General features: G+C 43.7%; 3 protein-coding genes across 5 annotated transcripts in view; 1 reads left to right on the forward strand and 2 right to left on the reverse strand.

Annotated features, from left to right (window-relative positions):
• Positions 1-17100: 17100 nt before the first annotated feature.
• On the reverse strand, positions 17101-22034 carry CH25H (cholesterol 25-hydroxylase). The gene is made up of 2 exons (XM_077821917.1): positions 21912-22034; positions 17101-18529 (listed from the first exon to the last, which is right to left on the reverse strand). The coding sequence occupies exon 2, from the start codon at positions 18451-18453 to the stop codon at positions 17566-17568; it is 888 nt and encodes a 295-aa protein (XP_077678043.1). The 5' UTR covers positions 18454-18529; positions 21912-22034; the 3' UTR covers positions 17101-17565.
• A 2991-nt stretch (positions 22035-25025) lies between these two features.
• On the reverse strand, positions 25026-49786 carry LIPA (lipase A, lysosomal acid type). The gene is made up of 10 exons (XM_077822399.1): positions 49706-49786; positions 45895-46006; positions 43248-43368; positions 40327-40525; positions 38575-38684; positions 37926-38062; positions 35505-35651; positions 33035-33106; positions 31049-31120; positions 25026-29246 (listed from the first exon to the last, which is right to left on the reverse strand). The coding sequence occupies exons 2-10, from the start codon at positions 46003-46005 to the stop codon at positions 29013-29015; spliced, it is 1203 nt and encodes a 400-aa protein (XP_077678525.1). The 5' UTR covers position 46006; positions 49706-49786; the 3' UTR covers positions 25026-29012.
• A 19763-nt stretch (positions 49787-69549) lies between these two features.
• The window catches only part of LOC144268127 (interferon-induced protein with tetratricopeptide repeats 5-like), a 12728-nt gene continuing 10188 nt past the window's right edge, over positions 69550-72089 (forward strand). Inside the window, exons 1-2 of one of the 3 annotated variants that reach the window (XM_077822743.1) lie at positions 69572-69628; positions 70287-70476. Coding sequence is in view for 1 of the 3 variants with exons in the window: in XM_077822742.1 (XP_077678868.1) it covers positions 69624-69628 (5 nt within the window). In the remaining 2 variants the exon portion in view is untranslated. Of the gene's footprint in view, positions 69629-70286; positions 70477-72089 lie in introns of all 3 variants that reach the window. The other 2 variants (XM_077822744.1, XM_077822742.1) reach the window with 2 other exon arrangements.

Here is a 72089-nt window from a genome sequence, read left to right on the forward strand (position 1 = left end):
CCTTAGAGACTAATCAATTTATTTGAGCATAAGCTTTCGTGAGCTACAGCTCACTTCATCGGATGCATACTGTGGAAAATACAGAAGATGTTTGTTTTTATACACACAAATCATGAAAAAATGGGTGTTTATCACTACAAAAGGTTTTCTCTCCCCCCACCCCACATTGTAAGGAGTCTGCTGCAGTTTCCACGGTATGCATCCGATGAAGTGAGCTGTAGCTCACGAAAGCTCATGCTCAAATAAATTGGTTAGTCTCTAAGGTGCCACAAGTACTCCTTTTCTTTTTGCGAATACAGACTAACACGGCTGTTACTCTGAAACCTGTAAGGAGAGTGATCACTTTAGATAAGCTATTACCAACAGGAGAGTGGGTTTGTGTGTATGGGGGAGTGGGGGGGAGAAAACCTGGATTTGTGCTGGAAATGGCCCAACTTGATTATCATACACATTGTAAGGAGAGTGATCACTTTAGATAAGCTATTACCAGCAGGAGAGTGGGGTGGGGGGAGAGAAAACCTTTTGTAGTGATAAACACCCATTTTTTCATGATTTGTGTGTATAAAAACAAACATCTTCTGTATTTTCCACAGTATGCATCCGATGAAGTGAGCTGTAGCTCACGAAAGCTTACACTCAAATAAATTGGTTAGTCTCTAAGGTGCCACAAGTACTCCTTTTCTTTTTGCTTTTACACAGAACCTCTATCCCAGAAATCGTAGGCTCTGCCAGTTCAAGTTTAAAGTCCATAAGAACATATGTAATCAATTTCAGAAATGTTAAAACCTTTATATGATGTTTTAATACCAGTTCTTGAACCCATGCCAAAAGGGTTGCTCACCTAGCAAGGATTTGGTGAAAGCAGCCTCTTTGTTCAGCTGGGATTATTTGCTAAGCTTTTGTACTTTATTACTAACTATCATACCACGCAGACTCCAGAATTGTTAAAGATTTGAGGTAACATTTTTCAAAAGCACCTAAGTGACTTACGAGACTGCCTCATTGAAAGTCAGTGGAATTTAGGCCCTTAAAGGTATGTTTACACTGCAATTAAAAACTCACAGCTGGCCTGTGCCAGCTGACTCAGGCTGTGGGGCTAAAAATAAGGGCCTGTTTAATTGCTGTGTAGATATTTGGGGTCAGACTGGAGCCTGGGCTCTATAGGGTGACCAGATGTCCTGATTTTATAGGAAGAGTCCCGATATTTGGGGCTTTTTCTTGTATGCTCCTATTAGCCCCCACCCCCGTCCCAATTTTTCACACTTGCTGTCTGGTTACCTTAGGGCTCTAGGACCCTGTGAGATGAGAGGGTCCCAGAGCTCAGGCTGCAACCCAAACCCAAACATCTATACCATAATTAAGCAGCCCTTTAGCCTGAGCCGTGTGAGCCCAAGTCAGCTGGCACAGGCCAGCCGTGGGTATATAACTGCAGTTTAGACATCCCTTAGTGCCTAAGTCAGTTTTGAAAATGGGATTTAGGCTCCTAAGTTTCTAAGACACCTTTAAAAATAGAACTTAGGCACATTTGAAAAATGTTAACCTTTGTCCATGTCTGATTCTACCATAGCTTTATAAAAGTTTCAAAATAATAAATAAATAAAAATAATAATCCTCCCAAGAAATAGAAACAAAACAAGAAAACCCCTCAAATGTAAAACCTTCAAAAAAGCAGGCTTTGAAATTTCAGTTGTAAATTCGAATGGGTATATTTTTGTACATACATTTTTTGCTGTGTTAAGAATTTGCATATGCAAAATCTCAGTTGTGAATATAAATCAGTAACATAGCCATCTAACTAGCTGCTCTGTAGGAGCAAACAGTGTGCGTACACAAGTGAGATTGTTCATGTGAAAGTTGAAAAGCATATGTACAATAAAGTTTACACATACTCAACATGGTGCTGGCAATTTTAGAGGCTAAATTGAGAACCTCTCCCCTTTGAAAATTTTACCAGCAGGATTTAAACTAGTGTCTAATCACTAGTGGTGGAATCAGACTCCAATTTTAAAGTGTTGTTATTTCTATGTTGCATTTACTATTCTGATAGTTGATTTGCAGAGATGGGTCTAAGCAACAAATTTCGGATTTTGAACTCCCAAAGTGCAGATGTGTACAGATTAAGCTTTTGGCTCAGTATAGAGGTGGAACCATGTCATTAAATTTGGTACTGGATTGAGTTTAGTACTGTTATGGAAATTGACCATATCCTAAATAACAAATGCTTGGGCTTAATAGGAGCACATTAAATGTGCTTCAGACTGGCTATAAAAATATTAAGAGACTCTGCTGGCCTTCTATGCCATAAAGAAATGGGTGGATAACTACAGTACATATAGTAATATCTCCACAGTGTATCTATATCGCCAGTAAAACCACTGTTAACATTATTTGACAGTATAATTCAATTCACTCTGCTCTACAGGAGTGAGGTCTAGGTTCAAATTCCAACAAGTAACACCAACATACCCCGGAGAAACCCTAGAGTGCTGCAGCCACAGGAGCTCCAGCAACAGTGCTTACAGTGCAGAACGGGGTCAATTCCCCCTCCTAAGAAAGAACAGGACATTTTTTTCTCCTGTCTCAACAATAGCATCAAATAGTCCCTTTACCGTAAAATCACAGAGGATTAAAAAGTAAATGCTAACGAAATCATGATCCACTCCTGTAGATCATCACTTCCAGATCTCAACAATAGTGTAACTCCCAATTAGCCAAATAAACAACTCCTCCCAAAGCTGAAAAACAGTCAGAATACTTAACTATTGTTTGTGTATTATTTGTGTTGCAGTAGCACCACAGGGACCTCAGACAGGAGGGAGGGACCTCTTCTAGTAGGCACTGTACAGACAAATAACACAAAAAGTCCCTCCAGTCCAACATTTAAGGCTTGTCTACACTGGCACTTTACAGCGCTGCAACTTTCTTGCTCGGGGTGTGAAAAAAACACCCACCCACCCCCGAGCGCTGCAAGTTTCAGCGCTATAATGTGTCAGTAGAGACAGCGCATCAGTGCTGGGTAGAGGTGGGGGTTTTATAGCGCTGGGAGAGGGAGTAAGATGCCAATAGGGAGTGAGATGCCCTTCCCAGGGAGCTCAGGAAAGCGGAGACGCCATTTTTGAGGCAGTCTGGAGCCAGCCAGGGCAAGGGCAGGACTGGCTGTGTGGGAGCTGGTGAGTCCCAGGCCTCCATGCAGGGTTCCCCCTGAGAATTGGCCTCTAGGGACCTGAAAGCAAGATCCCTCAGCTGGGCTTTTCATTTTCCACTGATGATTCCCAGTTTGTAGAGTTTTGCTGGGAAACTTCCTCAGCCAGGCTGAGTTAGCTCTCCAGCTCCCTAGGTGAGACCAGCCACCACATGGTCAGCTCTGCTCTGGCTGCTAGTCCAGAGCTGCTGCCTGCTGTGAGTGTGTCTGGACGCTGGGCTAGGAAACTACAGTTTGATTTTTAGTATAGTTGTGTAATCTGCACCTTGAGCCCTGCACCCCTTTGTGGTGAGGGGAAATCCTGGGACCAGAAGCAGCCTGACTCCTGCTTGAAGAGGATCCCTGCCAGCAGAGATCAGCCCCTCTGCAGTGACCGAGGAGTCCAGAGTCATCTCTGAACCTGAGGTCATTCATGGAGTTTGTGAGTGCACCATCTTTTAGGCAGTCAGGGAAATTGTTTTGGGGACCCCCTACTCCCTGAACTGTGTCCTCAAGCCAAGAAGTAAGGGTTTGGGGATTTTATTGCCTGCTGCGTATCAAACCTGTGGAGGGACTTACCACCTCCTCCCACTGGTGAGTCCTTTGAGCTGTACTGAACCCAGTCAGCCACACTGCTAAACCACTGCAAAGATGGCCATAAGTCATCAAGGGCCCAACAAAGTATGTGTACCAACGGGACACTGATCTTACATTTGCTATATCAGGTCACGTGACTGGGGAAAGTCACAGGTATTATCAGCGTGGGCACCGGTGACCCAAAGAATAGTGTTTTACCCTGTTATGTTATCTTTGTCTCCTGTTTAATATAATTACTGTGTTGAATATATTGTATGTATTTGTGTTATTTCTTGGGAGTCTCCAACTATGTGGCAAGTAAGTGGGGGTTACCCCGTGGTTAGAATTTTCCTCCCAAGCTGCCCTGGTGACCCTGCCAGGAAGGAGTGACGGGGTGGAGGCACTGCCATATAAATTCATAGGGAAAAATAAAGAAGACACACCCTGCTGAGTTGGTGGTGGGATCCAGAAGAACCCAGACCTGTCCATCAACACCTGTAAGCAGATTGTCATTAAAGAAGGTAACTGGGTGGAGAGAGAGAGCAATACTACTTTTACTGTCTTTTATGGTGGCGGGGGGGGAGGGCAAAGAAACAAAAAATGAAATGTCAGCTTTGGAAAAATGAAATGAAATTATCAATTTGAAATTAAACACATTTTCATTTCAATTCTTTCATCAAAAATTGAAGTTTCTAAAAAAAAGAAAGTCAAAATGGAACTGTGTTTGCAAAATATTTTCATTTTGATGAAACTGTGTTTTTTATTTAAAAAAAACTGATCAGCTTTACATTTTCCCAACTCAATGACGACTAACGGAAGGAGCTTGCCAAACACAAATCCACTTACTGCAACATGATTTCACATGTACAGAAACTCTGTAACTGGCTAAGTTTTGTTCAGTAAAACACGTGCTGTATTTTCAGTTTTAGTCACTACTTCCTTGATCTGGAACTTCTGCCCAAACTTGAGATATTTCCTGAGGTCCTTATATGGAATGTGGAAGCTGAAGAAAAAATGTTCATGGACCAGAATGTGTGAATACACTGTACACTTAGAAGAATTCTCATCAGGTGACAGAAACGTCTTTTTGGTGAAGGCCTCGGAGATAAAGGCAGTGAACTACGTTTATGGAAATATGATTTCCTGCATACATGGCTAGCTGCGTAAGTCTGAAGCTTGGCACACATCTAATTTTGGCTTAGTAAAATGAATACTCCTTCCACTTTTTAAGTTATTATAATTGTAGGGAAGGTGACTCACCCAGATGACATAACAAGCAGGCATTAAGGGGACAATGTACATGCCATCGACTGAGCAGGATTCTCACAAATTCTCTTCAGGATTCTCTTCAGTCAGAATTCTGACTGAAACCCAGTTTAGGAGCCTTAAAATGCAAAGGCAGCGAAACAAGTGGACACTTTGTATATGCATTGTGGTGTTGCTGCATGATATGTCAGCATTTTTATTCAACTTCCATATTCCACGTAAAGATCTCAGGAAACATCACAAATCTGGGGAGACTTTCCGGATCAAGAAAGTAGTGACGGACGCTGAAAATACAGCACGTGTTGTACTGAACAAAAATTACCCAGGCGCAGAGTTTCTGTACATGTGAAATCATGGTGCATTAATTGGATTTGTATTTTGTAAGTGAAAATAAACAGCTTCTTCAGAGGTGGGAAAATGTAGACCTGAGCCAATTTTTTTTTTAAATAAAAATGCAGTTTCATCCAAATCAAAATATTTTGTAAACAATTCCATTTTAGAAGCTTCTATTTTGGTTAAAAAAAAAATTCAAATGAAAATACTTGCTTAATTTCAAATTGACATTTCATTTCAATTTTTGAAAGCTGACCAAAATTTAATATTTTATTTTTTGTTCCTTTTCTCACCTCTTCCCCCCCTACTTTTTTCTTCTTTGTAAAAGAGAGTAAAAACAGAAGAGGGAGAGAAAGTGGAGTGGGGGAGGAAGTTTTCTTCATTTCCCCCCTGCACCCCTCCACACATTTTCTCCCTTTTTAATTTTCTTCCACCTTTTCTAGTGACTTCCACCATATATCACCAAAATCATCAATATTTTTCTGCTAGCTGATTTTATGGTCCCGGGACAGTGACCCCAAGCTAGGCTAGGCTTTGCTAAATGTGAGGATCATTTTAAATTTTTTTATCTCTATAAGGGAAACCCAAAATTGTACCAGAGCATAAATAATATAATAATGAACTGTATGTTACCAGACACTTGTAACACACTACTTCGCAGGCTTGTACACACTACTTGTACACACTACTCTTCCTTACTTCGTGCAGTTAACACCAAAGGCATCATTACTAACAAGAACAAAAGAAATTACTCAAGTTATCCATTATCTCTTCAGAAAAGAATCAACTCTTGGTCTCCTTGGTTGTAAGTCCAGCTCCATTCTTGCTGTTCTAGTCTTTGCTCCTCTTTGACTTGATGTGATCCTTAGATTCAGTGTTCCTGTGGCTCTCTCTTTTTTCACCAAGTTTCTCTACAAGTAGAGTTAAGAACATAAGAATGGCCATACTGGGTCAGACCAATGGTCCATCTAGCCCAGTAACCCATCTTCCGACAGTGGCCAATGCCAGGTGCTTCAGAGGGAATGAACAGAGAACAGGCAATCATCAAGTGATCCATCCCCAGTCATCCACATTCAGCTTCTGGCAAACAGAGGCTAAGAACACTCAGAGCATAGTGTTGCATACCTGCCCGTCCTGACTACTAGCCATTGATGGACCAGGAACTTATCTAGTCTTTTTTTAAACCCTGTTATAGTTTTGGCCTTCACAACATCCTCTGGCAAAGAGTTCCACAAGTTGACTGTGCATTGTGTGAAGAAGTACTTCCTTTTGTTTGTTTTAAACCTACTGCCTATTAATTTAATTGGGTGACCCCTAGTTCTTGTGTTATGTGAAGGAGTAAATAACATTTCCTTATTTACTTTCTCCACACCAGTCAAGATTTTATAAACCTCTATCATATCCCCCATTAGTCATCTCTTTTCCAAGCTGAACAGTCCCCGTCTTTTTAATCTCTCCTTATATGGAAGCTGTACCATACCCCTAATTATTTTTGTTGCCCCTCTCTGTACCTTTTCCAATTCCAATATATCATTTTGAAATGGGGTGACCAGATCTGAACGCAAGATGTGGGCATACCCTGGATTTATAAAAAGGCATTATGATATTTTCTGTCTTATTATCTATCCCTTTCCTAATGGTTTCTAACATTCTGTTAGTTTCTTCACCTTGTGATCCCCACTTGGCTATTAAGAACTTTAAAACTGTATTGCATCAACAGATATTCACACAGTCATTTTCTCTGTTCATTTATTGTAGGTTGTTGGCAGTTGGACTTTTCATTTACTGTTTTCAGGATCTATTTTAATCTAACACAGCTTTTCAATCAATTCCCTTTTTCACCAATTTTTTTTTTTCAGTTGTTTTTTCCCTTGATACTCTATCTCCGGTACGTCTGTAGATTTTATTTCCCTCTACTACTTCCCTTCTCCAATAGTGTCTGCTCACATGCCCGGTTCTATTTTTTTTACTGCTTCTTCTTTCCTCTTTCTCACTTCCCTGTCCCCTACTCTTATTCTCCTCCTCTTCTTCTTTCATTTTTCACCTCAGCTTTTACCTCTGCTCCGGTTCATCCACTAGCTCAGCATCTAAATCCTTCTTCTCTCACAGCTTCTTCCAACTGCCTCCCTCTCCTTCTCTGCTGACATCTTCAGAACCACTCTCTCGCTTAAGCTACTCTCCCATTTGCTGTTCCTTTCCCAGGACAGCATTCCATACTGCTTAATCACAGCTGCAGTTCCTAATAGCATCTCAATAACTCACCGCTACAGCAGGAGCTAGTGCTGGAGCCAGGGTTACTACACTAGTAGTATACCTTCAGTATAAGGTATCATAAAATCTATGAAGCAAGTTGCATGAACTGAACTTAGAAAAGACTAAACCAGCAGACAAAGGGGGTAGCATCATAGTTCTCAACCATAATGACTATGTTAATAAGGCCAACCAACAACTCTCCAACACCACCTATTATAAAGAACTCAAAGACCCAACATGCCAGTTCTTCCAAGAATTTAAGGATGTCATCAAATCCTTCCCCAAACAACTACAAGAAAAACTCTACAACCTCATCCCCCACAAGCCCACCCCAGGGACCTTCTACATGCTTCCCAAGATACACAAACAAGGAAACCCAGGAAGACCCATCATATTTGGCCATGGCACTCTTACTGAAGGAACAGCAGGACTCATAGAAGCCATCCTCAAACCACTCACCACACAAAGGGCCAGCTTTCTCCAGGACACAACCAACTTCCTCCAGAAACTTCTTAACATTAACAACCTCCCTATACATCAGCATCCCTCAGAATGACTGCATCACTCTCTGACTCAAATATCTACAAGACAATGGACAGCACTCAGATATCCACTACAAACACATCACCAAATGGATCCATTTAATCTTCACCCATAAAAATTTTACATTCAGCAACAAATACTTTGTACAAATTATGGGAACAGCCGTGGGTACTGGGATGGCTCCCCAGTATGCCAACCTCTTCATGTGCCATCTTGAGGAAGAATTTCTGGACAAAAGCATCATAAAACCAATGATAAACCTAAGAAACATCAATGATATATTCATCCTCTAGACAGAAAACCCAGACTCCTCAGATTTCCACCACAACTTCAACAACCAGCACCTATCCATCAAACTCTCTTTAGAACACTCCCGTACCAGCATCAACTTCCTGGATCAGCTTCAACAATAGTACCCTACAGACAACTGTATAGAAGAAACGCCAAATTCACCACCCTTACCTTCACAAATTTAAACACACTAAGAAATCTGTTATCTACAGCCAGTCACTCAGATACCACAAAATATGTTCAGAGGAAAAAATCTGGGATATACACCTTAACACACTTAAAACCACCTTCACCAAACAAGGACACTCCACCAGAGAAGTAGATTGTATCATGGAATGGGCCACTCAAATACCCCAAGAGAACTGCTTCAATACAGAAAAAAAAAGCCCAACAACTGCACACCCCCTAGTTGATACTTACCACCCCACACAGGAACCTATACAAGGTTTCATTAAACAACTACAACCCATACTTGTGATGGGGACCACATCCTGAAAGAGCTTTCCTGAACCCCTTGTTCTGGCCTTCAGATAACAACCACACCTTGCCAAGCTCATCATCAGAAGCAAGGTTCCCACAGACCAGACCCTGCCATAAAAACAGATGCAAAACTTCCAGAAATATCTCCATTGCTATGACACACCTTTCAAGATCAATGGGTCCTACATCACTAGTTGTGATAGGCATGTGGACCTCATCTAGTGCACTAAGTGCCCCAATAACAACTATGTGGGTGAAACCAAACAATCACTATGTTCTTGAATGAACTCACGTACAAAAATGATAAAAAGGGAAAAACCACCATATCACCTGTGGGTTAATATTTTTCACAAAACAATCACTATATATTTGACCTCTCAGTCTTCATCCTCAAAGGAAGCCTGCACAAAACCCTCAAAAGATGAGCCTAGGAGCTTAAATTCATAACTTTGCTAGACTCTAAAAATCATGGTTTTAATAAAGACACTGGATTTATGGCTTATTATAACAATCTATAACCCACTAACCCACCTTTTTTGTTCTATGACTGCAAAGATGTTAACTGGGTACTTCACCTTAAATGGTCTCTTGCAATATGTGTTAATTTATGCTAAACAATTTGTTCCACCTTGTAGCTAATGGTGACACTCTGAGTACTTTTCCCAGACCTGGAGATCTTGGTGTAGCTCAAAAGCATGTCTTTCACCAACAGAAGTAGGTCCAATAAAATATATTACTTCTCCCACATTGTCTCTCTAATAGGTATGCATCTATTTTTAGCTATGGTCTAGCTTTTACCCTGTTTATTCAGTGTCTTCATTTTTGTAAGTGTCCTGTGTTGGGACAGAGGAAGCATGCAGAGATGTCTCCCATGTTGTCATAGGATAATTCAGAGTTCTAGATTCTGACATTCAGGTTTATGGTCATTGTAGACTGGTATATCAACTAACAGATGCCTTTGCATGGCTTTAGGGAAAGGAAGGGTGAATCCAAACTGCTATTTCTGCCCTGTTTTGTCTGTTTTTTGTTAATATAACAACAGGCTCATAGGAAACCAAAATGTAATCAGTCTTTGTGTCAAGGAAAACCAAGTGGAGATAAAAGGTTAACGTGCAACCAAATACATTCTTTTTTCTCCATATATCCATTCAGTGAATTAGTGAATGATTCTTCTCAATTTCCATCTTTTACATTTTGGGTCTATACAACTAGGCTCAGGTTGTCCCACCTACCATTTATGTAGCAACCGATATCTGCTGTACTCAAAGACCCACACCTGAAAAGGTGGCTATTTTCTAAAGGTAATAATTCTTTTCTTATTAATTGTGTGTTTAATATATACTTACTTATAGACATGCTGGCCTGAATAGGTGTACCTCAGGGGACTTGATTGGGACTGAGATCCTAGCCCCATTGAATTCAGTGTGAGTTTTGCCATTGACCAGCAAGCCAGGACTTCACCTGGGAATTCTGGAGACCTGAGTTATATTTTTATCAATATCACCAATCTCCACTGTGACCTTGGGCAAATACTTTCATTTCTCCCCATCTCTAAAGAGGATGATGATACTTATGCACCCTGGCATAGGTTTTGAAATCTATTTAATAAAAGCAATAATAAATATTTGTTACAACTAAAGTGAATTCCATGAGACTACTCTGTTTGTGCATGTGTTCTGTATTACCTGTGCAGCTTCTTACTAATTAATATATTTCTTTCCCTTCTCATTTAATGAGTAACTATTTTCTCCCCACTTCTGTCTATAATTTACTGCGTTCTTTTGCAGTTAAAATGAGTTTCCTGTAGGAAATCTACTCCCTTGTTGTTATATAAAACTTCTTTGTCTGAGCATTTATTCTGGATATTAATATTGAACCCTTGTATATTTCAAGACCATTTTAAAAATGTCTCTGACTATCCTTATTATCTACCATTATTGGGTAATAGAGTTTTCCTCTCAAACCAGGTGAAGTCTCATGAGCTGCTGCATCTACCTCAGCATGCATCATTTTGGACTGCTCCAATACAGCGGACTTAGGGAATCAGGATCTCACTAGTCAGGGCTGTAAGGTCTTCTCTCTTTCTTGCTTTGCACAAGTAGTTCTTTTTGAGAAGGATAGGTCTTGAAGGAATTCACCTCACCCAACCAGGTGAGAAGAGCGGTCAATAGGACCTATCCACTGCTACTGTCTGTAATACCCCCAGAGAGAAGTAGGAATACAGCTCTGGATGGGGGCTCTGACCATATTTTTATTTATTTTAGTAAAAGGACACCTACCCAGATGGAATCTAGCCCTTGTTGCTGCCATTGGCACTTGGCAAGGGGGTTACTTAAGGAAAAGGAAAGCAGGCAAAAGCATTAACTTTTTTAATTTGACGCTGCAGGAATTTGTATTTCACTTGGGGCAAAAATACAACTTTAGTTTGTATTCTTACCCCACCTCAGAGACTGGGACTGGGCTTGATTAGCGGGTGTAAGGCCTCCAAAAAATTCCAACAGCTGCTACAGGAAGTGGTACTGACTATTCAGGATGTGGCACTTTTCCCTCTCAGGGTATGTCTGCAGTGCAATCAAGGATTGCTGTTCCTTAGACACACTGAAGACAGTAACTGCAGTATAGCTGCAACAGCTGGGCGGCAGCATGGGCTAACCTTCCAAGTATGTACCCTAGGCAGGATTGTATTTGGGAGGTTACCAGTTGACACTGCCCCTGCTGCTGGTACAAGGGCTAGTGCTCTCTTCGGTGTGCCTAAGGAGCAGCAATCCTTGATTGCATTGTAGATGTACCCTGAGAGGGAAAAGTACAATATCGTCAATAGTCAGCATGGGCTGCAATCACACCTCTTGACTCCAGTGTTGACATACCTTGAGTCTGTGACAATACCTTGGCATAGTGCTGAAGGAAACACCAACAGCACAGTGCCCTCTTTTGCGGGGGAGAGAGATAGTTAAAAGCCTGACATCTGTAGCTCTTAAATATTCCATGGCACGTTTTGCCAGAGTTAGGAGGGTTAGCTCCAGGGTCCTGGACAAATTTCAGTTGAATTAACACACTTGGCTTACATAAGTTACCTGTAATTCCAATTGTATGTGTATTCTTCACTGCCTGGGCTGCACTCCTGTGTAATGGTGCCACTAACTGCTTGGTTCTGGGGTGGAGAGAGTGATTCCTGTTTGATTGCTTAATGGATCTGTGAATGGATGAACAGGCCCTTTATGTTTTAAGGGGCAAGTCATCTGAGATCAAGTCACCTCTCCATGATGTTCATGGGAGAAAAAAAAACATTGACCCTGTAAAAACAACAAGAAGTCCGGTGGCACCTTGAAGACTAACATTTATTTGGGCATAAGCTTTTGTGAGTAAAAAACCCACCTCTTCAGATGCATGGAGTGAAAATTACAGATACAGGCATAAATATATATTGGCACATGAAGAGAAGGGAGTTACCTTACAAGTGGAGAACCAATGTTGAAGGCCAATTTAGTCAGGGTGGATGTAGTCCACTCCCAATAATAGATGAGGAGGTGTCAATACTGAGAGAGGAAAAATTGCTTTTGTAGTGAGCCAACCACTCCCAGTACCTATTCAAGCCCAAATTGATGGTGTTAAGTTTGCAAATGAATTGTAGCTCAGCAGTTTCTTAGAAGTCTGTTTTTGGAGTTTTTTTTGTTGAAGTATGGCTACTTTTAAATCTGTTATTGAGCGTCCAGGAACACTGAAGTGTTATCCTACTGGCTTTTGTATGTTACCATTCCTGATGTCTGATTTGCATCCATTTATCCTTTAACATAGAGACTGTCCAGTTTGGCCAATGTACATGGCAGCGGGGCATTGCTGGCACATGATGGCATATATAACATTAATAGATGTGCAAGTGAATGAGCCTCTGATGGTGTAGCTGGTGTGCTTGGGTCCTATGATGGTGTCATTAGAGTAGACATGGGGACAGAGAAGACAACGGGGTTTGTTGCAGGGATTGGTTCCTGGGTTAGTGTTTCTGTGGTGTGATCTGTAGTTGCTGGTGAGTATTTGCTTCAGGTTGGGGGGCTGCCTGAGGATTGGCCTGCCTCCCAAGGCTTGTGAGAGTGGGGGATCATTTTCCAGGATAGGCTGTAGATTGTTGATGATATGCTGGAGAAGTTTTAGCTGGGGGCTGTATGTGATAGCCAGTGGTGTTCTGTTATTTTCCTTGTTGGGCCTGCCCTGTAGTAGGTGATTTTTGGGTACCAGTCTTGCTCTGTCAATCTGTTTCCTCACTTCCCCAGGTGAGTATTGTAGTTTTAAGAATGCTTGATAGAGATCTTCTAGGTGTTTGTCTCTGTCTGAGGAATTGGAGCAAATGTGGTTGTATCTTAAGGCTTGGCTGTAGACAATGGATCGTGTGATGTGTCCTGGATGGAAGCTGGAGGCATGTAGGTAAGTATAGCGGTCAGTAGGTTTCCGGTATAGCGTGGTGTTTATGTGACCATCGCTTATTTGCACTGTAGTGTCCAGGAAGTGGATCTCTTGTGTGGACTGGTCCAGGCTGAGGTTGATGGTGGGGTGGAAATCGTTGAAATCCAGGTGGAATTCTTCAAGGGCCTCCTTCCCGTTGGTTCACATGATGAAGATGTCATCAGTGTAGCATAAGTAGAGGATGGGTGCTAGGGAATGGGAGCTGAGGAAGCATTGTTCTAAGTCAGCCATAAAAATGTTGGCATACTCTGGGGCCATGCGGGTACCCATAGCAGTGCCGCTGACTTGAAGGTATAGGTTGTCCCCAAATCTGAAATGGTTGTAGGTGAGGACAAAGTCACAAAGCTCAGCCACCAGTCACAAGTGCAAACAGATGGATTTTAAAAATAAAATGTAGAAGCTATTTGAAGTTGCTCTGAGGTTTGGAATTGTGAAGATGGCTCAACAGACAGAGGCCCAGTGCGGTGTGAGAAATGACTATCCGATGGCCATCCTCGCCACTGGTGGTAGCAGAAAGGCTGATCACTTAGCATTTGCCTAGAATACTTTGCTTAACACCCCTACTCTTGCAGCTCATTAATAGGGTTGCCAACTTTATAATCCCTGAAAACCAAACACCCCGGCCCCCTGCCCCACCTGCCTTCCCTGTCCATTGCTCACTTTCTACCCCTACCCCTGTCACTCGCTCTCCCATCCCCCAGGATTCACCTGCTGCCTGCAGAGCTGGGCTGGGAGGAACTGATGCAGAGCCTGCCTCCCTGCCCAATCAGGGCACAGCAGGAGTCTCCCCTGAGTGAGGGGCTGGGGTGGGGAAATCAGGGCACAGTGGGGGGTCCCCATAGCGAGGGGCTGGGGGGCACAGCAAGCCAGGGGGGCAGACAGGATCCCCCCTTGTCCCAGTACCTACTCTGGAGCCCGGTCCACGAGCCAGTCAGCTCTCTTCATCAGAATGGGGAATGGGAAGAGCAGCGGCTGCTAAACAGAGCTGCTCCTCCAAGCTCCAGCAGCAACTGCTGCTCTTCCCATCCCCCAGTAGCAGAGGCCGGTTACAGCTTTTAGCAGCTGACTGGATACTGCCAGGTTCCCTATTTGACCAGATGTTCCACTCAAAAACCAGACACCTGGCAACCCTAACCTAGTGGGCAAAACACAGCACCTCCACTAGCAGAGACCTCACTGAACTCTAGCATTAACTCAGTATTAATTCAAAGAGAGCACTTACAGAATTACCAGTCTCATTTCCTGTAGCATCTGTTCATAGGTTTTTGTTTTTATTTTTAAACAGAGATACTATCCAAGTATTGGCTTGGCTTAACCTTGTTTAGCACGGAGATCTGACAAGATCACATCATCATATGTCAAGTATAATACCGAACTCCCATTGAAGCCACTGAACACCACCACTAGAAGTTAAGAATTTGGCCATCTGAAGTCAGTGGAAATTTTTCCTGAGTTTAAGAGTAGAGTTTTGAGCCTTGCATTACTTCAAAGCTGATATACTGGTTAAAGAGAAATCAGAGATTATAATTTGTCTCTCATTTGCCATAAAAGAGAACACTTCCTTTCCTTGCCCTGCATCCCACAATATTTAAGATTATTATAATCAGGCAGATTAGATGGGTCTTTATTTCTGCTTAGTCAGTGAACACATCAGCTGGTTATATTCTTTTAAAAAAATCTAAGCTTATTTAGTCCCTTTTAAAAACAAAAATGTGATTTTAGGTTAACATCTTTTCAGGGTAACAAAACTGTCATGTTTCATAGATTTTTATATGGAGATATTTCATGAGCAAAACAATCGCCCCAAGCAGCTACTAAGAATGTCATATGGCTTCCCTCCAAGCCTTCTGCCCCTCCCGCAAATATATCCAAAAGTGTGCTGCCACCTTTACCATACAACCTGACAGTCTCAAACAGCAACAAAGGCCTTTATTCCAGGTTGGGTTTACTAGAAATCCAGAGCAGGAGCTTTTCAGGATTTGCAGTCAGAGGACCAATGCTCTCCTACTTCACTAATAGAACTCCCAGTGAAGTCACTAGGGATTTTGCTGAGAGAGGAGCATGGGATCTGCCCCAGACTTGTATGTTTACATTCTTCTATGAGCCTTTTATTTCCGGACTATCCTGACAATGTTATCGATAACTATGTTCTGTGACAGGGTCAGGCCAGACTGCTACAGGAGAGTGCCGGAGGGAAGGTATATTAGCCTCAGGATAAGCAGGTCTCTCTTCCCCGGTAACTGAGCTGGGGTTATTTCAGGTTAATTAGGACACCTGGAGCCAATTAAGAATCTTCCAGAACAGGTTAAAAGCCTTCCCCAGACAGTCGCAGGGTGATAGACGTTGTGGGAGTGGAGGCGAGCTGAGCAGTGCGGAAGCTGACAAGGATCAGGGAAGAACCCCACAGGTATAGAGATTGGGGAGAAACCCTACCCTAAACAGGAGCTAGGGACCCTTCCAGGTCCAAAGACCTGAAGAAAAGGACCCTTCTAGAGGGGAGAGACTGAGCTGTGCATTTGCTGTGGTGCTGTCACGGCCAGAAGGGTTACCAGAGACTAGGGGTTATTCTTTCCCCGGCAGGAGGGTCGGGAGGAACCCCGCTCAGGCAAAGTGGGGACAATAAGCCAAGGGGTGTGGGGAAGTAACCCAGGGAAGCTAGCAGCTTTTCCTGGGAACTGGCAGCATGAGGCTGCTACTTGTAGGGTCCCTGGTTTGGGGCCCGGAGTAGAGGGTGGGACCACCCCCTCCTGCCTTTTCTTCTCACTGGATGTCCGCCAAGGAGGCCAGAAGCCTCAGTGAAGCAGTGAGGGCCTAGCAGGCCCAGAAACGGGAAGGCTGCTTGGAGACAGAATTTCCCCACCAACTATAAACCGGGGGAAAATTCTGAGACACAAGACCTGATCCTGACCCACCGCTAGAAGGAAGCGCGGGACCCACCAAGGCAGAGAAGAAGCCCTGTTACAGCTCTTACAAGCCTTAAAGCTTGTTGTGCTTCAACCAATGCCCTCCGAGATTCATGAAAATAATGAAAAAATTCCTCAGTTTTGTGGGAATTCCAGTCTGATTCCTAGCCAGGTTTTTGCAAGTCAACAACAAGTAATTTGGTTGGAGGACAGTTACAGGAATTTCAAGTCAGACGCCTATGAAAGGGTCATTCTACTCTCACGTATATCATAATACAGTGGAAATTATTCAAACTCAAAATCAATATGAGTGGAATTTGGCCCAGATTTTTCGACCGAATTCTACCTTTCTTTGTATCATGAAAAACTGAAAATTATTAAATAAACTCTCTTGACTAGTGCTTTATTTTGGAGGACAAGCAAACGGTCCTATTCTGATATTCAGCATATGTATTTGTCTACATGAACCTAAATATTTTAATAAGAAAACTCCTGCCTCTGAAATCAAAACAAACCCCAAACTGTGCAGACAGAATCAGAGAGACAAGGTGGGTGAGGTAATATCTTTTCCTGGACCAACTTCCGCTGGTGAGAGAGACAAGCTTTCAAGCTCTTCAACAGGACATTGTACCAATAGAAGATATTACCTCGGCCCCTCTTGTCTCTCTAAGATCCTCAGACCAACAACAATACTGCATATAGACAGAATCATACATTTTCTGAGGACTAAGGACCAAAATATAAGAAAGCAAAACGTAGTTTTAAACAAATATAAAGATTTATTTTCCACTTAAAAAAATAGAGAGTATACTGGGGTATGCAATATAAGGATCCAAATTATTGCAAAGAACAAACAGAATCAGATTAGACATTTAATGCCATCCAGCAGCAACCTTTTTTAAATAAGATATTTTCTTGGAATTCTTAATGCACACTATGTGCATTGGTTCTATTCATATCACAAGTCATCCTATAACAGTAAGAAAATATTTGTCTCTGTATGTATAAAACACAGTAACACAATATGCTTTATAAAAGCTGGCATAGTCAAAGGAAAGAAGGCAGTGAGTGTTTCTTAATGCTTTCCTTATAATGTGACATTGTTTCCAAACACGTAGTAACAGACCTTACATATGCAATTCCATAAATATATATACAGACATTAAATTAGATTTGTTATAAATGATTTCACATTTTATATCTGTGGCTCGGGAAAAAATTATACTCTTCTTTTAATTTATTAGCTGTACAAAATTAGCTAGGTAACAGACGAATTCCCTGTTATTGTTGTGAATGTGCGTGAGCAAGTGATCCAAATAGTCTGTCCCAGTGGGTGAAGTAAGGAGCATAGTTACATCTGAACTTCAGGTGATGGAGATCGTGATGCGGAGCTCCTCCATACAGGCCAAATGGTATCAGTCTGTTTGTTGACCATGGAAGTTCATAGCCTGAATGATCCTCCACTGACAGCCAGATATTAACAAGGAAGAAAATCATTTCTGTCAAAGGATGGCATTTCAGCAACACTGGATTTATGGCAGCAAAAAATCCCAGTGAAAGTAACTCCCAAACACTTGAGTACTGTGTGGTAAGAGCAAACGTAGATACATGCTTATGATGAACCTTGTGAAAAGTCTTGTAGAGCCAAGGCACCTTATGATGAAGCAAATGCCACAGAAAATACTGGAAGTCAAAGAGAAGCAGGCAAACAGTTACATCCAGCAGGACCCTCGGCAACTCTGGAGCCATTGCTGGTAAATCCACTGGTCTCCAGTACCAATGAGCAACTGTCACTGGGAAGATAAAGACAACGTGATGATAGACACATTGAACCATACAAGGTACCATCATTCCCAGAGTTGGATAAATCAGAGGCTGGATTTTGTATTTTCTCACGGCTGGTACTTTAGTGCTTAAGAAGTCCAGTGCAATGTAAGGAAGACAGAAAGTCATGTAAGCTGTAAACGAAAACAGCACTGGAAAGTAAGGTGACTGGATCAGTGGCTCCTTTGCTTTGACAAAGTCCCAGAAAGGCTGCAGAGTGACTGGGTCTAGCCTCTTTTCCATTCCGTAGCTGGGCAGCTCTCTGTGAAGCATGCTGCAGTTCATGTTGGTGCTGGCTGAGGCTGCTGTGGTTGTGCTGCTTTTGTAAGACTTTACCCCACCCATTTAGTGACATCACACCAAACATGATCACAAGCACTCCAGAAGGAAATCCCTCTCAATCCAGAAGCAACGAAGTGCACTACAGAGTCAGAGCAGGTAGATCTGTATCATTAGCCCACCTATACTGGAGACTAATTTTGTAAATTGATGACTAGTTACAGGGCAAGGCAATCATTAATATACTAAAAAACCCGCACTGTATTATATGAATGGTAAGTAGAAACAAACTAGTGTGATATCCCTGAACACTAGAAACAGGAGAAAAGGTTGGAGTAGGATTTTCTGTGCTGCTTCACCCCGTACATTTTCAAGAATTGTCATTTTACCATTTTGTAAATCAAAGCAATGGTAGCTCTGCCTCGACACCTGTAGCTACACATTAATCAGGTCAAAGTGTTGTATTTTTCTATAATTCATACTAAAAGATTTACCTGAATTTAAACCCCACATATGACCCCCAAACTCTTTTGAGATGAGAAGGGTAGAAATTGGAACCCAGGTCCACACATATTTTGCAAACAGCCGTTATAGGGAAGGGTTCCCTCACCCTGGATCCTTCTCTGTAAACAGTCCTTACACACTCCCCTGCCAACGACACCACCATGAGCTTTATTTTTACCATATGCTATACAAGTCCTTGTCCCTATCAATATGAGGCTTTTACCTTCTGCCCAGACACAGGGCTTGGTTTCCCTGGCCTTTCCTTCCAGCCTTGCCTACCCCACCCCCTTCCCTTTTCACTGTCCTCTGCTGACAAGCTGAATCACTTTAACTGGTTAATCACCTTGTGCTCAATCAATTATCTTCTCAATTTGTCCCATGTGGGGATGTTTAAAAAGTGCACAAAGCGGTGAGTCTGACTTAGGCTACTCACTCCTAATCCCCATAATGGGCACAATCAACCCTCTAAATCAGAACAGCACCAAGCTGTGGAGCTGAATTTCTGCCTTTGGCCCACATCTGTCTAGTTCACAGCGCATATTCAGGCTGTGATCCTGGACCCACTGAAGTAAGTGACATTGACTTAGGCTGGGTGCAAAATTGGGCCCTTGGTTATTTTATTTTATTTAAATACATCGTCTCACATCAAACTGAGGTGTTTTTGTCAGTCCACATCAAATAGTACAACATTAACGCACACTAGGGAACTTTTAGTGCACACCAGCAGGGTTCACATGGGCCAGTTAGCACACAACACATTAGTGCACACTAGAATTTACACCCCTCTGGTGCAGACTAATGCACCATGTGGACAAGCCCCAAGGTTTCGGTGTCCATGTAAAGCAAACTGAAAAACATTTCAGTTACTGAGCACACTATTGAAATAAATACTTTCATACCCTCTCTGTATTTAACTCGTCATTATACACCTAGCTTTTTTCACTCAGTTCATGATGCTGCCAAAGCTTCCATATGCTACAGGATTGCAAATTGGTACCTCACACAAATCAGAGGGTCTTGCTATAGAGATTAGGTAGAAAAACCTATATATTGGAATGAGGCCCTGCAGATGAATACCCACAGAATGCCACAAGTGCATGACTCCAAAACTCTGTCCCAGTCCCAGCTGCCAGCAGGGATGCTCACAATGTGGAGCTCCTCTGCACAACCCTAACAGCTTGATGAGGGAAATTCAGACCCTGAAAGATCCGCCATCAAGAACAAAATGTTAACAATGAAGAAAATTCTGTATTTGATTTTTTCCCCCAGAATATTTTGATAGGGACCCAAGATCAGCATTCAAAGCAGAGTGGGTCAAAATTCCATCCAACTGTCCTCAGTTATGGGGATACATCAGAGGGCAGGTCCCAATGAACATTAAGCCCCTTACCGGAAAAGGGAGTTGGGGAGCAGGGTAGGCAAGCTCTGTAGGAAAGCAGCTGGAGAGGAGAGTCATTCAAGGCTTGCCTAAGCTACAGATACTACAACAAAGGAGGGGAAAGGCTTCCCTGTCTTTTATTTTAGAACAAGCCACTAAGCATGATGCAAAAAGGGAAGATAACTGGGGTCCTTACATAAAGACTCACCTCCAAGAAGCTGTGTGAAAAAAGCTGTATAATCCCTGTGGTTGAGGTCTGTAAAAACAGCATGTGCTAATAGCTGATGGGTTTGTTCTGAGGTGGTTCAGAAAGCCCCTTTGAGATAACAAGAACTAGATACGGAGTATTATTTATGAGTGCAGCTGCACCACCTTGTGGCCAAAACCAGATTTCAAATGGCTTTATCAATGACATAAGATTAAGTGGTTTTAAGATAAAAGCTTGTATCAAACAGACTTAGTTATAATGGCTATTTTGGAAGTAAAGATTTGCTTTATGCTGTTATTGGTGAATAATAAAACATTAAAAGTAGTTTCTAATTCAGATGAATTTTCATGAACTGCTGGGACTCAAAGCTGCCAGCAAAATAAATTGTTTCCTCAAAGTTTAACTTAGTCCCAATAACTAACTAAAAAACAAACAAACAAACAAACCCACACATTGATGTAACTTTGATCACAATCCAAGATTTACTTAGTCCTTCAATTTACTTAGTCCTTCAATTCAGTAATGGCAAAATTGTTTACGCGGTCTATGGCTGAAACTAACAGCTTTAATATCAGATAAGTATTTATGTTTTGCAAGGTGCTGAGTATAGGACATACCTTTTTTATTTCTGTGGTTTTTTTTTTGTTTTTAAATACACTCCTACATGCCTTCAGAGGACCAGGAGAAGAAGATAAATCCAAATTCATCTCCCAGACAGCTTCATTGAAAGCTCTAGCCCACAATTCTAATCAGAAGCTTTTTGGCCCAGATGTTTTAAAGTGTGTGGACAAAACACATCCTTTTGTATACACAAAACACTTGATGTGGGCACACACATTGGAGTCTGCAAATACTGGACTTATGCTTATGCTTCACGTTGCATGTCTATTTTTTTTAAATGTAGGCCTGGGTATCTATTGATTGATTAACTGTGTCTCTAGTCTCTTGCTTTCTTGATCCTGATCACCTCATTAGACTATAAGCCTAACTCAGACTTGGTCTACACGTAAAAGTTTTACCAGTATGACTATTTCAGTTGTGGGAGGGGGGAGGAGTTGACTTTTACTAAAACAGGTACACTGATACAAGCCCCAATGTGGATGCACTTATACCAATTGAGTTATTCTCCTGCACATACAGGAATCAACTTTATACAGATATTACTGCATCCACATTAGGAAGGGTTGCACCACTTCAACTATACTAGTATAGCTGAAATGGCACAACTTTCTACCGTCTTCAAGTCCTCAATAGAAGGAATACCATGTTCCCTTTGCTCCCATACTGGTGCATTTTTATGCTGTTCCAAGTTGTTTTATACCCCCAACCCTCAAGCGTCCTAATATTATACAAGTAGTATATGAAAAACAACCTTCCATTTCCAATGGAAAAAGTTTCTTGCAACATCAGAAATTCTTTGTAGAAGAAACTCACCTAAAGCATCAAACATTGTAAGATGACACTGATGGACGTATAAGGACACTCTTTATGGATGCCTGTAACATGACTTCCGCTGCAAGTGATAATGTGGACACTACCTGGAAAGTGAAAAGGAGGGTGACCCAGAAAAACATCATGCAGAACAACAGAGAAAAGTGAAATCCATCAACATGACACTCAGAAGCCCGAACATATCAGCAGAAGACTGAAATAAATGGTGGAAACTAGTGGATGCCCTATGCACCTTAGGGTGCAGGATGCTAAAGAAAGAAGTGTAATAACCCAGCAGATGGCAGCTATGAGAATCAACAGTTGGGAGGAGCACCATCTTGGCAGGAATGTGTGTATAGGGGGTGGGGGGAAGAGCCGTGGTGGAAGGACTGTGTTATTCTGGCTGCGTGGGTGTGTGAACCCAAGGAACAGGACTGTGATGGACACTGCAAGACTGGGGCTGGAGGTGAACACCAGGCCCACCAACGGGGGGCAGGGAAGGGGGGGAAACTGAGCACCTCCAGAGGTGGAGAAAGAAATTATGCCATTGGGATTTTTTTTTTCCTTTTACTGTTTCACTGTTGCTGTTGAATTCTCTTAAGTCCCCCATACCCGTTTAGTCTGTTGCTCTGAACCCATCTCCATGCCGAATAGTCTTTTATATAAATGGTCTTAGAACTTGTGTTTAGGTTTTTGTGTCGGGGCTCCAGGCTCCACGCAAGCAAAGGGGGGTCCCCTGCACAACCCAAAGAGAAACAGGTGCTACCTTAGGACAGGAGTTCCCAGACATTTGCTTTATCCAAAGGGGCAATAAGGTAGTAGTCTGCCGTAGGGGAATTGCCAGGGTGTTACCAGGGACTTGTCTCCGATCCGCAGAGGGCTCCCCAGAGCAAGCTAATCTTGCTAACCCTTGGAAGGACACGGATACAGCCTTCTGCTCAAAGATGGACAACACAAGCAGTAATTCTTCAAAAACAAAATAATATTTATTTAGAAGAAATGAGTAGTTAACAGTGTATCTAATAAAGCAAGAAAGAATACATAAAACATAGTAAAACACAATAGAATTACATTTGAAGAGTCATATAATGAAGCAGAGAAACAAAATTAAAAAAACAACAACACAGAATACACAGGACATACAGACCATATAGCAGTTACACTGTAATAGGCATATACAGACCCTGCATACACAAAGGCCTTAGTGTTAATGTTATAATCCGATAGTGTTGTTTAATTTAATGTAGTATGCATGACCTTTACATGCACGTAAAAGAGACTATTTCAATGTTACAGATTTAATTAAATCATTTGCTTAACACTAACATCCTGTGAGCGGTGATCAGCCGGTCATGCGGGATGGGTGGGGTGGATCTCACTCAGACACAGGCATCCAGCTTTACTGACAGGCATGCCCAATCATTCCTTTTTACGAGAGACACAAATCACACTTACTTCTACTTTTTGTAAAGCCCTCTGATATGGTCCCTAAAGGTCATCCTGCTCTGTCACAAAAGGAAGGAGATGCTGTTGGGGCTGCAGCGATGTCTTCTTCAGGCTGTCTCGGTAGCCTTGGTTTCTGCTGCCTTAGAGGCTTCTGTAGCTACTGAATTCTAAAGCTGCTGCCCTCTGGAAGATTCTGCTGCTGCTGCTTCTGCAGGTAGCTGCTTTCTGCAATCTTCTCAAGATGCTGTTGCAGTTGTCTCAGCTGCTGTTCTCGCTGCTTCTTGAGGCTTCTGATCTTCACAAACCGCCAAAACTCCATGACTAAGCCTGCTGTCAGCCTTATCTACAGGAACTCCTCACTTAAAGTCAATGTTAAGTTGCTGATCAATTAAGGAACATGCTCGTTTAATTTTGCGAAATGCTCCCTTCTAACGTCGCTTGGCTGCCGCCTGCTTTGTCCACTGCTTGCAGGCAGAGCAGCCCATTGCAGCTAGCTGGTCGGTGGTTGGAACCAGGGTGGACCACCAGCCCCCCATCAGCTCCCCGCTCCCCTAAATTCTCTGTGCAGCGGCGGTCCCTCCCCCCCACTGCCATGTGCTACTCCTGCCCTCTTTGCCTTGGAGCCACTCCCAGAGACTCCTTCTTGCTATGGGGGGGGGAGGAGGGAAGAGGGGGGCTAATGCCAGGGTGTCTCCCTATTCCCCCTGCTCACCCCATCTCCATAGAGCAGGGGGGACACAATGGAGGGAGCTTCTAGGCAGAAGCTGTGGTCTCAGGTCTCAGCAAGCTGATTTAATTAACAAGGCAGTGTACTGAAGCCTGGGGTCAGCTACTTGAAGGGGAAATGTGCATTTTTTTCACTCACACACAGGGTGTGTTTCTGTCTCTGTCTCCCCTCCCTCCTCTGCTGCCTTGTAGAGTGTGAGAGTTAACCATTGAGGGCTCAGTCAATTGCTAGTTCATTTAGCAGTAAGGCGTTCCCTGGGAAATGTCCCACCCTCTTGACTCCACCACCTCAACCAAGCTTGACAATCATCGTCGCTATGTACCAGTATTAAATTGTTTGTTTAAAACTTATACTGTGTGTGTGTTTGTATATATATAATATAGACCTTTGTCTGGTGAAAAAAATTTCCCTAGAACCTAACCCCCTCATTTATTTTAATTCTTATGGGGAAATTGGATTCGTTTAACGTCACATTTTTCAGGAACATAACTACAACGTTAAGTGAGGAGCTCCTGTACTGGCTGCTCTTGCAAGGTCTGCTCATTAACATAATGTATTAGCCTGGCTCAGCCAATCAGCTTCCTTGTACTTATCATATTTCTAGATCATTCCTATTACATCATACCTATAGATAGCTAAGCTCCTCCCTTTGATGCCATCTTGGGTAGAGCTCCTCCCTCTGATCTATTTTTAGATAGCAAAGCTCTTCTCTAGGAATTGTGGGAACTTTCCATACCCTAACCCTGTGTCTTTCACAGAGGATTATTGTGTCCCCTATTTTGAATTTCTAACTTTAAACTATCACTAATTACTGTTTATCTAAAGCCTTAATCTTAAAACTAACTACTGTTTTGTGCAAGTCAGTGTCCTGATACTGTCACCACCTTAATTTTTTCAATAGGGAGAGGTGAAATTTCCACAATATTTAAACTCCTTTTTTTCAGTTTTTCTCTGCCAGTCTCTATCAAGGTGCTGCAAGGTTTTTCAAAACAGCTAAAAGCAAAATCATGTTACAAGACCAGACTAGAATGAAGGTGCAGTGTCAAAAATTACACAGAAAATTTAATGATGTCTTTTCAGCCATCAGGTGCTATTTGAGCTATCTATTGTGGTACACTACAACTGGCTGAAACCCTCTGTGAATGCCCAGTGCACAGACCCTGATCCTACACTGGAACCCTGGGTAACCACCCAATCTCAGCTGAGATACTCACAAGGGTCCTGTATTATAGTCTCCCCCAGTTCCAACACACAACCCCTAAACCATGTTCCTTGGTCAGAAAGCCCAACATGACTGTGGCTTGACGAAGATGGGGATAGTGAGCATGAGTAAAATGCTTGATGTGGCATCAGGGAGGGCTCAGCAGGAGAGCATTCCCGTGACTCACACCTGGCTCCAGTCTCAACCCTAAGAGCAGATAACAGCAGGTGCAGACTGATCAGATGGCTTAAAGACTATTTGAAAAAGCTGCAGCAGGATGCAGGGATGCATCCTTTTAAGGGGGGCGGGGGCGGCAAGTGAGGGGATGGGAATAATGTAAGGCAGCAGATGGCACCTAAGGGCATTCAGCCAAGTCCTGGAGGAGCAACAGCCTAGAGGGGCAAGAAGCTGGAGGATTTCAGGACAGTTGAGAGCAGCTGGGGGTGAGTGTACCACATTAGCAGGCTTGTATGCACAGGTGGGCATCGGTGAAGAGGAGGAAGGACTGTGTTGCCCTGGATGAGTGTGTCTAAGCTCGGGGAAAAGGACTGTGATAGACACTACTAGACTGGGGCTGGTGATAAACATTTTGGCCACAGGCTTCCTGAGGAAAGGTGAAGGATGAGTAGCTGTGCGCCCCACCAGGCCACAAGTCCAAACTGAGGAGCCACCTCACCAGGTTAGCATATCTCAATTCTATGTGTACCACTGGTGGGATTAGAGGCCTCAAGTGGGGAAGACTGTTTTGGGCACCTCCAGAGACGGGTGGCGGGACTGTGCTATTGTTTCATTCTTGCTGTTAAATTCCTTTAAGTCCCCCATCCCCTTTTGGACCATTTATCTGTACCCATTCCCTCTAATATTCTTTTATATAAATGGTCTCAGAACCTCTGTATGAGCTATTGTTTTTTTGTCAGGGGCTTCCAGCTCCACGTAAACAAAGGGGGGTCTATGCCCAATCCAAAGAGAAATAGGTGCAGGCATGTGCTACCTTAGGACATTTATCAGCACCTGTGTCCAGCATGAAGAAGGAGGGGGTGGTACGGAAGATTTTATATCATTTTAAATACAGTACACTCCACTAGAATCATTTTCCTGCCCCCACCCAGCATATATGGCATGCTTTTTCCCATTCCATGTATTCAAGCACATCCTGCTGCCAGCAGATATACCTCCACAGGAACAGAGGCAGTTGTGGAGTTTATAATCCCTATCCCAGTCCCTGCAAAGAACAGAAACTTTGCAGAGGCTCCTGTGGAACATGGGATGCTGCTTTTGTGCTGCCTCCACTCATGCTGGGACTGCCCAAGGCAGCAACCTAGGGAAAGTTGATAGTTTGTGGACCCAGCTACCCAAATGCTCATTCTCTACTGTACTCACAACATGAACTTGCTGAGTTTAAGATCAAACATGTTCCAAAGGGGGAAACCCTAATGTTCAAATGCAATTTGCAGCTCGTGTTCAGCGTATGGAGACAATAAATGAAATTCATGTTCTCTATCTCAGAGAGTCTTGAGACTAGGCCAATGCATAGCAACATTGTTATTCACTGTATATCAGATTAACAGACAACGGGGTAATGGGATTGTGACTACGAGTGTGAAGAAGGAAGCCTTTTCCCCAGGTCACTGGTGTGAGGAGAAGTCATAACCTACTGTATGGAGGCTTAAAAGCCATGTGTTGGGGTCTCAGTCTGGTTCCTGTGAACACGTTATCAAAACTGGCACCCTTCTTGAAAGTCTCACATGAGAAGCCAGAGACTAAATGAACGATCTATTAGCTCTAGAGAGTGACCCTTTCACGACTGGGGTGAAGTGTGCATGGGCGTTTAGTCTGCTACCTTATCCCTACATTGTATCCGTCCTGGACACCTATGTCAATGAAATATTTTTGACAAACATTATATATGCATATGTAAAACTACATGCAACGGAACAGAAAACACCATTCCAAGCTCTGACAGATCATCCTGATTTATTGAAAAATATTTAAAGCATTTATGATCATGCACTGCGATGACAGCTGTCCAAACCACTTCACTCTCTTTCAGAGACTTCCTTTTTAAAGCAACTGAAAGTAATCTAAAGCAAATGCCAATACCAGGAATACAGAGCATAGGGCTCTGTTAGGAGTCACAACTAGGATATTAAGAGCAATTCTTTTAAAAAAAAATTAAAGTACCAGAACTTATAAATGCAAGGGACTCCCTGAGCCTCGATAAGGAGTAAAAAACTCCAAAATTATGGCTTTTTTTTTACAAAGAATTCGCCACCAAGAGTTTAATATCTAATATTTTCTATATCAAATAGAGGAGGAAGCCAACGGACAAAGGATGGCTTTGTGGTTAGGATTACAGACTGGGACTCTGGAGACCTTGGGTTTAATGCCTGCTCTGCTCTAGAAATCCTATGATCTCCTAGCTCTTCATTGAAGCCGCTGATTATGGATAGAGTTCTAGTGAAAATGGAGGCACAATATACCTGAATTAAAGAATTGTTACCTTTGGCCCCTCCTCTGCCAGTACTACATATTTGAGCCTTTTTTTCTAGTGGTTATCAGTGCAAAAAAATAAATTACATACATCTTCCACCCTTTTCACTGCAACTCATAACAAGTAACTGTTACAGAAAGCATTGTTTTCTTTTAACCTGTTTGCTTCTCCCAGCAATTTGCAAGGTCAAACAATAAGTAATAATTCTCATCAGTACTTTGCATTTTAAACAAAGGGTCTTAGTGTAGTTTTACATCAGTGTAACTCCAGTGAAGTCTGGAATAATGCAATAGTGAATCAGACCCAGAATATGTGACTCCAACTGGCGCTGAAAGCATGCAGTGTCAGCATGGATTCTTCTTGGAGTAATATTAGGAAGAAAGTAAACTGACAGGTTTAGCTGTTAAAATATGGCTAAGTTATGATTAAAGCACAGGAGAAAATAGCTAGGTGTCTTTGGTTCCTGTGCTGCCAGTGTTAAACTGTCACTGTATGAGCAAGAGCACTACTAAAAGGTTTGGAAAGATCTACAGTAGAACCTCAGAGTTATGAACACCAGATTTATGAACTGACCAGTCAACCACACACCTCATTTAGAACCAGAATTACACAGTCAGGCAGCAGCAGAGACCAAAAAAAAAAAAAAAAAAAAAGTACAGTACTGTGTTAAACAAACTACTAAAAAAAATAAAGGGAAAGCAGCATTTTTCTTCTGCATAGCAAAGTTTCAAGCTGTATTGAATCAATGTATAGTTATAAACTTTTGAAATAACAACCATAACGTTTTGTTCAGAGTTACAAACAAAGTCCAATCCCAAGGTGTTGGTAACTGAGGTTCTACTGTATTTGATTTTCAAACCCATGTTAATATTTTATTCAGGGGCAAGTGCTTATCTTTTGAACTTTCAGGCTGCTGACATGCAAAGTGGGTTAATTTGTCTTTTTAAAACCTATTTTAAATCCATGTAGATTTATTGATATTTCCTCTAGGCAAAGGCACATTATTGTTTTCTGACAGTATTACCACATTGCATGAAGCCAGCAAGATAGGAAAGGGACTGTAAGAATGAAAGAAATAACACTGTTTACATCGAAAATAGACATTAATCCAAACCAGTAGTCATTATTGGCATTTTTAAAGGCATTATAAATAAAGATGTGGTGCTATTGCCATGACAACACCACACATTCCAAGAGAGGCATTTAGCAAGATTTTAACCCCACACACCCCGGACAGTTTTACAGATACGTGCTCATCTCGTTAATGATTTCTTTATACATGCGATGGGGTGCGTCGAGACCCCAGATGAAATCCAGATGTTCCCATTCAGGAATGTGTTTGTGGTAAACCAGATTAGTGACTTGAGTGAGCAACATGCCCACATCCTTCCAGTCTGCAAGCCAGTCATGTCCACCAGTCCACAGTACAGTTGGCACAGTCATATCTTTTACTTTGTAGAATGGAGGGGTAGACTATGGGAGGGGACGGGGAGAAAAAGATTGCAATCTTTTAAAAATGAAAGCATATATACAAAAAAAACAACTCTGGCTTTAGAAAGAGCCCATCTGCTAAATGGGTTGTCTAGCAGTACTGCAATGTATTAGCAAATGCAAGAGGATAGAAGAAATCAGAATCCTAGCCCTTCCCTTTCTTTGCTCTGGAGCAGCAGTCACTGGGGGAGCAGCAGTCAATTCAAGAGAAGCCCTGACTAACTCCATGTTAAAACCTGCTCAGTAGGAAGAATGAGGTTTTTGGACATTGCAAGGTAATGTTGGATGAGTTATGTGTGCAAAGAGTCTACCATGTAAAATTTTAATCCCAAACCGGCTTTTATAGGTCACTATTACACTGAAAGTAAAATTACACCTACCAACGAGCCTGCATGTTTCTAGTCTGTATTGCACTGCTCAAGCTAGGATTACTGCAAGAGATTACAGTCACCGTAAAGCAAAAGAAGGGTAAACTTTTAATGCTATGCACAGAGATCTAGAGAACAATTTGATATCCAAATGAAGCTACAGAGGGGGATTTAAGTAGGCTGAAGTTTGGCCAGGGCAGCATAATTAACCCTATACAACTCTAATAATCTCACAGCACTTCTCACTAATAATCTAAAAACAGCCAGGCCTAAAGATGAGCAAATAAGTGATTTTTCAACTGAAGGGCCACACCAAAAACTCGGTGGGGGGGGGGGGGGGGGGATTGGTTTATTTCTAACTACAGATTATTTTTTTCACATTTTCACTGAAGTGAAAGAAGTTTAAAAACAAAATTGTTTCAGACTAAAACACACCCTAAAACTAAAATGCTAAAATGAAATTTTTGCATTTTTTTTGTTTTATCCTTTTTTAAAATATGTAGATATATTTCAAAACGAAAAGAGTCAAAACATTTCAGAATGGCCAAAATGAATGGGTTTGACATTTTCAAAATAAATTCTCTCCTTTTGGCTGAAAATATTTCCAAATTTGTGAATACTTTCAGTGCCCCCTAAATGCATTTTTTTTTTTTTTTTTTTTGGTGAATATACTATTCACTGAAAAACCTGCACCCAACTCCAGACAACACCTTGGTTAAGACCTATTTACTGCACCTCCTTGCAACAAAGTATCACCCCATGTCATATCTGAAGCACTGACTCTGTACTCGGAGACAACAGTGCCACCTTATGTCTAATAATTTCCTAGCGCCTATATCGGGGTGGCCAACCGGTGGCTCCGGAGCCACATGCGGCTCTTCAGAAGTTAATAGGCGGCTCCTTGTACAGGCACCGACTCCGGGGCTGGAGCTACAGACACCAACTTTCCAATGTGCCGGGGGGTGCTCACTGCTCAACCCCTGACTCTGCCACAGGCCCTCCCCTTATTCCTGCCCCCTCCCCTGAGCCTACCATGCCCTCGCTCCTCCCACTCCCCCTGCGAGCCTCTTGCACGCCACAAAACAGCTGATTGGGAGGTGTGGGGAGGGAGCAGGAGCTGCTGATCGGCGGGGCTGTTGGTGGGTGGGAGGTGCTCGGAGCAGGGGCGGGAGCCAATGTGGGGGGCTGCTGACATATTACTGACGCTCTTTGGCAATGTACATTCGTAAATTCTGGCTCCTTCTCAGCTCAGGTTGGCCACCCCTGCCTGGCCTGTATGTTTGCATCCCAGCTGCAGGTCCCTGCTTAATTTGCAAGGCCTCACTAGATCACAGCCTGACATGGTCTCCAGGCAGTTTTTGAAGTTTTCATTTTTGTATCTCAAGGATTGTAAGACTTCCATTAAAATTTCTTTACCTGGTTATAGTGAGCCAAATTTGCAGCCTTGCTTCCCCAGTCATAAGCTTTGAGTTCCCCAGATTTAACGGCCTAAAACATAAATATTCACACAAAAACATGAAGGTCAGTGTCTGCACTCAGGAATTATAAAGAAAGAACAAGATGGTTAGTTGGAGAACTGCCTTAATCCTGTGTGATTAAATTCAAAACCAAAGAACACACCACAGGGAGAGGAGGTACTGTTTTACCTATACAATGAGACAAAGATAACTGGAGCAAAGGAAAGCCAAATTGATTATAGCCTTTGTTCTTCTACAATATTCATTCTACTATTCCCACACCCCCTTCCCTCTACCATTCCCATGCCCGCTTCTTCTCCACAAGGTGTCTTAGATCTCACATTTTCACCTACAGATTATGGCCAGAAGCAGGAGCAGACACCATGTACTGAAATGGAATAAAGCATTTTATTAAGTAATACACAGGTGGCCAGATTTTTAAAAAGTTAAACATCCAATTGTGCTGGATTTAATCCAGACTGGGGGTTGCACATGCATATTGGTCTGTATATTTCAGAAAATCTGGCTCAGTGCCTGCAGGTCACTATTTAAGCAGTAAAGATTTGTTCCTCCAAAGCTGTTGTTTTGGTGCATTTGCATTGCAGCAAAGCAACAATGAATTCATGTCACACAAAGCCATCTTAGCCATTTTGGGAACAAGAAAACTTAGCCAGTTCTGGGAACAAGAATGGATCATAGCACAAAAAAAGAAAAAAAAAAAATCCAGGCCAATCACTCAGGCGCTTGTTAAAAGCCCTTGTTGGAGTTGGGTGGGGGGGGGGTCGGGGGAAGGGGAAGGGAGATGATCTCTGGTAAGCTTTTTGGCATGCATGCTAGGTTCTTTTAACTGTTTTCAGTATGTTTTATCTATAACGCTTTCACCTTAAGAATAAAATATGCTTGCTTAGACAGGGCTGCACGGTAACTTAGAACTGGGGCAATTAATCTGTTCAAAGCCTTCGGAGAGAAAGCAGCACACATGCAGGCCTGTTAAGGCAGCCTGTCTAGCTGGGGAATTCACAGTGTAGCAGCGTTAAAGTACCCCAGTCAGCACAGAAAGAGATGTGGGTCTCTGCCAGAGGTGGACAATTGAGCAGCCGGGAGCCTAGAAGGGGTGCCCTTACTGGACCATGGAGGACAAATACAGGTGCAGTTGCCCTGAACTCTGACAACCACATAAATGGAGTTTTCCTTTAAAACTTACTTAGTACTGTTTACAGTCCAAAAGTTTTCAGAAACAGCAATCTAAGAAACATGAATCTTTAAAACCAGCTTTCTGTATGAGCCTCTCCCCACTTCATTCCAGGCCCGATACCTAACCCATGGAAGCTCAAAGTACACTTCCCAGACCAACACACACTTTGTGTAGACAACCAGGTTGACTCTAAGATTGTATCTTACTTTCAAGCACCTATGCAGGGACCAGCAGATGCTGATTCCACAAGAAATCTCTTCCCGCAGCACAGGAGTACAGCACCTGCTTTATACCACTGAGATACAGCCACTAAATTAATTGCAAGTATGTGGACTGCAAAGTGTAAAAAAAACCCTACTGTAACTATCCACAATTTGTCCACTGGCCCTGCTACAGTATGCAGCTCATGGTCAGAAACCAAGGTTACTGAAGGAGAATCAAATGTTTGTTATAGCAACTTGATCTCTGATATGGTAGTTTAAAAAGCAGGCAGAAATACTGTCTGCTGATCTGAAGCACCTATTATTTTGCACTCATGCAAAAATATATGCTGCATCAAAAGGGAAATTTTAAAAAGTTTCCCTTGCAGTGATTAATACCTGCTGTTCTGACTTTCTCCTTAGTAGTCCCAGAGTCTTCTCAAAGTTGTGCTATCATGGGATCATTTTGACATTTTTACCCCTATTTCACTGACAGCAGTATTTTATAAACAAGTTAGGTCAACAGGCACTTTAGATTCAGAAGCTCTACCTGGGTCCAATGGATCATGTTTTGTACAGATGTCCCAGCAGGGCAGTGTGTTGAATACACGTCGACTCGGCTCTGCAACAGCAACATAGTTTATCACAATTTTCATCTATTAATATGCATCAGTTCCATCCTTTATTGCTTTTTGCACAACTGAATAGAGTAAGTTTAAAAGAAATAAGTTCTGATCAGAAAGTTAAGAGTAGACTAGTATACGCAAACTGGATAGGATGCTTAAGCCTTGCCATTAATTGAATAACACTGTCAATAAACATTTAGTTTAAAACTAAAGTTTGATCTAAAGCTGATGTTTTATTTTACCTTAAAATTACACTTTAAAAAAAAAAAACACACACCAAGAAACTGAATCTGACTAGGAATGTTTCAATGTTTTGGTCTGAGTTTTTTCCAAAAAACAAAAACCAAAGCATGGTTGTAAAGGAAGAGATGTAAGCCTTCTCCTAACACATTGAAAAAAACAAGGAGAATAGTATTGCTTAAGTTACTAGAAGCAAAAGTGAAACTAACCAATCTAGCTTTGTTTCCCAGCTGAATGAAAAGCAAACTAAATTTAGAAAAAACACTTCAGTTTTAATAGTCTATGGTGTCCTTAATACAAGGATTTTGTCATAAATATTGACTTTAAACTGGACAGTGATATGCATGAGTAATTTTTATATCAATTTACAAGTTTAAAAATTTTAATGTTAGCAAAAGCGTTCCAAGCTCTTCTAACTTTTAAATGCCTCCCTACACTATACTAGTTTTGACCTGCTGTTCAACCTACTTCTACTAATGTAGACTGTTGCTCCAAATAAGCTTCATTTATTTTCAGTTTAAAAATACTGTCTCCTGAAAGCTGAATCCTCAGACAGAGTAAAGTATTACCCAAATTTAGAACTATGCAAAATTGTATGGGGAGTGGGAAATTCTGCACACAAAAATTAGCATTTTCCCTATTTCATATAAATTATGCCATATTCAGATTTTCAATCAAAAAAATTTTTTTTAATTGAGGGTGAAATCCTGGACCTATTGAAGTTAATGACAAGACATCAGTTGGGCCACGTTTCAAATTGTGATTTTGCCCAAATAGTTCTTTTGTGACAGAAGAAATGATTTTGAAGATTTTCCCCACAATATTTTAGTGCAGTTGCATGGAAAAGCAAAAACTTAACATTGAAGTTAAAGTTTTGTTGGGAATATTTTGCACAATCTCCCCCATATGAGTGTCCCCATTTCATTGCTCTTTCAGGTGGCTTGATCCCACTAGAATGGCCAGTCAGATTTGCACTCACTCTCTCCATGACGAAACCCAAAGCTCCTTATGTCTATTAGAACATAAAAGCGACCATACTGGGTCAGACCAAAGTTCCATCTAGATATTATATCCAGTATCCTGTCTTCTGACCGTGGCCAATGCCAGGTGCCCCAGAGGGAATGAACAGAACAGGTAATCATCAAGTGATCCATCCCCTATTGCCCATTCCCAGCTTCCGGCAAACAGAGGCTAGACACACCATCCCTGCCCATTGTATTCTTACTATTGTGTCCCGACCACTGCCCCCAGCTTACAGTACTACTCCACAAACCAATTCTAAAAAGTGGCATTGTGGGATTCCATGTTTATGGTCTGTCACAGATGTCCAGAGCAATGTAGAGAGATGTTCTGCTATTTGGTGTTTTTTGTTGGGTTTTTAAACAAAAACCCAACTCTGGAAACTCAACCTTGAGACTGGAAATTTCAAGCTGGATTCTTTCCTTCTGAAGTTTTATCACCAGCAACAAAAGGTTCCGCAGGCCAAATTATGCCCTCATCAAAACATACATCCCTTCAGTCTTTAAATTGCATCTTCAGCGACACCTCTGCAACATTTCCTCCAATGCATTTGTACAGGCATAACCGATTAGGACGTGGTAGACAATTTTTTACAAAATTGCTTTTCAGACTAGAAATGCACTTAACCAATTTGTCCACAACACACCTGCACTGTCTCCTGTGCTTCAATCTTCGTTTGGAACACAGAACAGCTACAGACTTTTAAACTGTACAAATTGACTCCTAGAAAAACAACTGCATATGTCCACTATGAGATCTGGAAATCTCAGCAGCTCTTGCACATGGATACATCCCAAGCTGTGAAGTCTAATTTTTACTTCTCCCTTCTCTCCATGTTCTATACCATTAATTCTCTTCACCATCTATCCATCTTACCCATGTTCTTCCCACAAAGTACAAAAAAATTGTTTCATCTTTTCAATCCATTTTTAAATTTAGTTCTATGTATTTTATCAACTGGACTGTGCAGCTGGACTCCTGTCCACAGCAAGAAAAGATACTCATTCAATCTCTCAAGAACTAGAAGGTATTAAACTTCTTTTAAGGTACATATGGAGTATAAACACTCTTAAATCATAGTCTATACTCTTAAAAGTCACAAGGAGATGATTGCTAGGTGTATACAGAACATACCATGTTTAAGTTTTTCTCATCAAAACCACATATAAGAAAGAAGAAATTGCCACAAAGGTCATCCAGTAATCTGTGGGTACAAACATGAGTGGCAAGCCACTTCAGCAATGAACTCTGGGGAAGGAATTGCTTCTTTCCAAACATATCCTGCAAAATAATAAGCAAATACACATAACAGAAGGCTATTTACTTTTACTCATACTTTAGCTTTCTTGGGATAACTACTTCAATTCATAAAAGAAAGATTAAGAATGTTTCTCATTACACTCCATGTGTGCCTAGATCAGAGGTGAGCAACCTTTCAGAAGTGGTGTGCCGAGTCTTCATTTATTCACTCTAATTTAAGGTTTTGCGTGCCAGTAATACATTTTAACGTTTTTAGAAGGCCTCTTTCTATAAGTCTATAATATATAACTAAACTATTGTTGTATGTAAAGTAAACAAGGTTTTTAAAATATTTAAGAAGCTTCATTTAAAATTAAATTAAAATGCAGAGCCCCCCGGACTGGTGGCCAGGACCCGGGCAGTGTAAGTGCCACTGAAAATCAGCTTGCGTGCCGCCTTTGGCACGCGTGCCATAGGTTGCCTACCCCGGCCTAGATCATTACTCTGTAGCGAAATATATAATTAGTACCTTTGCTATCAAGTTAAGAACAGAATAAATTATTCATGGCTACCCAAAGAAAATCCATGAAAATTCCAATTTTTTAAAAAGTTTTATATTCATTATGTCAGAGAGGGCATGTCAGATTTCTGCTAAAGGTTAAATATTTTAAGCTACATCTGCTTAAATTGGGATGCTTGATATCTGAAGCTTCCTCAATTCAAACGATGTGAATAAAACCAAGCTTGCATTGTGGTGGCAGTTTCCTCTTGCAAGATATTTTTAAAAAGTCCAAGGGTTTGAACATGATCTACAGAGTGCTTTTTACTCACACTGACACAGCACAAAGTCGATGACTTATCCACTAGTTTATGGTTCATTGGGTGGTTCCACAATAGCTCACTGTGCAAGTCACTGTGACTGGGTCAAGTTTCACAGCACCATGTGAACAGGTGCATTTTTCTATCAAATAAAAGCCTCTTAACTGGGGACACTGATCAGCCTATTATTCTAACGAAGCAGCCACCTTCACTATGAGAAGAGGGACAGAGTGAGCTGGCAGGTGTTATTTGGCCTCATCTCTATCTGTCTGAGGGGAGAAGGAGAGCCAGTGGCAGTTACAATACACAAAAATATCTATTCATGTCCTATGGTTAGAAAAGGTGCATTACGCCTAACAGAGATAAGGTGACACTTCCAAAATCTAAAACCTCCTCTGCCAGAACTCACATGGCTCCCCCTCCTTCTCCCACCAAAGGATAGCTGGGTGGATGGAGGTGGGCAGTCCAGCCCCTATACACAGCAGCTAGTGAACATCTTCACTGTATCCTCCTTCTGTTTCTTCTCACTCTTTGTTTGGCAACTTGTGTGAAAAATAAGAATTTAGAATTTCAAGTCTGAAAAAGCACCATAGTATTTTTTACCAGCTCAACTCTCCTTAATGGGATCAGCATTTATGCTAATACTCGCCTGCCCAAGAAGCAGGCATTAGATTAAACAGGGTCTCTAGGAGCCATACCAATTTAACGGAGTGGAACATGTGAGTTTATCAATGGAAAAATCTATATAAAGACTGAAGTACACAGAGGTGATTGCTAAATAAATCTGCAGAAACTGATGACAAATGGAAAATATTGTATATAAAGGAAGAAAGGATATCACATGACCCTAGTGACATTGACTAATTTATATATACCAGTCATGGCTTTTTGGAAACACAAGTCCTAGAACCATGTGCAAATGAGTAAATGGAATACTAATGCTTTCAGGTTAAGCCCTGTTTATAAGATACATTTTAAGTTTTAACTTTCCCCTAGCTTCTCCTGTCATGTATTTAAATTTCTCAGCCTGCTGGTTCAATTCTCCCATTTTGAAGGCTTTCAACATCCTTGTGTATGGTACAAAGATAAACAGTGTTTTCAGATAGCATGTGATCCATCATCATCAAAACAAATGTCTGCTTTTACATTATTACTCACTTTTTTTTTTTTTTTTAATGTGGAACATGGAGCGCAGTGGGCAGCATCAAATACATTTTGTGGTCACTGGGGCAAATTCTACTCTCAATTACGCAGTTATCAATACAGAAAACCATCACAGAGCAACTCTAGACATATACTGATACAAAGTCAAAATTTGGCTTAGAACTCATGTTGTGCATGTTAATCTTCTGTACAAGTGTGTATATCGCAAGAGAGGCACATTCATATGCATTAAGTCTACACGCAGTTTTATTTATATTCTCTACTAAAACCATTTTAAATGGGAAAGAAATACTCATTTAGGTTTAAAACAAATATCTTGACTAAAATACATACCTTGAGCAGCAGCTCTGGAAGCACTCCAAGTTTTGTCAGAGGGCTAGTGGAGAACTTGACTGTGGCTACAGGTGCCAATGCAAAAAACATTTTTATTTTCTTAGCCAGCTCCGGCATAGTTGAAAATGCGATGAAAGCTGTAAAAAAAATATGACTGCTTAAGACAATATTTGACAGAAACTAAATCAGATTTTTAGCTAGGGCATGTTTTCATTACAGAGTATGTTTTAAGTAGTATGTTTTAAGTTCTGAATTTGGAAATTGTGTATGTGTTTAGAGAACAATTTGAATTAGCATCAGTCCTGTATTTCTTTAAATACTGGTTTGGTTAATTAAAGGTTGACCTGAGCATCAAATTCTAGCTGGAGTGATGAATCTATGATTTTTCATATACACTTTCACAACTCTTTAGAATATTTGTTTTTACATAAATTGGATGAATAACATAGTCTATTAGCTTAATTTACTGTTTTATATGTTTTCACTTCAAATAAATAGGTGAAAGTTAATTCTCTAGCCTTTTAGTTCTAATGAGGATACAAAACAAACTGTACTAGTAAATCCGTATTTTATTATTATTTAACCAGAAGTGTGCAAATCTCTCTTTTAAAACAATGTATTCAAGTTAAATTAAAATGTCTTAACATACCTATAGTGGTACCCTGTGAATGGCCAATGTAATAGATTTTCTCCTGTCCAGTTTTATTCACAATAAAGTTTATAGTGGCAGGAAGGTCGTATTTAGCCATTTCATCAAAACTATAACATAAAGACAAGAAGATGGCTATATAAATAAAGCTATAAAATTTCCATATCAACATACACAGAGTAGAACTATTGAATGGAACTTTAGTACATTGAAGATTAGTCAGATAAGAATGAACAAAAACTTCCAAAGGTTGATTCCAAACAGCCAAACTCTGACCAAGATTCACTTAGGGCTTGATCCTGGCACCACACAAGCCAATGGGAATTTTCTCATTGATTTCAATGAAGGCAGGATCAGGCCATTATAGCAAATTTATAGTTCCCCACACTATTAGCATATTAGCACATATATAACCAGGATAAAAAATTGGAGTGGCACAATCTTGTTTAATCTGTTACTGAAGTGGGGTAGTTGACAGAGCATAAGAACAGCCATACTGGGTCAGATCAAAGGTCCATCTAGCCCAGTATCCTTGTCTTCCGACAGTGGCCAATGCCAGGTGCCCCAGAGGGAATGAACAGAACAGGTAATCAAGTGATCCATCCAGTCACCCATTTCCAGCTTTTGGCAAACAGAGGCTAGGGACACCATCCCTGCCCATCCTGACTAATAGCCATTGATGGACCTACCCTCCATGAACCTATCTAGTTCTTTTTTTAACCTGTTATAGTCTTGGCCTTCACAACATCCTCTGGCAAGGAGTTCCACAGGTTGACTGTGCACTGTGTGAAGAAATACTTCCTTTTGTTTGTTTTAAATCTGCTGCCTATTAATTTCATTTGGTGATCCCTAGTTCTTGTGTTATGAGGAGTAAATAACACTTCCTTATTTACTTTCTCCACACCAGTCATGACTTTTAGACCTCTTTTATATCCCCCCTTAGTTGTTGAAAAGTTCTTTCCCAAGTTGAAAAGTCCCAGTTTTATTAATCTCTCCTTATATGCCAGCCATTCCATCCCCTAATCATTTTTTGTTGCCCTTTTCCTCAACCTTTTCCAATTCCAATATATCTTCTTTGAGATTGGGTGAGAGCAGGGTGAAGTTTTTCAGATGAACAGTTTATTTGCCAAAAAAATGCAGATTTGGCCAAAGAAATTTCAAGGGAAGGGATGGGAGGGAGTCCTGGCTATGGGGTATTCAGGGTGGGGGGTGTCTCAATCTCCTCTCTTGAAGCTGTTTCACTTTGTATAAAAATGTGCATGAATAGTCATTGGGCCAGACAGAGAGCAGGAGAGAGAATGACTATATCCCCAGTGGTTGAAGGAAAAGACCTGGGTTCCAGTCCCTGCTCCCCAGCAGGAATTCAAACCTGAGTCTCCCACATACAAAAACAATGTCTTGACCACTGGGCTAAGGGGGAAACCCTACTGCCTTGGCTGTGAATTGAAAGCTTCGTTTCCTTTTATTTTTTAAATATGCCTGGAAACAAATCGTTTCATTCAACCCAAAAGGAAATTTTTCCTATTTTTTCAATTCACCAAAAATTCAAAAAGTGTTTCAGTTTGACCCAAACCAACCTCTACTCTCTCGGCTCCAAGAACTTCCAGGAAACCAAAAATTCAGTGATCGGCACAGCACTAATAGTGGGGGCATGGTATCATGGAGGAAATGAGGGAAGGAAAGGAGTGGTTCCTGTTGACAGCATGTATAACATGTAATAAACAGCACTCCTCAGAAATGAGATCCAGCTACCTGAAAACCCAGAATTCCTCTTGCTTCACTGTATAGTGTTTATGCTTTCTGGACCAAGTGTTCCCCCTGCTGTTTCCCATCCAAACATCATAGCCAGCATCTGCCAGCATAAAGCCCAGGCTGTTGTTGTCCAAATTTGTGATCCAGTTACTACCATCTGCAAGAAAACCATGCTGCAGAAAAACAGCGGGCTTGGGACCTGAAAGATAAAGCATGTTATGTAGTTAAAAATCAAAGCTTCATGTTCTCCTGGCACTGAACTCCTGACACAAATTCTAGTGAGTATTCAATATTTGCTTCATATCTATATTTGAGTGGTTAAGCTATAGGACTGTAAGATGAGCAGCCTTTATGATACTCACGTCTTAAATTCATGCACTGTAATCTTCCATAATAGCAGGTTTTTAAAGAAAAAGTTATTTTATTCTTGTTATGGGTTTAAAAACATTACATTAGGTTCTTAACTAGAGCAAAAGACCCTAGTATTTCACACACACCCAAAAGCGGAGAGAAAAGCAGGAACTACAGCAAGACCATAGCGTGCTATTTATAAGAGGCCTGATCCTGAAGGCATGCTAGCTTTTCTTCATTGTCCTTACTCCCCTCCTCTTCCCACAAGGCCGTAGAAGGCATTCTTATAGGTGAACTCCAGGGATCAGGCTTTTCAGGCTAAGACAATGACAAACTAAGATGGTGTACCACTGTCTTTAGCATCAGATCCCCTTCCACTTTGTATCAACATTAACATCTGCTGCAGGTTCTCAGAATGCATAGGAGCATGGGAATGGAAACTGGGATTGGAAGGTGAACTTACTTTAATACCTTCCATTCATGTACTGATGTTGATTTTTAGCACTCATTAACAAACTGAAAGTCATTGCCATTTTTCTTTTTAACTCAACAAAATTTCCCTTACTGTTTTTGCAGCTGTGAAACTGTAGACTGTTGTGGACTTTCACTTCAAAAGATAATGTCATACATAACAGCAATTAATCCCATTCACATTTCTCAGATATTGCAACAGAAACATTATGAAATATGTGCCCTATGAATTCTGTCAGCAGTAAATATACACTGTTTGGGAAAAGATACCAGGTCCATAACAGCTTGAAGTCAACATGAACTTTGAAGTCTTCATTCTTCTTCTAGGGGATCCTACTTGACAAAAGTTGCTCAGTAATCCTTGTTTTTAAAAAATTAAAAGTATTTTACAAAACATGAACTTTGATACTGCTTCCTCCTTCACCTCCTCATCACTCTTTTGAGACGGGAAACTTCACTCTATTTGCTTATGTTACAGATGAAAGATTCAATAAAAAAAACCTACAGAAGCATAATCTATCTTCACTTTGTGGATTTCTCAGGATTTTTTAAGCACAAATATAAAACTAGCCAAATTGACTAGCTTGCCTTGTGCACCAAACTGTCTGCCTCTATGCTCTTTGAGATAGTAGTTAGGGCAAACGTGCTTCAGAGAGATCAAATCAACCATTAAGGACAGACAGATTTTTTTGCCTTTGGTAGAAGAGGGTCTTTTGCCATAGTATTTGTTCACACCTGCAATTATAGGATATTAGCTTTTTCCCCCTTCCATAAGATACATATGTATGCATCACACATCTTCACCTTTTTAAACTCCATGGGTTCAGACTCTATCCTCAGATATAAGCATACAACTCCCACTGAAATAAATGATAGATGCATGCATGCCTTAGAGGGCAGAATTTACCCCAAGGGACATTAAACATAATTTGATTCTGGCCAAATTCATCCAATGCTATTCAGATCTACAAGCATATTAGTTTCCACAGCATAATAGTATAGCAGATCTAAGACTGTTTCCTGCACATGCTTCTCTTCTTCCACATCCATTTTAGTCTTATTTTCAAAACATTCTATAGCTTAGGCCTTGCCAGTACCTTTGGCCTCATTCCCTCCTATACACACTCCCACTCTCTACACTTATCCCAAGCTTCTCTTCTGAAAACTCCCTTTGTCTCCTCTTTTGATTTCCCCTCTCCTAATTTTGTGCCTTCTTTCATGCCACTCTTTACGGCTTGGACATCCTCCTCCTTAGTATATGCTAGTCATTCTCCTTCCCTGTCAAACACTTCTGAAAGGCAACCACTTCTGGCGAGGCAATAAGCAACAACATCCACTTGGCCCTCTGTCTTGGCTTGGGTGCAGTACAGCTTAAAATATCCAATTTCTTTAGAAACAAGATTTTTTTTTTATTACTACAATATTTTATGTACTGTAAATAGCTATGTACAATATGGTGCTATAGTAATTATTACTTTGCTTTATAGTTTCTTATAACGACAAGGATGCTAGAATCTAAAATCAAATCAACTTAGTCTAATTCCTATTTCCAGGCAGAAATCAGAAGAGCATTGGGATTTTTGTTTGTGTTTTTTTTTGTTTGTTTTTTGTTTGTTTTTGTTTTGTTGGGGGAGGGGAAGTGTCTTTCTGGTTTGTTTTTCAACAGAAGAGGAATAGGACCTGCCCCTACCTTTAGTGTTAGTCAAAGTTTTTAAAACCAAAAAAAGTTTAAAAAATGGTATTTTCGCAGACAGACAGACTTTAATACATTCTTACTTTAAAAAAAGTTACCATTTCTCTTATCATAAAATGAGTTTTTTCAGTAAACATAAAATTTCAACACACACACACACAAAAAGTGTCTGAGATCCTGCAAAATACAAACCACTTACAAATTCTGAATTTTGGGGGGAAATCCCCCACCAATAATCTAACCACTCTAACATAGTCTGCACTGTTATTTTCCTTTATAAGTAATTGTAAACCACATAGGTTACCAACATTTTATCCTGGTCAGGTTTATTACAAGAGCTAGCACTCTCTAAATCAAAGTGATCTTCTCCAAGGCTTCCCTTTCTTCAGGCAGAAGTAAATCTTACCCTTCTTCCTCCCATGGCTTTTCTTCCCATGAGGAATTCTGTTAATGCTAAGGATATATCCATCTTCAGTCACCACTTCGTGCTCCTCACTAGGGTAGCCTCTGTAGGTAACAATTTCACTCTGCAAAAAGAAAAACAAAAGCTTTTAACTGAAACTTTTGACATTTTTAATTCATTAATGTCTGTAAAGTGCTTGGAAGTCTTTCCACAGACAACAATATAGAAGTGTGATGTCTCCATTGCTGTGGCTATGTCTGGTAGGTGGTAGAGAGAGACCATCAGGGAAAGGTTTGTTACTAGGTGATGATGTGTTCTCTACTGCACGTGTTTCAGTCACCAACGAGAATTAGGCACCCAACTCCCACTGACTTTCAATAGGAGTTCGGCACTAACAATTCTTGGTGCCTTTGAAATCTCTCTCATCTGTCTCAATGTCCAAGCCCTACAGAGAGAGAGCTCCAGATTCTAGTTTGTATCCCAGGCTAAAGCTGGTAGTCTATGTCTCCACTATAGAGAAGACACATAGGTCATCTAGTTTGCCACTAACCAGAGGAGACAAGAGTGCTGGTGCTGGAAAAGGGGGCAGGAGAAAGAAGATTGGGACAACAGGATAAAGAAGGGAAAGACTGAAGTGACAGAAGGACGGACAGACAATGCTCACTGAAAAGAGCAAACATCTGTCAATGACAGACAAGTGATGTCACCAAAAATTGTGCTATCAGTGGCAGATGACGGGATGCATCTGCCTTCTAAAGGGCAAGATTTTTAAAACATTTCAAATATTAGAGGCATGATCCTTACTCTTATTTATCACTCATGGAACCCTATCACACTTAAATACATCATCTAAATGACCCACAACACAGCAGGTTTGAAACAAAATGTTGTATAACAGTGGCTTCAATAAAGTCATTTATATTATGACTTAACCATTGCAGCAAGAACAGGAAAGTTTTGCACACTGTTCAGATACGTGGGTTATGGCTTTTAATGTCCGACACTAATGCTATAAAATAGGACTACTAAACACCATCTCTTCGAAAAACTCACTTCTATTCCATCACTAGCAATTGAGTTAGTTCACAAACCTTTAATAAAAAAAAAAAAAAAAAACTCATTTAGCAGAATCATTTAGAAGATGTGTAAATGCCTAACCAGTACACTGCATGATCCTATTGGCAATAACTGTAGTTACTATTTTTTTTTAAAGTGCTCAGAAATATGCTAGGTGTTGTACGGAAAAGGAAAATTCTCTCTTCCCCAAAGAGTTTATAAGCTAGTTTCAGATGTGATGCAACAAGGGAAGGTAACAAAGAGCGTGGGGAAAATGAGAGGAGGGGCAAAGGTGCCGATAAGATCACAAGTAATTAACAGCAAGTCCTTACCCAAGGACAGAAAGAGGGAAAAGCAACAAGAGTGAAAGCAAAGGGGGAGCAAAGCAACTGTCAGGAAAACCTTACTAGGAAAAAGTGGTTTTAATAAGTACGGTTCCTTCTAGCAGTTTTAACTAGAGTGGAGGTAGGGCCACAGAGTATGATCTGGAAAAAGGTGTAAAAAGTGGGGTAGCAGAATTTACAGATGATACAAAATTACTCAAGATAATCAGCTTTGGACCTAACTAGCAAGAGTTACAAGATGATCTCACAAAACTGGGAAACTGGGCAACAAAATGGCAGATGAAATTCAATGTTGATAAATGCAAAGTAATGCACATTAGAAAACTTAATCCCAACTATACATACAAAATGATGGGGTCTAAAATTAGCTGTTGTCACTCAAGAAAGATCTTGGAGTCATTGTGGATAGTTCTCTGAAAACAACTGCTCAATGTGCAGCAGCAGTCAAAGATGATAACAATGTTAGGAAACATTAAAAAAGGGACAGGTAAGACAACATAACATTATCATAATGCCACTATATAAATCCATGGTATGCCTACACCTTGAATACTGCGTGCAGTTCTGGTCACCCCATCTCACGAAAAAATATTAGAATTGGAAAAGGTACGGAGAAGGGAAACAAAAATTATTATGGGTGGGGAACAGCTTCCATATGAGGAGAGATTTAGAAGGTCGGTACTGTTCATCTTGGAAAAAGAAATGACCAAGGGGGAATATGACAGAAGTCTATAAAATCATGACTGATGTGCAGAAAGTGAGAGTGTTATTTACCCTTTTATATAAGACATGAGACAGCATATAGGCCAGAGATACATATTATTTATATATGTTACTTCCTGTACATCTTTCTCACATGCACACCCATACCCACAATCAATCCAGAGCTTTTTTCAATTTGCAAGCAAGGAGGGAGATGGAAACAGAATGTCGCTGACAAGATTCCTGCTTAATGTCAGGCGTGTAAACAGGTTAAGCAATTTAAAGAACTAGGTTAGGCACTTTCCCTCTGTTCTTTATTCCAGACCTACAACAAGAGCATTATTCATTAAAGTTTAAATAGGCAAAACACCCTTCCACAGTTAAAGTAATCAGTTTCAAAAGTCAGCATTTTCCCACAGTAAACATACTACAATATCTAAGATAACTAGAGTTATTCACTATATATAGTAACCATATGGTAACAGATGACAATCAACAATTTTTTTTAAATGGTAGCTATTGAATGAATTTTACAATACATAACTTACAATATTCATAGATGTTTCAGGATCCACATTTCTTCTTCTTCTGACAAATGCTTCTGAACTTACAATTCCTTGGATCAAACATGCCACAATTATAAAGAGCCACATCTTCATTCTGTAGAAATATATTTCTTTATTTATTTGTGTAAGAAAATAAGGCTTTGCAAAAACTACACTGTATAACAAAGAAAAAAAGATTTATGCTGCAAAAGAAAAAAAAAGCGAGACCCTGAGGTTAAGTTGTATGGCTTCTTCTACAGAAGAAATAAATTGGCTGGGGGAGGAAAGAGGGAAAGGAGTAATATACAAAGAGTCACAGTCTACTATAATTGAGAAACTTTTCTGCAGCATTATTTGTTTTCATGAAGACTTCCAGTGGATTTAATACAAATAAATCAAATATTCTTCCCTTCCAAAAATCAACATTTTCTCAAATGGTGATGTAGTGGACCAGAAACAAAAACCATTATAACAGCACATCAATATTAAACAAAGAATGGAGAAATCTGGGCCAACTGTATTAAGCTGTGAATGTACTTCCCTGGATTTGCTCTTATAAAATAACTAAGAAAATCACTACAGTTTTCTTGTGCAAACTGCCCACAAAAGTGTAACCATCTCCCATTAGTAATATTCACAATGCTATTCACCTACAGTTATATCCAGCCCTGACTTACCCATCTCACAGCATCCAATGCTATTAAGCTTAACTTGCCAAAAAAAAACCAACAAAAAACAAACACTCAAAAGCAGGTTTCAGAGTAACAGCCATGTTAGTCTGTATTCACAAAAAGAAAAGGAGTACTTGTGGCACCTTAGAGACTAACCAATTTATCTGAGCATAAGCTTTCGTGAGCTACAGTTCACTTCATCGGATGCATGCATGAAGTGAGCTGTAGCTCACGAAACCTTATGGTCAAATAAATTGGTTAGTCTCTAAGGTGCCACAAGTACTCAAAAAACAGACTTTGGGGAGGGGAGGAATGTCTTTAACAAGGAAACAGCAGCTCCTGCCACTGTTAAAAACCTTTCTTTCCCTTTCCCCTTTACACCTCATAAGCACTTCTCAGAGGAGGTAAAGGACCAAAAGGCTCAGGGGCCACTGATGCGACCAGATATTTTTATTACTAAAAAAAAAAAAAAAGGTGGCCGTTAATGGTTTATAAACTTTATTTTTTTCCCCTTCCAACTGTCTCATGTTATTTTTCCCATGGGCAGCATATAACATACAAAAACCTGTGAGAAGGAGCCCCACGAAAGCTTATGCTCAAATAAATCTGTTAGTCTCTAATGTGTCACAAGTACTCATGTTCTTTTTGCGGATACAGACTAACACGACTGCTACTCGGAAAACAGCCTAAGTGGCTCCCACACCAATAACTTCATTGACAAGAAGGAATCAAGGTGACTGAGGTAATATATTTTATTGGACCAACTTCTGTTGGTGAGAGAAAAGCTTTCGAGCTTCCCAGAATTCTTCTTTTGGTCTGGGAAATTTAGAGTGTCACAGCTAAATACAACGTGGAACAGACTGTTTAGTATAACTAGTTAACACATTTCATGGGACTGTTCATCTTGAAATCTGTTAACTACTCATGCTAAACAGAACAGCAGTACTTGTGGCACCTTAGACACTAACGAATTTATTTGAGCATAAGCTTTAGTGGGTGTCATAAATATAAAGGGAAGGGTAAACCCCTTTGAAATCCCTCCTGGCCAGGGGAAAGCTCCTCTCACCTGTAAAGGATTAAAAAGCTAAAGGTAACCTCGCTGGCACCTGACCAAAATGACCAATGAGGAGACAAGATACTTTCAAAAGCTGGGAGGAGGGAGAGAAACAAAGGGTCTGTGTGTCTGTCTATATGCTGGTTTCTGCAGGGGATAGACCAGGAATGGAGTCTTAGAACTTTTAGTAAGTAATCTAGCTAGGTATGTGTTAGATTATGATTTCTTTAAATGGCTGAGAAAAGAAATGTGCTGAATAGAATAACTATTTCTGTCTGTGTATCTTTTTTGTAACTTAAGGTTTTGCCTAGAGGGGTTCTCTATGTTTTTGAATCTAATTACCCTGTAAGATATCTACCATCCTGATTTTACAGGGGGGATTTCTTTATTTCTATTTACTTCTATTTTTATTAAAAGTCTTTTTGTAAGAAAACTGAATGCTTTTTCATTGTTCTCAGATCCAAGGGTTTGGGTCTGTGGTCACCTATGCAAATTGGTGAGGCTTTTTATCCAACATTTCCCAGGAAAGGGGGGGTGCAAGTGTTGGGAGGATTGTTCATTGTTCTTAAGATCCAAGGGTCTGGGTCTGTAGTCACCTAGGCAAATTGGTGAGGCTTTTTACCAAACCTTGTCCAGGAAGTGGGGTGCAAAGTTTTGGGAAGTATTTTGGGGGGAAAGACGCGTCCAAACAGCTCTTCCCCAGTAACCAGTATTAGTTTGGTGGTGGTAGCGGCCAATCCAAGGACAAAGGGTGGAATATTTTGTACCTTGGCGAAGTTTTGACCTAAGCTGGTAAAGATAAGCTTAGGAGGTTTTCCATGCAGGTCCCCACATCTGTACCCTAGAGTTCAGAGTGGGGGAGGAACCTTGACAGTGGGCTACAGCCCACTTCATTGGATGCATGCAGTGGAAAATACAGTAGGATGATTTTATATACACAGAGAACATGAAACAATGGGTGTTATCATACACCCAATAATATCGTCCTACTGTATGATAACACCCATTGTTTCATGTTCTCTGTGTATATAAAATCGTCCTTCTGTATTTTCCACTGCATGCATCTGATGAAGTGGCCTGTAGCCCAGGAAAGCTTATGCTCAAATAAATTTGTTAGTCTCTAAAGTGCCACAAGTACTCCTGTTCTTTTTGCAGATAGAGACTAACACAGCTGCTACTCTGAAACCGGTCACGCTAAACAGTTTGTTCCCTTTAGCTGACACACTCTTCCCAGAGCTGAAAAAGAGCTCTGTGTAAACTCAAAAGCTTTTCTCTCTCACCAACAGAAGCTGGTGCAATAAAATTACCTACCTTGTCTTTCTAATCTCCAAGGACCAACACAGCTACAGCAATACGACATACAAGAATCAAGACAGAATTCACTGCAACACCTTCAAGAGTCAGAGATTTAGCAATATTCATGGCATCTCTAAAGCAGGGGTTGTCAAACTGGGGGTCGGGACCCCTCAGGGGTCACAAGGTTATTACATGGGGGTGGGGGTCGTGTGCTGTCAGCCTCCACCCCAAACCCCGCTGTGCATCCAGTTCCCTCATCTATAAAATGGGGATAAATACCTACAATAAGGGGGGGCATTTAAGTACTTTCGAGAGGAGGGGGAAGCCACACAACTGTGACCCAAAGAGGAGGCAGGCTGTCCGCTATCAGTATTAATTTATTATTCGCCCTGGGGTAGCACTTGAGGTCGAGGATCAGACATAGTTCAGGCCCCCAGCGTGCTAGGTGCGGTACAAACATCTAAACAACAATCCTACGACACAGCACAGAGAAACAGGAAGCCGCCGCGAGCGCCCCGGCCCTCGGGAAGCGAGGGCACAACTAGAGCTAGGCATTAAAAGAACGGCAGGGGCCAGCGCCGGTTCCCCCGGGGGAGTCAGCTCCAGGCCTCACGGCGCCCTACGAACACGGATCCCGGCGCCCTGCCACCCGCCAAGTCTCTTGCCAGCGTCACCGCCCAGGCCGTGCTGCCGGCGCGGGGGAAGGTCTGCCCCGCTCCGCTCCGTCCGGCCGCCGCCGCGGCAGCTGTGCAGGGAGGGCGCGCGGGTGGAGCCAGGCAGCGGCCGCACTGACCTGAGCGGAGGCTGCCGCGGAGCGCGCCGGCCGGGCTGCCGGGGACTCGCAAGGGGCCGCGCGGCTGCTGCTGGCGGCGGGGCTGCTGCGCGCGACAGAGGCGACGGGGGGGACGCTTCGCTAGCACCGCCCAACCCTGCCGGCCTCCTCAGACCACGCCGCGGCGCCAATCAGCGGCTTCGGGAGCAGGGGTCGCCCCGCCTGCCTCCCTCTCTCCCCGCCCCGTCCAGCTCGGCCTTGGGCCTGGGCGGCGGAGGCCGGTTGAGCTGAGAGCTGGAGCGGAGGCTGCTGCAGGGACAGGGGTAGTAACAACAGCCTTGCTCCCGCCACACCTGCCAAACTAATTCCATCCCCCTGCCGCCCAACACCCGCCCCCCACACACACTGCACCCACCAATCCCATCCCCCCTGCCGCCCAACACCCCCCCCCACACACACACTGCACCCACCAATCCCATCCCCCTGCAGCCCAACACCTCCCCCCACACACACTGCACCCACCAATCCCATCCCCCTGCAGCCCAACACCTCCCCACACACACACTGCACCCACCAATCCCATCCCCCTGCAGCCCAACACCTCCCCCCACACACACTGCACCCACCAATCCCATCCCCCTGCAGCCCAACACCCCCCCCCACACACACACTGCACCCACCAATCCCATCCCCCTGCAGCCCAACACCTCCCCCCACACACACTGCACCCACCAATCCCATCCCCCTGCAGCCCAGCACCCCCCCACACACACACTGCACCCACCAATCCCATCCCCCTGCAGCCCAGCACCCCCCCACACACACACTGCACCCACCAATCCCATCCCCCTGCAGCCCAACACCCCCACACACACACACACACTGCACCCACCAATCCCATCCCCCTGCAGCCCAACACCCCCCCACACACACACACACTGCACCCACCAATCCCATCCCCCTGCAGCCCAACACCCCCACACACACACACACACTGCACCCACCAATCCCATCCCCCTGCAGCCCAACACCTCCCCCCACACACACTGCACCCACCAATCCCATCCCCCTGCAGCCCAGCACCCCCCCACACACACACTGCACCCACCAATCCCATCCCCCTGCAGCCCAACACCCCCCCACACACACACACACTGCACCCACCAATCCCATCCCCCTGCAGCCCAGCACCCCCCCACACACACACTGCACCCACCAATCCCATCCCCCTGCAGCCCAGCACCCCCCCACACACACACTGCACCCACCAATCCCATCCCCCTGCAGCCCAACACCTCCCCCCACACACACTGCACCCACCAATCCCATCCCCCTGCAGCCCAACACCTCCCCCCACACACACTGCACCCACCAATCCCATCCCCCTGCAGCCCAACACCTCCCCCCACACACACTGCACCCACCAATCCCATCCCCCTGCAGCCCAACACCCCCACACACACACACACTGCACCCACCAATCCCATCCCCCTGCAGCCCAGCACCCCCCCACACACACACTGCACCCACCAATCCCATCCCCCTGCAGCCCAACACCTCCCCCCACACACACTGCACCCACCAATCCCATCCCCCTGCAGCCCAACACCCCCCCACACACACACACACTGCACCCACCAATCCCATCCCCCTGCAGCCCAACACCTCCCCCCACACACACTGCACCCACCAATCCCATCCCCCTGCAGCCCAACACCTCCCCCCACACACACTGCACCCACCAATCCCATCCCCCTGCAGCCCAACACCCCCCCACACACACACTGCACCCACCAATCCCATCCCCCTGCAGCCCAACACCTCCCCCCACACACACTGCACCCACCAATCCCATCCCCCTGCAGCCCAGCACCCCCCCACACACACACTGCACCCACCAATCCCATCCCCCTGCAGCCCAACACCTCCCCCCACACACACTGCACCCACCAATCCCATCCCCCTGCAGCCCAACACCTCCCCCCACACACACTGCACCCACCAATCCCATCCCCCTGCAGCCCAACACCTCCCCCCACACACACTGCACCCACCAATCCCATCCCCCTGCAGCCCAACACCCCCACACACACACACACTGCACCCACCAATCCCATCCCCCTGCAGCCCAGCACCCCCCCACACACACACTGCACCCACCAATCCCATCCCCCTGCAGCCCAACACCTCCCCCCACACACACTGCACCCACCAATCCCATCCCCCTGCAGCCCAACACCCCCCCACACACACACACACTGCACCCACCAATCCCATCCCCCTGCAGCCCAACACCTCCCCCCACACACACTGCACCCACCAATCCCATCCCCCTGCAGCCCAACACCTCCCCCCACACACACTGCACCCACCAATCCCATCCCCCTGCAGCCCAACACCCCCCCACACACACACTGCACCCACCAATCCCATCCCCCTGCAGCCCAACACCTCCCCCCACACACACTGCACCCACCAATCCCATCCCCCTGCAGCCCAACACCCCCCCACACACACACACACTGCACCCACCAATCCCATCCCCCTGCAGCCCAGCACCCCCCCACACACACACTGCACCCACCAATCCCATCCCCCTGCAGCCCAACACCACCCGCCCACACACACACTGCACCCACCAATCCCATCCCCCTGCAGCCCAACACCTCCCCCCACACACACTGCACCCACCAATCCCATCCCCCTGCAGCCCAACACCTCCCCCCACACACACTGCACCCACCAATCCCATCCCCCTGCAGCCCAACACCTCCACACACACACACACTGCACCCACCAATCCCATCCCCCTGCAGCCCAGCACCCCCCCACACACACACTGCACCCACCAATCCCATCCCCCTGCAGCCCAACACCACCCGCCCACACACACACTGCACCCACCAATCCCATCCCCCTGCAGCCCAACACCTCCCCCCACACACACTGCACCCACCAATCCCATCCCCCTGCAGCCCAACACCTCCCCCCACACACACTGCACCCACCAATCCCATCCCCCTGCAGCCCAACACCTCCCCCCACACACACTGCACCCACCAATCCCATCCCCCTGCAGCCCAACACCCCCACACACACACACACTGCACCCACCAATCCCATCCCCCTGCAGCCCAGCACCCCCCCACACACACACTGCACCCACCCATCCCCCTGCAGCCCAACACCTCCCCCCACACACACTGCACCCACCAATCCCATCCCCCTGCAGCCCAACACCCCCCCACACACACACACACTGCACCCACCAATCCCATCCCCCTGCAGCCCAACACCTCCCCCCACACACACTGCACCCACCAATCCCATCCCCCTGCAGCCCAACACCTCCCCCCACACACACTGCACCCACCAATCCCATCCCCCTGCAGCCCAACACCCCCCCACACACACACTGCACCCACCAATCCCATCCCCCTGCAGCCCAACACCTCCCCCCACACACACTGCACCCACCAATCCCATCCCCCTGCAGCCCAACACCCCCCCCCACACACACACACTGCACCCACCAATCCCATCCCCCTGCAGCCCAGCACCCCCCCACACACACACTGCACCCACCAATCCCATCCCCCTGCAGCCCAACACCACCCGCCCACACACACACTGCACCCACCAATCCCATCCCCCTGCAGCCCAACACCTCCCCCCACACACACTGCACCCACCAATCCCATCCCCCTGCAGCCCAACACCTCCCCCCACACACACTGCACCCACCAATCCCATCCCCCTGCAGCCCAACACCTCCCCCCACACACACTGCACCCACCAATCCCATCCCCCTGCAGCCCAACACCCCCCCCACACACACACACTGCACCCACCAATCCCATCCCCCTGCAGCCCAACACCACCCCCCCACACACACTGCACCCACCAATCCCATCCCCCTGTAGCCCAACACCCCCCCACACACACACTGCACCCACCAATCCCATCCCCCTGTAGCCCAACACCCCCCCCCACACACACTGCACCCACCAATCCCATCCCCCTGCCGCCCAACACCCCCCCACACACACACTGCACCCACCAATCCCATCCCCCTGCAGCCCAACACCCCCCCACACACACACTGCACCCACCAATCCCATCCCCCTGCAGCCCAGCACCCCCACACACACACACACTGCACCCACCAATCCCATCCCCCTGCAGCCCAGCACCCCCACACACACACACACACACTGCACCCACCAATCCCATCCCCCTGCCGCCCAACACCCCACACACACACACACACACTGCACCCACCAATCCCATCCCCCTGCAGCCCAACACCCCCACACACACACACTGCACCCACCAATCCCATCCCCCTGCAGCCCAACACCCTCCCACACACACACACACTGCCCACCAATCCCATGCCCCTGCAGCCCAACACCCCCCCACACACACACTGAACCCACCAGTCCCATCCCCTTGCAGCCCAACACCCTCCCACACACACACTGCATCCCCCCTTCCATCCCCCTGCTGCCTAGCACCCACACACACACTGCATCCCCCCATCCCATCCCCCGGCAGCCCAACACCCCCCTGCACACACACACACTGCATCCCCCATCCCATCCCCCAGCAGCCCAACACCCCCACACACACACTGCATCCTCCCATCCCATCTCCCTGCAGCCCAACACCCTCGCAACACACACACACTGCATCCCCATCCCATCCCCCAGCAGCCCAACACCCCCACACACACACTGCATCCTCCCATCCCATCTCCCTGCAGCCCAACACCCTCGCAACACACACACACTGCATCCCCATCCCATCCCCCTGCAGCCCAACACCCTCCCACACACACACTGCATCCCCCCTTCCATCCCCCTGCTGCCTAGCACCCACACACACACACACACTGCATCCCCCCATCCCATCCCCCAGCAGCCCAACACCCCCCTGCACACACACACTGCATCCCGCATCCCATCCCCCAACAGCCCAACACCCCCACACACACACTGCATCCCCCCCATCCCATCTCCCTGCAGCCCAACACCCTCCCAACACACACACACACTGCATCCCCATCCCATCCTCCTGCAACCCAACACCCCCCACACACACACTGCATCCCCCCCAATCCCATCCCCCTGCAGCCCAACACCCCCTCACACACACACACTGCATCCCCCAATCCCATCCCCCAGCAGCCCAACACTCCCCTCACACACACACACAAAATCCCACTTCAGCTCTGCAATACTGCTCCACATGTGAAAAAACCATATCCTCTCCTAACACACACCCAGAGCACTTCCCTCCAAACCAACGTGCCCCTCGCATACCAACCCTCCTTTGCCCAAATTTACTATTTTATGGCACCCCAAAATACACTGAGCACTTCCCAGAAAGACAGTCTCTGCCTAGTTTAGTTTAATTTAGCGCAATTTAAGGTGTGAAACAAGTGCAGATGACAAACAGGGAGTAATGATTTTTCATAGATTCCAAGGCCAGAAGGCACCACTGTGATCATCTAGCCTGACTACCTGTATAACTTAGACCAGTGGTTCTCGACCATACCAGATTGCTGTAGCCCTTTCAGGAGTCTGATTTGTCTTGTATACCCCAGTTTTCACCTCCCTTAAAAACTACGGTACTTGCTTACTTAATCAGACAAACATACAAAAGTGGCACAGCACACTATGACTGAAAAATTGCTTACTTCTCAATTTGTCTGTATGAAATTTTAGTTTGTACTGACTTCACTAGTGCTTTTTATGTAGCCTGTTGTTAACTAAGCAAATATCTAGCTGAGTTGATGTACCCCCTGGAAGACCTCTGCATACGTGTACCCCGGTTGAGAACCACTGACAGACCACAGAACATAAAGATTTTGGCACGTTCTCTGCTCACCTATTAACAGGTGCCAGCAGCCTACACAGCACTTTATAATGAGTTAATGTGCTGAACATATAAATCCATGCCCTGAAGAGCTGATAATTTGTGAGAAAGAATTAATGTTGCACAGCACTTCACAAGTATGAAGCACTATAATTGCTAAGTATTATTCTTGCGCCCACACTTAGCTTAATGACTGTGACTCAGATGCAACAACCCTGTCCCAGGGATGTTTAGATTACACCCAAGGGGATCCATCCTAAAGGATGTAGGCAGTTGCACAGCTACTATCTTCTTTTGAGGCTTTCCATCAAGGATTACGTGGGAGTCCTGCAGTGGAAGTTGCTGAAGGGAGGTGCTGGATCAGAGTATACATCATCAGACATGGTCAAACCTCCTACACACCTAGCAACACCTACTCCCCCAACAGCGGGAGGTTGCAACCAGCTTGCACCTACTGGTACAACTTCAGTTTTAGGAGCCAGGTGACTGCACTTAAGCCTGCACAAGCTTGACCTGAATCTTGTGCATAATACAGATGTAAATGTAAATAGATACTTAGGGTTTGCCTACACAAGGGGTTTAAATCAAGTTAATCTGGTTTGAAAACACATTTGTACATACAATGCAATCACCACAACACACTACATTTAACTCTACATTTATTGCAAACTCTGGAGTCCTCTTGCCAAGTGGACTGTTTGCTACAAATTGAATTAGTTGGGTCTGTTTGTGTGCACGCAATCCTGCTGCACATCACTTTGGTATACCTCCAATCACTATCCCACGCTGCTTTGCAGGTGACCGTTATTGGTCTGCCTGTTTATCTGTGAGCCCGCCCCTGCTCTGGTGTCATGTTGCCAAGACCAGGGCTGGCTCCAGGCACCAGTGTTCCAAGCAGGTGCTTGGGGCGGCAGTTAGAAAGGGGCGGCGGTGTTTCCTCGGCGGCAGCAATTCGGCGGCAGCTTCTCCCTTTTGCCATCCACGGCGGCAGTTTTTTTCACTGCTTGGGGCGGCAAAAACTGTAGAGCCAGCCCTGGCTGAGACATCCCTCCTCCCACCCCCCGTCATTTTAAAGCTGGAGGAGGGCCAGATTTTGCCCATTTGCTCCTGGGTTCCCATGTATCAGTGTGGCTGAAATGCTACTCCAGAAGCCCCACAACAACATGCCTCACACAGCCGCCTGGAGCCATGCTGAGATGGATCTCGTTGCCATCTGGGGTGAAGCGGCAGTGCTAGAAGCTCTTGTGGCCAGCCTCCAGAATTAAGATCTGTTTGTGGACATTGCAAAGCAGATGTCCAGGATTCTGAGCAGTGCCAGATAATATTAAAACCAGGGAAGACGAGGGGGAGAGAATCAGATAGGTGACACACAACCTATCCATTTTTTGAGGAACTGGACAGAATTTTGCACTATACAGCCACCCAATCCAAGGAGGTTGTGAAGCCTGCTGTCCCCTAAGAGCCGGGATCTCTTTGGTACTCAGGATCCTGATGCCAGCCAAGTAGAATGCCAGCCTGATTCCTGCAGTGCAGCAATGCAGCCCAAGTCCCACCCAGAGGCAGATTCTCTGGCACAGCATTTCTTGCATGTGGCCACCAGGGGTTTTTTGTGCAGCCACAACAGCCTCCTGGGCGGTGATGGGGGGGTGGGGGGGAGAACATTGCCCCCTCCCCCTCCTGGATGTGCTGCTCTGCACCACCTCTGGAAACAGGTGGGGTGCAACACTGCAGGAGCAAGGTGAGTTCTCAACCCACCGGGGGGGCCGGGGAGCTCAGGCTTCAGCCCTATGGTAGTTGGGCAGCAGGACTTCGGGAGCTTGGCCGTGCCACCCCGGCAGGTGCTGATCCCCAGCTCCAGCCACATGGCCCTGGCGTCCAGTGGCTGGGCTTCGGGCTCCAGCCCCTGGTTCCAGCACGCAGTGGCAGGTGCTGGCAGCTGATTTCAGTCCTGGGCTCTGTCTGTGCAGCAGGAGGCACTGGCCCCAAGTGCCAGGCCCCAGCCCCAGCCACATGTCAGTTGCTTCTAACCATGGGGCTTTGGACACCAACCCCTAGTTCCAGTGCATGGCCCTAGCCTCCAGCTGCAGGGATTCAGGTGCCTACCCCCAACTTTGGCTGTACGGCCCCAGCCCTTGGTGCTGATCCTAGCCACAAGGCAGTGGGGGCCAACCCCGGCCACGCAGCAACAAGCACCAGCAGGTGCTGACCCCCAGCTCTGGCCATGCGGCCCCAGGCTCCAGCACCCAGCTCCAGGCTCTGGCCACATGGGGCCAGTGCCCACCACCAAGCGCCGACCCACAGCTCCAGCCATATGGCTCCAACCCCTGGCTCTGGCCACACAGCACATGCCGCTAGCTCCAGGCTCTGGCCATGGGCACTGACCCCCCCAGTCCTGACCGCAAACAGAAACACCTTCCTTTCAACCGGCCAAATGCATGCTCCACTACCCTTCTCCTACTGAGAGAGATAGTTAAGTTTCTTCCTTTTGTCCAAGCAGCCTGTGAATGTCTTCATTATTCAGGGAAGCAGAGGATAACCCAGGTCTCCCAGGATAACTGTAGCAACCTCCACACCATTAATGTCCATAGTGATCCTGGGGACAAATGGCCCTTTCTCCATTAATGTACATAGAGCTGAGTTCCATTAATACACATATGGCCACCAAGTAAAAGTGAAATCAGGACATAATGCGCTACAGACAACCATGGCCAAGTCCCTTCTTACTTCTTCAAAGACATTGCAGCACATGTTGATGTATCTCCAGTACTACCAGGTAGAGATCAGATTGTCCAAGATGATTACTGGTGTTACTTGACACCCTGAGCAGGGCGCAGAAACCCAGTATCAGTGAGTTGGAGAAAGGGGAACAAGATATACACCATCATGTTAATGCATTCAGTCTCCCAATTTCAACAGTGAAGCTGCTGAAAATCAAAGAGGCTATGGAAAAGGATGTCCCACTACAGGTAGTCAAGGTAGTGATACCAACAAAGAGGCCAAAAGACAAAAGTCAGGTTCTGGTAGAAGCAGAAAAGGTGGCAGTTTAGCTAATGTCTTGTTTGCAAAACTGATGCTTGTTGTGAAGGTTTATATTTTACTTTTATTCGCCAGGATTATTGAAGAGTATTATTTGTTAGTATTGCCATTTCATTTGAACAAAAATCTATATAACTGAGTTCTTATTGCACTGAAGAAAGGTGTACCAAATCCCCAACCTACAGTAAAAAACACTGGCCACACAATACAAAGTTTTCCATTTCTGGACTTTGTCATTGGGTATCATGTTTTCTTTAGAATGATCTAGTTGGTAAAAATATTGCTCAATATATCATTGGACTTTGGCTTTGCTGTCAAGTTAACTGGAGGAAATATAGATTTCAGAGTGGTAGCCCTGTTAGTCTGTATCTGCAAAAAGAATGAGGAGTACTTGTGGCACCTTAGAGACTAACAAATTTATTTGAGCATAAGCTTTCGAGGGCTAAAGCCCACTTCATCAGATGCATGCAGTGGAAAATACAGCAGGAAGATGTACATATATGTATATATACACATACACACAGAGAACATGAAAAAATGGCAACTCTAACAAGAGCAATCAATTAAAGTGGGCTATTATCAGCAGGAGAAAAAAAACCTTTTGTAGTGATAATCAGGATGGCCCATTTCAAACAGTTGACAAGAAGCTGTGAGTAACAGTATGGAGAGTGATCACTTTAGATAAGCTATTACCAGCAGGAGAGTGGGATGGGAGGAGGTATTGTTTCATGGTCTCTGTGTATATAATGTCTTCTGCAGTTTCCACAGTATGCATCCGATGAAGTGAGCTGTAGCTCACGAAAGCTTATGCTCAAATAAATTGGTTAGTCTCTAAGGTGCCACAAGTACTCCTTTTCTTTTTGCGAATATAGACTAACACGGCTGTTACTCTGAAACCTGTCAGCATGGGGAATTTAGTTTATGTAATGACTCATCCACTCCCAGTCTTTATTCAAGCCTAATTTAATGGTGTCCAGTTTGCAAATTAATTCCAGTTCTGAAGTTTCTCATTCGCGTCTGTCAGACCGAGATCGTGTGGTGTGGTCTGGATAAAAGCTGGAGGCATGTAGGTAAGTATAGCGGTCAATAGGTTTCCAGCATAGGGTGGTGTTTATGTGACCATCGCTTATTAGTACTTTGTGACTTTGTCCTCACCCACAATGATTTCACATTTGGGGACAATGTATACCTTCAAGTCAGCGGCACTGCTATGGGTACCCGCATGGCCCCACAGTATGCCAACATTTTTTATGGCTGACTTAGAACAACGCTTCCTCAGCTCTTGTCCCCTAACGCCCCTATTCTACTTATACTACATTGATGACATCTTCATCATCTGGACTCATGGAAAAGAAGCCCTTAAGGAATTCCACCATGATTTCAACAATTTTCATACCACCATCAACCTGGACCAGTCCACACAAGAGATCCACTTCCTGGACACTACAGTGCTAATAAGCGATGGTCACATAAACACCACTCTATACTGGAAACCTACTGACCGCTATACTTACCCACATGCCTTCAGCTTTCATCCAGACCACAACACACGATCCATTGTCTACAGCCAAACTCTAAGATAGAACTGCATTTGCTCCAATCCCTCCGACAGAGACAAATACCTACAAGATCTCTATCAAGTGTTCTTAAAACTACAATACCCATCTGCTGAAGTGAAGAAACAGATTGACAGAGCCAGAAGAGTACCCAGAAGTCACCTACTCCAGGACAGGCCCAACAAAGAAAGTAACAGAACGCCACTAGCCGTCACCTTCAGCCCACAACTAAAACCTCTCCAGCGGATCATCAAGGATCTACAACCTATCCTGAAGGATGATCCCTCACTCTCACAGATCTTGGGAGACAGGCCAGTCCTCGCTTACAGACAGCCCCCTAACCTGAAGCAAATACTCACCAGCAACCACACACCACACAACAAAAACACTAACCCAGGAATCTATCCTTGCAGCAAAGCCCGTTGCCAACTGTGTCCACATATCTATTCAAGGGACACCATCATAGGGCCTAATCACATAAGCCACACTATCAGAGGCTTGTTCACCTGCACATCTACTAATGTGATATACGCCATAATGTGCCAACAATGCCCCTCTGCCATGTACATTCGCCAGACTGGACAGTCTCTGTGCAAAAGAATAAATGGACACAAATCAGACATCAAGAATTAGAATATTAAAAAAACAGTCGGAGAACACTTCAACCTCCCTGAACCTTCAATTACAGACCTAAAAGTCGCAATTATTCAACAAAAAAAGCTTCAAAAACAGACTCTAACAAGAAACTGCAGAACTGGAATTAATTTGCAAACTGGACACTATTAAATTAGGCTTGAATAAAGACTGGGAGTGGATGAGTCATTACATAAACGAAAAACTATTTCCCCATGCTAATTTTCCCCCTGCTGTTATTCACACCTTCTTGTCAACTGTTCGAAATGGACCATCCTGATTATCACTACAAAAGTTTTTTTTTTTCCTCCTGCTGATAATAGCCCACCTTAATTGATTACTCTTGTTATAGTTGGTATGGCAACCCCCATTTTTTCATGTTCTCTGTGTGTGTGTATATCTATATATCTCTTCCTACTGTATTTTCCACTGCATGCATCTGATGAAGTGGGCTTTAGCCCACGAAAGCTTATGCTCAAATAAATTTGTTAGTCTCTAAGGTGCCACAAGTACTCCTCGTTCTTTTTGGAGGAAATATAGTGTCTCCTCTCTCATTGGTTCAGGAGCTGAATCCAGGTTACAAGTGTCACAATTGCTGCTGTCAAACATGGTAATTAAATAGGTGGAACTAGTAGCTGCTAAACCAGGCCATTTGGAAGCACTACAAGATAGGGCTTTAAAAATGTTAAAAAATGAAAAGCTATAGATAAATGATCCTGACAGGTTAAATATTTTATTGGAGTGATTCGAAATATGGAAAAGAATCTGAATTACATTTCAGGTAGATATCTCTGAGCAGATGATGCCTTGGGAAAAATTCATTGTCAGCAGATATCAGGTTCAGCTCTCAACTACAATACAGATGTAAGCTTTATCTTGCAAATGTTTAGAGGCCTTTGAAATGTCACCTGAATATGGTAGGGAAGGATGGAGCAGAAATTTTTGTCCCTCTTCCCCCTTCCTCCCCCCCCCCCCCCCCGCCCACACACACACGAGGATCAGTCAGGAAGCAAACCCTCCTGGCTAACACACCAACTACATGAATATCATCTTTCTTGTTCTAATCCCCTTTTCCTCTCTTCTCCCTTTTCTGCTATTTCCTTTCTTCTTCTTCTTCGTTTAAAAAAAAAGTGTCTCTGAGTGCTTTGGTGTTTAAAATCTGCCTTTTGGTGCTACTTTCTCCAGAGTTCTTGTGCTCACTTCTCTCTTAATCCCAGTAAGCACTTGATCCTACTGCCAGGTTGCTCCAGATGCAGCTGTTTCAAAAGTCAATACACCACTGTGCAGCAAGTGTTGTGGACCTGCCATAGGAGGTCTTTCAAAATCCTTCTCCTTCCTGCATTTGATCTGTTTTATGCATATCTGCTGTGCCCATCATTGCATTTAGGCACATATCTGAGGCTAAATTTACCTAAATGTAGTTGTTGACATAAATTGCTGTATTTCAGATGGAAAACTCCTTAATTCCCTCATCCCCACACAAATACACTTGAGGGGACACAGTTCATCATTCTGCTTGACACACATATTCTGGTACAATAAGCACGAAGTTAAATAAGTGCCAAAAGCAATAGTCAGATATTGTCAAGCTAATACAGTAGTTATCATACCTGCATGATGGATGATCTCATTAGATAAAGATCCCAGCCAAAGCACTCAGTTTACCTGATAAATAGGAATGACTTGGAGCCAACTTTTTTCACTGCTGCTACAAAGGGACTTTGTGAATACAGTGTAGACTAAATGCCAAGCAACAATGTAATACAAGGAAATAAATAACTGACATGTTTGGTAATGTCATAAGCCACAAGAATGAAGTCCACAGTTGACTGCGGTATCAGGTTAATCTCCAAGTATTCTCCCCACTGTTATTGTTCCTGTCTTTAAAATTTTCTTATCAAACCTGAATCCATCCAGACCTCTGCTCTCCCTCTTCATTCTCATGCTACTGCTTCTTCCCTCTGTCTATCAAATGCCTAATTGCTGGGGGCTTCCACAGTACTCTCAGTTTTTTACCTAGACATTTTACCACAGCAATCACAATCTGAATTTTTTAAAACTCAGATTAATCTTTTGAAATAAACAAAAGTCACGTTTAGTTGTATGGATAATCATTGCAGAAACCTCTGGCAATACAGTTCCAACTTAAACTAGCATTCTTTCCTCAGGATTCAGAGCCTGATTTGTAACTAAGCCTATAGTTGGTACTATATTTTGGTCTATTTCCTTGGTGAAATCCCACTTTATTCAGAGGGCCAGCACAGGGTAAGTTCCACCCTTAGTCCGTTGCACCATTCCACGGTATGGTCTGTTGAATGCTTTCCAGTTTTTGACAGTCTAATGATTGTATGCTCACTTTTAGCAAGGTTACTTTGTGTGACAACTGGAGACGGACCCAATGTTTTCCAAATATCAAAATCCCCAAACTGGAAACCACAGGACACTTTATATGGTGAGTACTAACAGACAATACCTTTAAATAACCCAGGTATATAAAAAGCAAAATATGCACCTTCACAGCAAGCAACGATCAGCATCAGCGTTGCAGATTAGACTGACTGACTGCCTGCCACCTTTTTCTTTCAACCCTCTGCCTCTGTAGAAAGAAATCTGAATTCTTGATAAGTTCACAGCATGGGACTACAAAGTCTTACAAGAAAACCTTCCTAAAATACCCAACACTTCTGAGCCTATTCCAGCTGTTAAATTGTTACCAGTTAGATTACTTTGATTAAAATAATTAATAGATATTTTCTCTAAAAGCTCTTCCAGTCCCATCTGCAGCTTTTTCACAGCCTTTCCTTTCCTTTTAAAACTTCATGAAATGGGGGAAGCTGACACTGATCTATGCTGGAGATGTAAAAGCTCTCAAGGTACAATGGTGTATACTTTTGGGGACTGTCCTTTCCTAAAAATACTCTGGGTACATATGGGTACACTAATTCCTCCAGGATGAGTTTTGAAGGGACATTGTCAAATGTAAAACAAAAACAAAACAAAAAAACTCACCACAAATGTTAATGACAATCTTAGATTGTAAAACTGAAAAGACATTACAATTGAAGAACAGGTTATATGGTGCCTGGCAAAAACTGGAGCAAGTCTTACTGAAAGCAGTGGCCTAAAGCCACCGTTGCTCCCCCCTCCCCTGCATTGTGCCACTTGCATTCATATCTGATCATCTGCAAATGAGCGGCATCTCCTTTGTCTCCCTCCATCCCCCACAAACACACCACAGAATCTTCTGACTCTGGATTTACTTTTCATTTGTAATGCTGTTTGTCTAGGATTTGCATTCAGTTCAGTTTGGGCAATGAAAAGAAATCAGTCATTTTTACTGGATTTTAAGCATTAGCAAAAAAAACTGCAGAACAATTTTGTCTCATCTTTAAATACAGATCTGTACTGTCTGATAAGAACAGATTTTAAAATTTTATTAAAGCTAATGTTAAAAAATATATAATACATAGGTTGGGAAAAGAGCGTCTGTACATCTGGGTATAGTGCTCAGATTATCCACAGATATAAAGTTAGTTTTTAAAAGTCATATGACACAGAGTACATAGTCAGCAATAACCAAATTTAGGTGAATAGATTTAACAATACAGTTTAGATATTAGAATCCGAATACTCAGGTACATCACTCATGAAAAGTTGTACAAAGATTTGGTTGTGAAAAGCAAAATGTATCAATGAGTGGAGATTGTCCTTCAGTAATTGAGAATTAGGTTGGTTGTCCATTTAGAAAATACAATCCATGAGGAAAGTATGTGTTACTTTCCTAACTGCGCTTCTCATTCGCACTCCAGCTCATGCCCCCTGGTATTGCTGATGTCCACTGATGTGTTCTATATAGATGTCCCTCGACCACCTGATGCATCTGACACCATGAGTTGCCGCATCAGCTAAGTGTAGCGTTGACCGATTCCACATTCTCTCAGCACTCTCTCGTTACTGGGGTCCCATGCACCTAAGGCTCTGATGATCAGTGCGTGTGTCTGGACCTGATAACCCTATTTCTCAAAGTTTCAGCCAGAGGGGCATATTTCTCTACCTTTCGAGCTTGGGCATTGTACGGGTTCCACACATGGAGAGAGAGTGGGAAGGTACCAGGGAGAGACACAACAGACAAGCATTCTCTCTCTCTCTCTCTCTCTCTCTCTCACACACACACACACACACACACCCTAGTCCCAAACAAGCCACTGGGAATTCTTCATATGCATTAATACTGATGGAGCCCCTCTGCAGATTGAAACCCCGTGTGGGGACTGTGGGAGCAGTGGCCAATGCAGAAGGCCTTAGCAGCACAACTCCAGTGGATGCCTGCTGCTCTGGAGGGGAGGGGTAGGGCAGCAGATCCTGGAGGTAATTCATGGTATGTCTACACTACTGGGGAGTGAGCCTGCCAGCCCAGGTAGACAAACTTAAGCTAGAAGGGCTCGAGTAGCACGCTAATGATAGCAGTGTGGATGTTGCAGCTCTGGCACAGACTCGAGCTAGCCACCCAAAGTAGGAGAGGCCAAGCTGCTGCCCAAGCTGTAACATCCACACTGCAGAACATCCACTATTTTTAGTGCACTAGTTTGAGCCCACGTAGCACAAATCTGTCACCATGGGCTAGGAGCTCGATCCCAGCTACAATATATAGACACTACAATATATAGACATAAAGGCACTTAGGACAGAAGAATCCGATGCACTGCTACAGACTAGGGACCGAGTGGCTAGGCAGCAGTTCTGCAGAAAAGGACCTAGGGGTTACAGTGGAAAAGAAGGTTAATGGCATTACGGGCTGTATAAAGTAGACGCATTGCGAGCAGATCGAGGAACATAATCATTCCCCTCTATTCGGCATTGGTGAGGCCTCATCTGGAGTACTGTGGCAAGTTTTGGGCCCCACACTACAGGAAGGATGTGGAAAAATTGGAAAGAGTCCAGCAGAGGGCAAGAAAAATTATTAGGGGGCTGGAGCACATGACTTATGAGGAGAGGCTGAGGGAACTGGGATTATTTAGCCTGCAGAAGAGACGAATGAGGTGGGATTTGATAGCTGCTTTCAACTACCTGAAAGGGGGATCCAAAGAGGATGGATCTAGACTGAAGACAAACAGCATTACAAGAAGTGGAAGGTTGGACATATGACCAGCGAAGAGTATAAAAATATTGCTCGGGCATGTAGGAATGAAATCAGGAGGGCCAAATCGCACCTAGAGCTGCAGCTAGCGAGAGATGTCAAGAGTAACAAGAAGGGTTTCTTCAGGTATGTTGGCAACAAGAAGAAAGCCAAGGAAAGTGTGGGCCCCTTACTGAATGAGGGAGGCAACCTAGTGACAGAGGATGTGGAAAAAGCTAATGTACTCAATGCTTTTTTTGCCTCTGTCTTCACTAACAAGGTCAGCTCCCAGACTGCTGCGCTGGGCACCACAACATGGGGAATAGATGGCCAGCCCTCTGTGGAGAAAGAGGTGTTTAGGGACTATTTAGAAAAGCTGGACGTGCACAAGTCCATGGGGCCGGACGAGTTGCATCCGAGAGTGCTGAAGGAATTGGCGGCTGTGATTGCAGAGCCATTGGCCATTATCTTTGAAAACTCGTGGCGATCGGGGGAAGTCCCGGATGACTGGAAAAAGGCTATTGTAGTGCCAATCTTTAAAAAAGGAAAGAAGGAGGATCCTGGGAACTACAGGCCAGTCAGCCTCACCTCAGTCCCCGGAAAAATCATGGAGCAGGTCCTCAAAGAATCAATCCTGAAGCACTTACATGAGAGGAAAGTGATCAGGAACAGTCAGCATGGATTCACCAAGGGAAGGTCATGCCTGACTAATCTAATCGCCTTCTATGATGAGATTACTGGTTCTGTGGATGAAGGGAAAGCACTGGATGTATTGTTTCTTGACTTTAGCAAAGCTTTTGACACGGTCTCCCACAGTATTCTTGTCAGCAAGTTAAAGAAGTATGGGCTGGATGAATGCACTATAAGGTGGGTAGAAAGTTGGCTAGATTGTTGGGCTCAACGGGTAGTGATCAATGGCTCCATGTCTAGTTGGCAGCCGGTGTCAAGTGGAGTGCCCCAGGGGTCGGTCCTGAGGCCGGTTTTGTTCAATATCTTCATAAATGATCTGGAGAATGGTGTGGATTGCACTCTCAGCAAATTTGCGGATGATACTAAACTGGGAGGAGTGGTAGATACACTGGAGGGCAGGGATAGGTTACAGAGGGACCTAGACAAATTGGAGGATTGGGCGAAAAGAAATCTGTTGAGGTTCAATAAGGATAAGTGCAGGGTCCTGCACTTAGGATGGAAGAATCCAATGCACCGCTACAGACTAGGGACCGAATGGCTAGGCAGCAGTTCTGCGGAAAAGGACCTAGGGGTGACAGTGGACGAGAAGCTGGATATGAGTCAGCAGTGTGCCCTTGTTGCCAAGAAGGCCAATGGCATTTTGGGATGTATAAGTAGGGGCATAGCGAGCAGACCGAGGGACGTGATCGTCCCCGTCTATTCGACATTAGTGAGGCCTCATCTAGAGTACTGTGTCCAGTTTTGGGCCCCACACTACAAGAAGGATGTGGATAAATTGGAGAGAGTCCAGCGAAGGGCAACAAAAATGATTAGGGGTCTGGAACACATGACTTATGAGGAGAGGCTGAGGGAACTGGGATTGTTTAGTCTGCAGAAGAGAAGAATGAGGGGGGATTTGATAGCTGCTTTCAACTACCTGAGAGGTGATTCCAGAGAGGATGGTTCTAGACTATTCTCAGTGGTAGAAGAGGACAGGACAAGGAGTAATGGTCTCAAGTTGCAGTGGGGGAGGTTTAGGTTGGATATTAGGAAAAACTTTTTCACTAGGAGGGTGGTGAAACACTGGAATGCGTTACCTAGAGGCGTGGTAGAATCTCCTTCCTTAGAAGTTTTTAAGGTGAGGCTTGACAAAGCCCTGGCTGGGATGATTTAATTGGGAATTGGTCCTGCTTTGAGCAGGGGGTTGGACTAGATGACCTCCTGAGATCCCTTCCAACCCTGATATTCTATGATTCTATGTTCTCAGTGGTACCAGATGACAGAACGAGGAGTAAGGGTCTCAAGTTGCAGTGGGGGAGGTTTAGGTTGGATATTAGGAAAAACTTTCACTAGGAGGGTGGTGAAGCACTGGAATGGGTTACCTAGGGAGTTGGTGGAATCTCCTTCCTTTGAGGTTTTTAAGGCCAGGCTTGACAAAGCCCTGGCTGGGATGATTTAGTTGGGGATTGGTCCTGCTTTGAGCAGGGGATTGGACTAGATGACCTCCTGAGGTCTCTTCCAACCCTGATATTCTATGGCTTGCTCCCCCCCAACAAAGACACATGGTCTTCCTGCAGATGGCCTCTGCCTCCTGCAGATCTCTTATTGCCTAGTCTGTGGCAAGCAAAGCTTTCCTTTTCTCCCTCATGGTAATGACCTAGAGAGAACACAAAAATCACACCATTTCCTGTGTCACCTATACTGGTTAGTCCTGCATGTGGAGCAGACGGGCTCCTTGTGTTTTAAATAATACAAATCTCACAGCACCCAACATGGTTGTGCAGTATCAATGGGGATAATTTAATTGAGGAGTTTACTGAGGCACAGGAAAGGCCCAGCTTTTAACGATATTTAGGCATTGCTCCGCTCAGCATTGCAAGGAGCAAAGGGTTGTAGATGGCTAAGTCACATTTTCAAAAGTGACGTAGCCACCTAGAAGTCTAAGTCCCATTGACTTTCAATCACACTTAGACTGCTAAGGGTGGAATTCACAAATTTATGTAGGCATCTAACTCCCATTGAAATCAAAAGGCGTTAAGTACCTAAATATCTTACCCTACCCCACGTACCTCAGTCGCCTGAGGAACTAAGACTTAACTACCTACATAACTTAGGACTTTCAATACTGAGCAGAGCAACACGTAAATTCTTTTAAAATCTGGATCCAAGTGACTTGTTGAAAGTCACAGGAGTAGAAATAGAGACTGGGAGTGGATGAGTCATTACACAAAGTAAAACTGTTTCCCCATGTTTATCCAAACCCCCCCCCCCCCCCGTTCCTCAGAGTTCTTGTTAACTGCTGGAAATGGCCCACCTTGATTATCACTACAAAAGGTTTTCTTTCTCCCCCCCCTCCCCCGCTGGTAATAGCTCATCTTAAGTGATCACTCTCCTTACAGGGTGTATGGTAACACCCATTTTTTTATGTTCTGTGTGTATATAAATCTCCACACTGTATTTTCCACTGACTGCATCCGATGAAGTGAGCTGTAGCTCACGAAAGCTTATGCTCAAATAAATTGGTTAGTTTCTAAGGTGCCACAAGTACTCCTTTTCTTTTTTCAGGAGTAGAAACTGACTCCCAGTCCCTCCCACTGAGCCGTGTTTCTGTTCAATCCATTAGCCACACATCTTTCCTCTATCCATTTCTACAAATCTTTATATTTTAAACAAAGTGGAGCCTTAAATTTTTATATTAGGAAGGACTGCCTGAACACTCTGGGTTATTATTGCCTTAGTCTCTGTAGCACAGTTAAATCAGTGGCATAAAGCCAAATGCGAACAGAAGAAACAGATCGAAGTCCCTTAAGTTTCAGTTTCCCTAGCAGCAGCTAGTTCAGCTTTTCTGTTATGCGTTGGGAGAGCTGTGCATAGGTTTCACTTTCTAGTTTCCATTTACTTCACTAAACTGCTGAGGAACAGCCCATGTCACATGATGCTGGAATGAGTATAAAAGGGAGTAGAGGAACAGCAGCCAGCAGTCAACATCCCAGATTAGTAAGAAAAGAGGCCAAGCTGCATTACAACAACTGATCAGCAAAGCAAAGCCATGAGGTAAGTAAACAACAGCAACTCTGAACTGTGCTGATTTCATAGAAATGTAGAGCTGGAAAGGACCTTAAGAGGTTGGCCAGTCATCTTGTCCAGTGGTTCTCAACTAGGCATACGTGTACCCCTGGGGGTACACAAGAGGTCTTCCCGGGGCACATCAACTCATCTAGGTATTTGCCTAGTTTTACAACAGGCTATATAAAAAGCACTAGTGAAGTCAGTACAAACTAAAATTTCATACAGACAATGACTTATTTATATGTCCCTATACATCACACTTATAAATTTATTTATTTATTTTAAGGATATGTATATTATTTACATTATTATAATATATACATTAAAATGAGAAGCATGCAATTTTTCAGTAAGTGTGCTGTGACACTTTTGTATTTTTAGGTCTGATTTTAAGTGAGGTGAAACTTGGGGTACACAAGACAAATCAGACTCCTGAAAGGGGTACAGTAGTCTGGAAAGCTTGAGAGCCACTGATTTAGTCCATCCCCCTGTGCTGAGGATATGTGTTTCTTTCATATGAAAATTCTAAACTTTAATTTACTTGAGTTTAAGTAGTTACCAAAAGTAAGCAATTGTTTTACATGTTAATTAAACTGAGGACTAGATTAAAGTGATGGTATTGTTGGAAATTTAATTCTGTCAGTTCCAGATGTTCCAGCCTCAAACCCCTCTCCATTTTCATGGATGGAATTTACACTCACAAAGCTTGTGCCCACAGTTCACTGTTGCCACGAGTACTGTAGGGTCAAGTGGATGGCTAAGTAGATGATTTGTGCTCTCAAATCAGGAAACTAAGCTTCTAATAACTACTATTGTGGGTGGAACCAGAAAATGTGAGTACAATTTTTGTGCGGCAAACTGATATCCAGAAGTTGGTCTCCTTTTCTGTGGTATCTGGAAAGAGAAAAGGAGTACTTGTGGCACCTTAGAGACTAACCAATTTATTTGAGCATAAGCTTTCGTGAGCTACAGCTCACTTCATCGGTTGAGCTGTAGCTCACGAAAGCTTATGCTCAAATAAATTGGTTAGTCTCTAAGATGCCACAAGTACTCCTGTTCTTTTTGCGAATACAGACTAACACGGCTGTTTCTCTGAAACCTGTGGTATCTGGGGGGTTTAAGGAGTCTCAGAGCTTTTTTCACTAATATTTTAAAGGAGAAAACTCCAGACTTATGATGATTCTGAAAGTAACGTCATTTAATGCTTATGTGCTGAAAAGATGTTTAACCTGCTGTAACCGTGCCTTAGAGAGTTACAACTGAGGATGCCAAATTCAGGACAAACTACTAAGAAATAGGGCAAACACCCCAAAACTGGTGGTTATTCTTTTATAAGATATACCAGACCAGCCACAAAAGTAAACGTCTGTTTCACCACACTGGCTAACAAGAAGACATAAAGGCAGTTTCCTCAGGCATTCTAGTTCTTATCTCTGAATCCAGTGTTTTTGTGGTGATATGAGTGGTTCTTTACAACCAGTCTCATGAAATAATAGGTTCTTCTTCTCCCAAGACCCCAGTGATCCAGATTGAATTCCGCTCCATCCCCCCAAAGCTCTAATAGTTCATTTTGGATCCTCTTCTCCTAACCTCCCCACAATTTGCTAATAGGTCTTTCAATGTTAATCTTTCAATGGTCCCCCAGTCAGGGCACTATCTCAGGACTCAGGAGACCTGGGTCCAATTCACTGCTTTGCCACAGACTTCCTGTGCAACTCTGGGCAATTCGTTCAGTCTCTCTGTGCCTTAGTTCCCCATCTGCAAAAAGGGACAATAGTCTCCACAACCCCAACTCATCTTTCCCTTCCCAATCCTCCAGTTGTCCCCTTGCTCTCTCTCCAGCACCTTCAGTATGCATGATTTTGCAATTGGATGGCAACACATACATTGGCACACAAGTTGCCAGATCTTCTGTGTTCCAGCAGAGTTCTGCCAGGTAACAAATAAGGATTTGATTTAGGACTCTATTTTGTTTAAGCTATACAAATATTTGTTTGTGGAGCTGCAGTGTTGTGTAGAGTTTGTTTTGACTAAGATTTAAAGGTGTGTTGTCAGCCAACAAGTTTTAACACGTTCTAAAGTGCTCCTATAGACAAGGCAGTATGGACTTTAGTACATGCTAAGCTGGTCAAGTTGAAGCTAAAGGGTAGCCTAGGCTTCAAGTTGATTGGTTTATCACTTGGTACAGTCTACAGGGGTGTGTGTACACTAAAGTTCTAGAATATGTTAATTATAATATGTTAGCTGACACACACGCCTTTAAATCCTAGTTAAGACAAGGCCTGAGAGTCTAGACCTCCTTGGTTTCTTTTTCTGCTCCTAGCTAGGGCAGGGTGGAATTAGGGGCAGATTATCAGAGCTAAATGAGAGGAGAGCTCAGAGAAGGGATCCCCAGGGACAGATGGGTGCAATGTCAGAAAGAAAATAGTGGGAAGCAGAAGCAAGG

The sequence above is a fragment of the Eretmochelys imbricata genome, chromosome 7, assembly GCF_965152235.1.
Source record: "Eretmochelys imbricata isolate rEreImb1 chromosome 7, rEreImb1.hap1, whole genome shotgun sequence".
In the NCBI taxonomy this organism is placed as follows: Eukaryota; Metazoa; Chordata; order Testudines; family Cheloniidae; genus Eretmochelys; species Eretmochelys imbricata.

Excerpts from the sequence above, each read along its gene's own strand:
- LIPA (XM_077822399.1), bottom strand. The coding sequence starts at position 46,005 with ATGAAGATGTGGCTCTTTATAATTGTGGCATGTTTGATCCAAGGAATT. Across the intron at positions 43,369-45,894 it reads CTGAAACATCTATGAATATT|AGTGAAATTGTTACCTACAG; the intron begins GTAAGTTATGTA and ends TTCTTTTTGCAG. Across the intron at positions 33,107-35,504 it reads ATGAGAAAAACTTAAACATG|AGCCGAGTCGACGTGTATTC; the intron begins GTATGTTCTGTA and ends TTGCTGTTGCAG.
- CH25H (XM_077821917.1), bottom strand. The coding sequence starts at position 18,453 with ATGGGTGGGGTAAAGTCTTACAAAAGCAGCACAACCACAGCAGCCTCA.